Consider the following 72089-nt stretch of genomic DNA (forward strand, 5'->3'; position numbering starts at 1 on the left):
AGTTATCCAATTCCAGGATAGATTAATGACTGCCTATTTTTTTTCTCTGGGTTAAAAATATCGAAACTTCCAACTATTCCCCTTAACTGTTTCTTATCTTGGTTGGGGTTTTGGTTTTTTTTTGGATACACTTTGTCAGTGTATTTTCTAATGTGCGGTACTCAGAACAGAACACAGTATTCCAGGTCTTGCTTAATCAATGCAAACTAGAGAATTATGACTTCTCTTGATCTTGATATTATATTTCCAGCAGGCATAGCCCAGGATTGCATTTATTTTATTTTAATTATTTCTTTCTTTGCTGCTGCATCACACTTTTGGTTTATGTGATCCACCAAGATACCCCTTATTTTTTAATGTTACCCTATATGGCTCATCCAATCCTGATGAGTTTGATTTTTTCCCCTGCCCAAATATAAGACTTTGCATTTGTACTTCCTGAATTCATCTTACTAGTTTCTATCCATTGACTCATCTTGTCTAGTGCTTCCTGAATTTTGATACTGTCCTTTGAAGCCATTCTATTACTGATAATCACATTTTCTAAACCTCATCCAAAGTTATCCTCCTAAATATAGAAGCTGACTGAAATGGACAAAAACTGATTTTCAAAGTGGGTGATATAAATTTTATGTCCAGCTATATATAATACCATGCTGAGAATTATACTGAAGACTCCTTGTGCTGATAGATGTTTTATCTGTTATTAACATAGCTGTAAACATGAAAGGAAGACTGCATACTGTAGTTTTTTTTAGTTTGCTATTGCAATTATCAGACACAAAAAGACTTTATAAAGCACCATATATTGACATCAATTATCCTAATTGGTGTTATATATATTCAGTAAGACCAATGCCTTATAAACTGATCTTCAGTCAATGGAATACAACCAATATACGAAGCCTCGTAAATACTACAAATAAATGCATTGTTCATAATATATGTATTTCATGGCTAATATATGTTGCAGGGAAGAAGACATCATGGAAGACCACTACTTGGTTATTACTATTTTAGTACCTGCTCAGAGATGTAGAACTTAAAAAATTAGTGTTTAGCCCTAATAATTTTACTGGAGCTTAATGATCTTACAGGGAAAAGGGTTCTTTAGATAGCATTATTTAGTTCACTCACAACAGTCATCTATGTATTTACTCAGAAAAAAACAGTGTTCCACATATCAGAAAGTTCATTTGGAAAATATCTTCATTATGCTGAGCAGGGCCCTAGATATCTGCCCCCAAAATCTACCCTTGAACTTTGCTGTTTATCTAACACAGCAATTTAGTAGGTAAGAGCACTTAAATAGTATATTACAACATATGAACAGTATCCTAACTCAAGTAAAATGTTTTTGGAAAATTACACCAAATAAATTATGAAGAAGAAAAAAGATTACTGCTTAATATACAGGTGGATGTAAAATTGTTATATACTAGTACTATTAGTACTATGTTACTAATATAGTTAGCTTTATTTTAGCAGACCGTTAAAAAAAAAGTATTCAACTGGCTTATATCTGATAGGATATGTACTTATAGGTAGACCCACTGAAATAAATTGAATTAAAATAACTCAAAATTATTTCAATGTAATCATTTCTTCATTGTGAAAATTAAATTCCTTATTTGTTGTTTCACTTGAATTATTACAACTGCAGTAATCAGAAATTCAAGTTATACTTGTAATAATAATTTAAAAAGACTGTGACAAAGGTTGACAAGAAAGGCAAAGGTGGAAAAGCCTCACTTTGCAAAGAAATGGTAGTTGCAAAATTGTTTTGCTAGTAATTCCTGATGCATAGTGTACAGGTCTGTCCATTTCACTGAAAAAGTTGGGAAGGCGACTGTTAGAAATATATTCTGGTTAGGAAAAAAAAGATTGCTAGTTGGAGTTTCATGATTGTGTGTCAGAAATGTTTTGTTTTTAATGTGGAAGATATCCAAATATGAACACAATGTTAAGAAAAAAAAGATTTCATTGCTAGATTTGGAGAATATTTGGAATTTTTCATATATATATTTTTAATCCCATTTATATCCCGCCCTTCTCCGAAGACTCAGGGCGGCTTACAATCTAAAGATGAACTATGTGAATACAATGAAATGAATCTCAACAATATTCAATACTATCAGAAACAGAACAGCTTGAGAACTTATTTCTGGGGAAATACGTGAAAAAGATACCAACACAAAGTAAAAAATGTTAAAATCCTTTTTTTAACGGTTAAAATGTTTAAAATATTGGTGTGAAGTGGAAATAGGGCAGAACTTGCCAATGTATGTATATAGAGATTAATCAGGAGAAACTATACAAAAAAAGAACACTACAAAAGTCTACACCATGTAAAGATAAAAGTAAAGGTTCCCCCGCACATGTGTGCTAGTCGTTTCCAACTCTAGGGGCCGGTGCTCATCTCCGTTTCAAAGCCGAAGAGCCAGCGCTTGTCCAAGGACGTCTCCGTGGTCATGTGGCCGGCATGACTAGACGCCAAAGGCGCACGGAACGCTGTTACCTTCCCACCATAGTGGTCCCTATTTTTCTACTTGCATTTTTTACGTGCTTTCAAACGGCTAGGTTCCATGTAGAGATGTTTAAATATTGCTAATATTATTGTACTAGAAATTTCTTAACCAAAGAAACTAGAATGCTTAGTGCTAAAACAAAATACAAAGATGGTAGGCATAACAAAATAACTGAAATAAAGATGATAAATCCCTGTAATATAGTATAACTAAATAGAAAATACATAGAAAATAAAGTTATTAGGTTTGTGTTAGTTTAAATGTCCAGAGAAGGAAAATGAGAAAAGTAAATTATTCACAAAATAAAAGCATCATATTCCAAATTAACTTAAATAGGGGAGATATTGTGACATATTTGGCCAGGATTCTTGAAATAGAAAAGAAGCATGTTAATGGTGTGTCCATAATAGTCTCCATAAAAATATTCAGGCAAACATGTCCTGATATGAGAAATGGTCATTACACAGAACTGTCTAAATGAAAGCAACTCTGTTTAATCCTTATTTCATGTCTTTATTGGCCTGCTACCAATGCACATTCAGCAGATTTTCAAAAGCTATTTGGCATCCATTAAATCTGTTGTAATGCATAAAATGTGTGACAAAATGCAACCAGTAAATTTTCCTTTTCCTAGATGTACAAAACATGAATTTACAATAATTCATAAAAGAAAAATATTATGAGTCATGATTTTATACATGCGTAATGGAAAAAATACACAAAAACCAAAATTACATACATAATAGGAAATCTGCATAGAAGTCTCTGAGGTTAACAATAATAAATGATACAAAAGGAAATTCAATATTATGTGTGTTTGTATCTGAGTCTCTCTCTCTCTCTCTCTCTCTCTCTCTCTCTCTGTGTGTGTGTGTAAGTAAAATGATAGCAGTCTAATCACTGCAAAGAAGCCAGATGCGTCATACGACACTAACCTATTGAGAGGCACTTGTGTATCTCAACATCTAAAATATCCAACAGAAAACAGCTTATGCAACATTTAAAAAAAAATAGAACAATTAGGATAATATGTGACCTGCAAGATAAGTGTAACTCCCACAACCCTCATAATTTCCATCTGGTTGTTGCGAGGTGTAGTTCAGCAACAATAGGAGAGGTATATGTTTTCCATACTTGCATTAATATTTATTACAATATTGGACACAAATTAGGAAATTTACTGCAAGGTATACAGTACACTAAAGCAAAGAGAGTCTTTTTCTAGTTGAATGAGAGCTGCTTTTCAGGAAAGCTATAATGTGGAACCAGTCTTCCCTACTCCAAAGCCAGCAACTAAAACCTGGTGAACATAGCAACTTAAATCTACCATTTACCTACTCTTCATTCACAGAGTAGGAGACAGGAAATACTTGAATCGCAACCTTTTTCGCTTCTACCAGAAACCAATCTTTGAGATCTAATATGGACAGGATTCATCATCTCTCAAGTTGTCAAGTGATATTAACTCTTTCTGTGTTTTGCTCTAGGTTGCAGGAGATGTAGAATGCGCTCATTTTTGGTTAGATCTGAAGGCAATTCATTTTTCTGAAACAAATAAGTGAAAAACCAGAAAAAGGATGGTCAGTGCTTAACTTTGATATCCAAGTTTAAGACACAAATCAACAGGATTATTTTCATTCAATTATAGATCACAGGTAATTCTTGACCTATGACTGTAGTGGACCTTGCCCATTATGGTTGCATGTAGTGACAATCATTAAGTGGAACAGCCTCACTTAATTACTCCTACCCCTTCTCTTCTGATGCCACCATTAAATGAACACACAAGTCATTGAAAATAGGGTCCTTGGAGACTTGTCACCCAGCTATTTCTGTAAGGGAAGCAAACAAGCTGCAAAAAGTGTTGCAAAGTCAAAAATAGCCTACTAACAGAAAAAAGCTAAATTGTGACTCATGTTCCAATGCTGGAGAGACTTCCAAACAAGCCTGTGTGTTTGACTGATGAAGTCGCTTGTGGTCTGGACCTCTGCCCTGATCAGCTGGCTGTCATGAGACTGAAAACCTCTCCTTGATCTTGCTAGGCTTTGGGAAAGCCAGCCACCTGCATGCAGAGGTGGCAGCTTCAGGACAAGCTTCTCCAAACCTTTTCTTTGTTTAACCTCCCTCATTTCTTTAATAAAGTTGGGAGGAACAGACTTGTTGACCTTTTTCTCCCCCCCCCCCCCAAATAAGATGTTGAAACCAAACTCTCTTCTGCCCTCCAAACCTCTGGAAAGCTTTTTGCTACTTCTATGGCTCCTTTTAGGACCCAGCTTTTACCACAGCCGTTTGCTGCACATCTGTGCTTTAGCCAGTTTTTCTTTTGAGCTGAACTTTTTCTTCAGCTTCTTCAATGCAAAAAAAGTTGTAGAAAGATTTTCTTTGCTTGCTTCCTTTACTCTTCAGCAGTCACTCATCAAGGTAAGTCACTTACAGAGTTTGTCTTCTTTTTGCCAGCATGCAGTAAATTTAGCAAATGAGGTGATTAAATGGGATTGAGGTTAGATGACATACATAGGAATGGACAGATTACGTTTTAATTTCCTGGATCTGTCATTGGCCTTTCGTAAAAATGACCATAATTACCTAGCTGGAATTGTAGTAATGTGTATGAAGTCAAAATGACTTCAATTTTCTTTGGAAGAAATAATCCAGAACATATCTTAAAACAATCCTTTGTCTTCAATGGCAATTTATTTATTTATTTATTTATTTAATTATATTTATATACCGCCCTATTCCCTGAGGACTCAGGGCGGTTTACAGGGAATTAAAAATCCAAAATACAAAAATTAAGAACCAAATTAAAAAAAATTAAATTAACCCTGTAGTCAGTTAAAAAAGAACCCCAAATTAAAAATTCCTCCTCAGTCTGGGCCCGAGAGCTCGAAGAGCCAGGTCTTCAGGCCCCGGTGGAATGATCGGAGGTCGGGGGCAGTCCTCAGCTCCACCGGCAGCTGGTTCCAGAGGGCAGGCGCTCCCACCGAGAAGGCCCTATCCCTGGGTGTCACCCGCCGGCAATCTCTCACCGGCGGAACCCTGAGCAGACCCTCCCTGTGGGAGCGCACTGGGCGAAGGGCGTTTGATGCCGGCAGCAGGTGTTCCCTCAAATAACCCGGACCCAGGCCATGTAGGGCTTTATAGGTGATAACCAGCACCTTGAATTTCACCCGGAGGGCAACCGGAAGCCAATGCAGCTCGCGGAGTAGAGGTGTTACATGGGAGTATCGGGAAACCCCCATTACAACTCGCGCGGCCGCATTCTGCACCAGTTGAAGCCTCCGAGTGGTCTTCAAGGGCAGCCCCATGTAGAGAGCGTTACAGTAGTCCAAACGGGAGGTCACAAGCGCATGAGTGACTGTGCGTAGGGCGTCTCGGTCCAAATAGGGACGCAACTGGCGCACCAGGCGAACCTGTGCAAAAGCCCCCCTGGTCACGGCTCCTATATGATCTTCAAAATTGAGCCATGAATCCAGGAGGACGCCCAAGTTGCGAGCCCTATCAACGGGGGGCAACACCTCACCCCCCATCGTTAAAGGTGGAATAACATGGTTAACCCGAGACGCCAATATGCACAGCCACTCAGTCTTGGCGGGATTGAGACGAAGCCTGTTTCTCCCCATCCAGACCTGAACCGCCTCCAGGCACCGGGACATCACGGAGAGGGCATCACTGGGTTGGTTCGGGGTGGAAAGAAAAAGTTGGGTATCATCAGCGTACTGGTGATACCCCACCCCAAAACCACGAATGATCTCACCCAGCGGCTTCATGTAGATGTTGAACAGGAGAGGCGAGAGAACCGACCCCTGAGGAACTCCACAAACGAGAGACCTCGGGGCGGATCTCTGCCCTCCTGTCAACACCGACTGCGAGCGGCCCCGGAGGTAGGAGGAGAACCACCGTAAAACGGTGCCTCCCACTCCCAACCCCCTGAGACGTCGCAGCAGGATACCATGGTCGATGGTATCAAAAGCCGCTGAGAGATCTAATAGGACCAGGACAGAGGAGCAGCCCCTGTCCCTAGCCCTCCAGAGATCATTCACCAGTGCGACCAATGCCGTCTCCGTGCTGTGTCCGGGCCTGAAGCCCGATTGGTACGGGTCCAGATAATCAGTTTCCTCCAGGAACATAGGGAGCTGATGCGCCACCACACTCTCAACAACCTTCGCCAGAAAGCGAAGGTTGGAGACTGGACGATAGTTGTTTAAAACAGCCGGGTCCAAAGCAGGCTTCTTGAGGAGGGGTCTCACCACCGCCTCCTTGATCTTTGAAGTGCTTCAAAAGTTTATTATGCTTTTTAAAATTTACATGAAACTTCTATGTGAAGGCAATTATAATCTGGAATAAATTTCAGCAAAATAGCACATAGGTCTCCCTGGGCTAATCCAGGGAGGCTGAAGTTGTGAATTGATGGAAAAATTGGTTTTAGCATGGATGGGGCTAGCTGCTATAAGCCTTCCCCAGTTAAAATGAAGATATTACAGGTAGGAAAAGTTGTTGATGTGAAGGGTGTGATTAATTTTGGATTACCGTATATACTTGAGTATAAGCCGAATTTTTCAGCCCACTTTTCAGGCTGAAAAAATCCACTTCGGCTTATACTCCAGTGAACAAAAAAAAGAACTGTCCCTTCGTTCGGAACAGGCTGCTGAGAGAAGGGAGCGGCAGAGCTTTGCAGAGCTGGCGGCAGTCCAGCGTTGTTTCTCCCCCTCGTGCGTGCATGTGTGTGTCAGACCCACGGGAATGGCTGGTAGGGAAGCGGCATTCCGGCATTCCCCCCCTTCCTGTGTGTCGAGCCCACGGGGCTTGACACACAGAGAAACGCAAATGCCGGACTGCTGCCACCTTTACTAGCCATTCCTGCGGGTCTGACACACACACACACACACACACATACACACACACGCACGAGGGGGAGAAACAACGCTGGACTGCCGCCACCTCTGCCAGCCCTGCAAGCCTCTGCCGCCCCGGTGTTGGTGGTCGAGCTCTTCGGAGCCGGCAGAGAATCTCCCGCAGGAGGAGGTCGCGGCTTTCTCTCTTGCTTCGGACTGCAAGGATTTAAACTCCAGGAACAAATCCCGATGGAAGTTTTTTTAAAAAAAATACTCCTCCGGGTCGGACAGGGGACCCAGGCTGAGGTCTAGGGGTAGTGGGGGGGGGCTCGCGGACATAGATGGGCTCAAGTAGAAGGCAAGCAGCCCTCCCGAATCTGGGCTTCTGGACGGAGCAGCCGGTGGTGCATTTCAAAAAGCAGAAAAGTTGGATTTTGAACATTTTAGCAGCGCATCTGCACCCACTGCTTTTAGAAAGTACGAGGAACGGCAACTCCACTTCTCGGCTGATGCAGCGGGAGGCCGTGGGTCAAGCAGGCTACGCTTCCCCGGGCGCTGCAACGGCACCCGTTTTCCCCGGCGAGTTTTCACTACCTGGCCCCTGCAGAATCGTGGCGGCACCCCCGGAGAAGCCTACCCCGAGGCTGCGGCCGATTTTTCCTTCTCCAGGCCTCTGCCGCCCGTTTCTGTCTGACACACACACACACGCACGCACGAGGGGGAGAAACATCGCTCTGGGCGGCAGAGGCCTGGAGAAGGAAAAATCGGCCGCAGCCTCGGGGTAGGCTTCTCTGGGGGCGCCGCCGTGATTCTGCAGGGGCCAGGTAGTGAAAACTCACCAGGGAAAACGGGTGCCGTTGCAGCACCCGGGGAAGCGTAGCCTGCTTGACCCACAGCCTCCCGCTGCATCAGCCGAGAAGTGGAGTTGCCGGTCCTCGTACTTTCTAAAAGCAGCGGGTGCAGATGCGCTGCTAAAATGTTCAAAATCCAACTTTTCTGCTTTTTGAAACGCACCACCGGCTGCTCCGTTCAGAAGCCCAGATTCGGGAGGGCTGCTTGGCTTCCACTTGAGCCCATCTATGTCCGCGAGCCCCCCCCCACTACCCCTAGACCTCAGCCTGGGTCCCCTGTCCGACCCGGAGGAGTATTTTTTTTAAAAAAACTTCCATCAGGATTTGTTCCTGGAGTTTAAATCCTTGCAGTCTGAAGCAAGAGAGAAAGCCGCGACCTCCTCCTGCGGGAGATTCTCTGCCGGCTCCGAAGAGCTCGACCACCAACGCCGGGGCGGCAGAGGCTTGCAGGGCTGGCAGAGGTGGCGGCAGTCCAGCGTTGTTTCTCCCCCTCGTTCGTGTGTGTGTGTGTGTGTGTCAGACCCGCAGGAATGGCTAGTAAAGGTGGCGGCAGTCCGGCATTTGCGTTTCTCTGTGTGTCAAGCCCCGTGGGCTCGACACACAGGAAGGGGGGGAATGCCGGAATGCTGCTTCCCTACCAGCCATTCCCGTGGGTCTGACACACACACGCACGCACGAGGGGGAGAAACAACGCTGGACTGCCGCCACCTCTGCCAGCCCTGCAAGCCTCTGCGGCAGAGGCTTGCAGGGCTGGCAGAGGTGGCGGCAGTCCAGCATTGTTTCTCCCCCTCGTGCGTGCGTGTGTGTGTGTGTGTGTGTGTGAGACCCGCAGGAATGGCTAGTAAAGGTGGCGGCAGTCCGGCATTTGTGTTTCTCTGTGTGTCAAGCCCTGTGGGCCCGACACACAGGAGGGGGGGAACGCCGCTTCCTTACCAGCCATTCCCGCGGGTCTGACACACGCACGCATGCATGAGGGGGGGAAACACCGGACTGCCGCCACCTCTACCAGCCATTCCCGCAGGTCTCTCTCTCTCTCTCTCTCTCTCACACACACACACACACGCACGAGGAGGGAAACAACGCTTGACTGCCGCCTCCCTAGCAGACCTTCCCTGCGGGGATGTGCTGCCAGGAAGCCTGGCAGCCTGATGAGCGGACCCTGCGAACTGCGGCCGAGCCAGCTCCGGGATGCTGCCAGAGTCAACGAGCGGCTCGTCGTGGCACAGAATATAGATATGTTGCTAAGAAGGGGCCAAGCTTATACTTATATTCGGCTTATACTCGAGTCAATAACTTTTTTCAGGTTTTGGGGTAAAATTAGGGGTCTCGGCTTATACTCGAGTCGGCTTATACTCAAGTATATACGGTAGTTAGATTGCTCCCCATTTAATATGTCTATTTTTTATAATTTTATCTATAAACTATGCCTTTTGCCCCCCAAAGTAGTACAAAATGTTGAAACAGTAACTGAAAACCTTAGTGGTTTTTAAGACATTATGAGTCTCTAAAAATTGTCCTGGTAGAAATAAACACCATACTGTAATGAATGCAAATAATTATTCCCAAAAGTTCTGCTGCCCTCTAATGGATAGCTCTGGGTTTTTTTGCAGCTGAACAGAACAGAACAAAATAAGAGTTAGAAGAGACTTTGGAGGTCTTCTATCTAGTCGCTCTCCCTACTCAAGCAGAAGACCCTATACTATTTCAGACAAATAGTTGTCCAATTTCTTCTTAAAAACCTCCAATGATGGAGCACCCACAACTTCTGAAGATAGGCCATTCCACTGATTGTTCTGTCAGGAAATTTCTCCTTAGTTCTAGGTTGGTTCTCCTTGATTAGTTTCCATCCATTGCTTCTTGTGGTGCCTTCAGGGACTCTGAAGAAAAGGTTGACACCCTCTTCTTTGTGGCAGCCCCTTAGATATTGGGACACTTCTATCATGCCACCCCTAATTCTTCTTTTCATTAAACTAGACATACCCAATTCCTGCAACTGTTCTTCATGTTTTAGCCTCCAGTTCTCTACTCACCTTTGCTGCACTCTTTCCAGAGTCTCAATATCTTTTTAACCATCTACGAATTTTCAGAATGTTTTTATTAAAAATTTAAAATACTGTGCCCAATTGTTTTACAGCTGAAAATGTGTAGCAAGTGTAAAATAAAGTATGATACCTTGTTTTTAAGTAATGGATCTGCTCCTGCTTCTAAGAGTAATGCTACGGCTCTAATATTGCCACCAAGAACTGCTTCATGAAGGGCAGATGTCCCATTCTAGAAAGTACAGAAAAAGTATAAATGCATCCATGTATTACACCTGCTGAGTAACAGCTCATTTTTTAATCAGAATAAAAGCAGCTCCTGCAAAACAGGAACAAAGCACAACAAAACTTTAACAACCAAGCTTTGTCAGCTATGTCATGAATTGATTTTATGACATTTGAAGACATAAAATACATTAAAGTTCTAGCACAAGACTACACTATAATAGTAACATAGGATAGGGTGAACATGAATAATCTGCATTCGCACCATTGAAATTAAAGTAAGATTTTGAGGCTTTCAAGTGAGGTTCTATGGTAGACTAGACGTCTTTGAAGGAGGAATGATGTCGCTCTCACAGTGGCCATCAGTGGTTTCTGGCCTGTGAGGTCTTTCCATATAAAGGAAAGATCAAGAGATTTCCCACCTGCACCACAGATATCTGATACGTTTTACCAAACGAGGTAAGTGTAATATGAGATGGACTCATATTAAAACTATGGAAAGACAGATTGGACTAAAGCCTTAAGGGTACAGAAAAGGTGAAAGGTAGGGGTGAGAAGCCTACCTTTTACTTTATTCATCATTTATAATACAAACGTAAAGGTAAATCAAAGAATGGCGACCACCAAAAATTGGCAAAGTTTTGGTGAAGGAGGAGAGGATAATTGGACAGAAAATGTGATTGCTCCAGAAATATTACAAAAAATGTTTGAGTAGATGAGGAAGCAATTTTCTGAATCTCAATTCTATCAAAAGTGTTCTGGTTGCTTTTAAGTGAGAATAAAAGAAAGATGAAAGAATATTTTTTTGAAAAAAAATAGAACAATCAATAGGACAGCGCAGGAGTAAAACAAATCAATGACAAAGTGGAAATTTTAGAAATTAAAATATAAATAAACACAGACAGAAAAGGATTTAGACAAATTGGTGTTAATAGAATTGAAAGAAAAATAATTCTGCTCAAGACAAAGCAATTCCAGAAGATGCTGGAGAAGACACTACAGAAAAAGGTTGATCAATCTTCAACAAACATATTGGAAGGGGTAAAGATGATATGGAAGCAGAGACTGGGAGAAGTATATGGAATGAATACTTGGTTTGCAAAATTAAGAAATGTACAAGGACTATTCTTGTACACTTTTTTAGGAAGAAGATTAGACATCAAGAACTACCAGATTGAATATTAATAATGCAGATGTGATTGTACTTAAAAAATCCCAGTTAGAATACTGCACAAGCAAAAAGAAATTTTTTCTTGATTGACAAGAACAGAAAAATATAGAATTTTCATGGGAGAAATGGAAGGAGTAATCTTCACATTAAAACAGAGATTCAGACTAAGTTCAGTTCACAAAGCAAGAGATTTTTTTTAGAAAAAAATTAAGTGGAATTAGAATGAATATATATATATATATATATATATATATATATATATATATATATATGGATAATTTAGAGCTTATAGATGCATGAAGATATAAAAATGGTAATGCAAAATAATGTGATTATATATGTATGTATGTATGTATGTATGTAAAAAATTTTGGATTGCTAACAAAGAATTAAAGGGAAACGTAATTAATTAAAGGTTAGGCTGAAACAGGAAATAAGATTTGTCCCATGTTTGGGGCCTAGCAAGGTATTCTAAATACTTAACAAACACTTAACACACACACGCACACACGCACACACACATAGACACACAAACATTATTTGGCATTACCATTTTTATAATATATATACACAGACACACACACACATTATTTTGCATTACCATTTTTATATCTTCATGCATCTATAAGCTCTAAATTATCCATAGATATAAAAATGGTGATGGAAAATAATGTACTTCTGAAAGACAGATCTTTTTCCAAAAATGTATATATATGGTATATCTAAGAATTTGGCCACTAGTATTCAAAAAGAGGAGATAACTGCCAAAAACTTTTTCTGATCAACCCAGTGATTTTAGAGTTTAAAAGAAAATCAGTTCCTTCGGATGGAGGTTCAGATTGCAAAGAAGCTGTAATGTAAAGATTTGAAAAAGAAGTTGAGAGGTTTGTTTGACAATTTTAATAAATATGATTTGGGATTCAAGTAGTTGTTATGAGAAGACATTTTATATAGCATAACAGCAAAACAAAACACTAGACAAAAGACAAGTTTAGGTCAGATTAAAAATAAAATAAGTTTAAACTCTCCTCCATAGAATAAATTTATTTTACAACAAATTAAGCATTTACAATGGCAGTTATCTTTGTGGAAGATAAGAAAATAGAAGTAAAAATGAATTACATAAAATAATTTTTAATTTGCCATTATGGCACAGCACAAGAAGCATTTTATAGGAAACAAACAGCAAGTAAACAAGAGAATGGAGAATATATGATAAAATCTAAAGAACAAATGGATATAGTTTTCAGTGGGTTTTGTATGCACAGTTAAGAGAAAGATTTAAGGTAAATAAGAACATTTAGAACTGAACAGCAAAATATCGAGTTTGCAGTTGAATTACGTACAATTGGTGAGTATGTAATTGCTAAAATGTATAAACTTTTGTTGAAATTTGAAAGGGAAGAACAAGTGAAAGAGTATATAATAAATAACATATTAACATAGCAGCGGGAAAATGCCTGATTAAAAGGACTGAAATTTACACTGTTATAACTTAAAAGAGAATTTTATAAAAATTGATGATGTATCATTGATACAGGATTTGAATAAAAAGTATCTAGAATATATAAAGATATTTCAAATTTATATTGGAATGTGGCTAACACGAAGGATAATTTTTTTTGATGCCTGATGAACTTGTAAAAAAGTAAAATGTTCTGGATTCTAATACACACAATAATACAAGGAATTCTGAAAATTAATATTCAACTGACACCAGAACTTTTTTTTGGTTGGGATTAACTGAAGTCATTGAAGATTAATATATATCATTACTGCTGTGAGGCTATTATCGTATATGTACGAAAATAGAAATTCTCTGAAATATCCAAAATGGAGGAACAGTCGGTGAAGATAATAAAACAAGCAAAGATGGCAAAATTAACTTGTTTGCTTAGAAAAAGATAAAACTACTACATTCATTAGTGACTGAAAAACTCCCTATGGACTTTTTGCTGAAAAAAAAAACTTGTGATTTTTGAATTTGGTGAGGAAAAAGTATAGATTATGGAAGGAAGATGTAATCTAAGAAAGAGAATTACAATTACTGTTAAGATCAGAAGCCACTTTTTGTAACATTTTTATTTTCTATTTTTCTATTCCTTTTTTCTTTTATTATTTTCAGCTTAATATTTGTATTGTTTTGTACTGTACTGTTTTAAAAAAATCTCTTTGTACAAATTTTACACACACATGCACACAGTAAGAAATTATGGTTCTATTTTACAATATGTCATAAATTATAGTTCTGAACATTCCAAAGTTTTTATCCCTCAAAACTTGCCTTCAGGATGCCAAGTGCAGGGGAGAATTTAAGCAATTCCTCTATAACATCATTATATCCTTTGGTTGCAGCTTTAAGTAAAGCAGTTGTGCCATCCTTCAACAGAAACAGGGGAAAGAAGGAACTGGATATTATTGCACACAAGTTCATTTTCATTTTTCATTTCTCTCTTCAGAATTTATGCAGGAAGATTTCTCTCATTCTTTAGATGTGACTGAGATATTACTTGCTTCATAATTCATAAAAAAATAATTTATACAAAATATAAACAGTTTATATAACATGATTCAAGGATGACTTCCAAAAAGAAGTGATGTAAATCTGATATTTGCTGTATGATGTTAACAAGTATACTGTAGGGATTTGCTGATTTTTTATAACTTAATGAAGCATTCAGATTAACCTTAAAACAAGCACATAATTGCAACCTTTGGCTAATTTTAATAAAAATTGCTAGACAATGGTATATACCTCTTATAATGTACAACACTGCAGTTATCCTAACCTCCCTTTCATAATTTTTAAAATTTTCCTTAACTTTCATTATATTTCACCTTCTCCCTAATAAGTAGAAGCCATAAATAATTATAATAAAATCTATGGTTCCTTTCCTTCTTTATTTTACCTTTATAGTAATGTTAAATACAGTATGAGGAAAGAGTTAAAATATGATTTTTGAAACATGGGTTATGAAAAAATCAATAACTGAACCCTATGGGTTATTTGTAAGGTATGCATTTGTAAGATAAATAAATATATTTACATGCATACTTAAAATGTAAATGAATGCTATGGGAGAGCAATTTGTTTCAGAATAAATTCCTTTCATTTTGGTTAATTCTGGTCATGAAGCAACAATTGGACTATTAAGCAATGTAAGTACAGTTTCTAATGTGCCAGGCAACAAGAGATACTTGAGAAAGTATTCTAGCCAGAATAGACACCCAAACTACCATAAACAAACCTTACTATAGAATCATTCTTTCTTCCAACGTAAAATCTAGAAAACTAAAGTGCTTGCTTACAAGCCTTGCAGCCTCTCGATCTGCTCCTCGGAGCAGCATCACTCGCACTACATCACTGTGTCCCATCTGAGAGGCTATCCATAACGGAGCTGTCCCATCCTGAAGGAAAATTTAAAAATGGATCAGGATTAATCAAGTCAATTCAAGCAGTGCTAAAAATTTCTGACAGCTTACAATGAGATTCTGGCTGGAGTTCAAGGACAAAATGAACCTGGATATCCAAATGAAATCCTTTCCTTGGACAGAAATAGTACTCAGGACAAGTGGAAATGCAAATGTGTATATAAATTAGGGTGTCGTCAAGCTGGAAAAAACCCCTTTGCATAGTATAGACAAAATATTTGTTGCCTATATGAAATAATGGCATCACTCTGAATCACTATTTTTTCTTTAAAAACTACTCAGGATAGATCCAGACTTAGTCATGTTAAGAGAAGCGGCAATGGAATTAATAACAGTACTCTTGACTATGGACTCTTGTAGATAGCCACATTAAAGTACTATCTACCAATCCTTGAGCCAATAGCAAACTATGCCAGCATAAACTGGCATAGTCTACTTTGAGATATCTTAGAATAAACTGAAGTGTAGAACAGCTTGCAAACAGCAGTCTGGCTGACCCATTTTGCATTAGCTGCTGCACTTAGATGCTTTTCAAGAATAACATCATATGGCTTACAATATCTGACTAAACATGAGGTGATCAAAGCATGGCATATGAGGGACAGCAGCACTTCCCCAATAAAACTGAAAAAACATCCAAAGCTGGGCAAAGACTAGTTTTGTCACCATCTCAATCAGAATCAAGCAGTGCTGAATCCAAGCTTGTAAAGTTATCAGACAGTGTATCAGAAGAAATACACTACAGAACAGGTTGATAAAGAAAATTTCATATCCATGATTTAAAGCTGATTTGTTTCAAAGGTAATAAGGGTTAACTAAGAGTATGTGAAATGAATAAAAATATAATCATTACAGGAGTTAATTCTGTTTTATATGGCATCTAATGTCAAGTATTTCCACATATTAAAAGAAATGGGAAACCTTCAGGTTAGTTATGTGTCACATGTTGGCAGATAAAAGTAGGCCTATAATTAAGAAACCAATTTCTAATTACTTCCAATAATTGGTATATATTATTTTGAGGTTTACTTATCAAGATATTAAGGAAAGAAAATCAGTTTTCTATATAGGATATCTGGGTGCACAGAGACGTAAACAACTGAACATGACCACATGTTCAGTGACTGCTTGAACTTACAATGGGCTGAATGAATGATACATGTACATATGACCATGCAGTGTAGCCTCGTGATCAAGATTTGTAATCTTTCCTGCTGGCCACCCACAAGTGAAATCCTGTTGGCTGGAAGTTGGAAGTCATGGTCATATGAAGTCCTCATTTACACAACCTACAGAGTCCTTGTTTAATGATGGCAACCAGGGCTTCTGGAACTGCCATCGCTAAATGGCATGGTTAAATGGTTTTATGGCTTATGACCACATTGTTTAACAAAAGTTTCCAGTCCCAATTAGCATTGTTAAATGAGGACTACCATGTTTCCCTGAAAGTAAGACCTACCCTGAAAATAAGCCCTAGCTTGATTTTTTGGGGTGGGCCTAATATAAGCCCTACCCAAAAAATAAGACCAAGTTTTGGGGAGAGGCACGTGCCTAAAAATCAAACTAGGGTGGGAGTGTGGGTGTGGAGCTGCCCCACGTGCCCTGCACCCACTTATCTTGCAGCCAGGCCTCTCCTCACTGGCCCACTTTTCCGGTGTCCACAGGCCTGCATTTCTCAGTCAGGCCTTTCTGGAAGGCCTCTGCAGCCGAGAACTGAACTATCAATTGAATCCACTGCTTGGTTATTGGCTGCAGAGGCCTTCCGGAGAGGCCTGACTGTGAAATGCAGGCCTGAGCTCCATTCTGAGCTGCAGAATGAAGCTGCTCCTTTGGCCGCAGAAGAAGTGGCTGGCTGGGCGGGGCTCTCGGTGCCAGAGGTGAGTGGAAAAGACATCCCCCCCCTTTGAAAATAAGACCTGGTGCCTCTTTTGGAGGGAAAAAAAATAAGACCCAGTTTTATTTTCAGGGAAACACGGGTACATGTAGTAGATTCATATATGTGGAACGGAAGCATTTAAGACTAGAAAGTGGGATTAGTCACATGAATACATTATTTATACTGAGGTATATTCTGATGTTACCTACTGCTTTGCTTATGCTATCTTACATGCTATATTTATCAGTAATGCAATAAAAGCTGTATAAGCAATTACATAATATAGCGTGATTATGTATTTTATTCAGTAGATGGCACTGTGCTATAGTATACTTAAATGTATGTAAATATATCATTCTGTTTTCATGGAATGAATGATTCTTTGAATTGGTATGCATTTTCTAACCTTTCAGTGACATATATCTCTTTCACTGTTTGCAACAAATGGATTCTAGTTAATAAAAGGTTGACAATTCAAAGAAGAATACCTGAGCAGCTATGCAAAGTAGTCTAGACAAGAAGCACAACCAGGAGAACTAGCTCTATTTTTATTGCACGCTTACATTAAAGTATTTCTCCTCTCCTTTTCTTTAAACTGTCCAACTGTATCATTACCAGGTACCTCAACCTACAACATCGCTGAAGAAAGCTTGGACACCTCACAGAGGGAAACAAATGCTTCCAAAGAAACGAAGACCTGAAAATAGTTGAAATATAGTTGAAATCATTTTCTCATTTGATATGATAGCACTCTTTGCATACACAGAATTGACGAATACATGACAGCAATATTATATAGCACACCTGATCTAACCAAATACCCAGAATCATGGACCTCATCAACCTTTGACCACATATTTTCAACTTGATGGACAAATATACAACAAATCAAAGGAATTGGGACTACAGCTTTCAGGACTCATGGAGACCATAATGCCTAGAATCCAAAGTATGGATCCGGTATGTAGTTGCTAACTTGTCATACTCAAAGGACCATCTAGAGAAAACCATCAATAACATACATCTTCAAAGAAATAAAATTCAGAAGAAACATAGAAAACAATATGCTACCCTTCCTGGAAATCCTCAGAGGCAGTGATGGCAAATTAAAGCACAAATCTATCATATCCATACCAACCAAGTGCTCAACAACCAAACTAACAATCTTAACTTCCCATGAGAGAAACACTATTTAAATGAGCACAAATACACTACAGCAACCCTGAACATCAGAAGGAAATAGATTATCTATAAAACATCTTCCATCCAAATGGATACCGATGCAAATTTAGGCTGACCGGTCATGCCAATATAGCACAATCAACACAATCTGTGAAAAGAATTAACACTGCCGTACATCAAAAACATCTTAGAAACCATAAACAACCTATTACAACCACATGGCATCACCATAGCACACAAACCAACGAAAGTCCTCCAAAACATTCTAAGTAAACCAAAAGACCCAATAGCCTCAAAAGGAAATACATACAGTAATACAGTAACTCATACAACAACATACAGTGTACAGTAACAGCCACTATATAGGACAAACAGGCAGAAGACTAGCAGAGCACATCCATGAACACCAACTAGCAGCTGAAGACATGATGAAAACTCTTTAATTTCATAACATATTGAGCGTCTCAACAATAGTTCAACTGGGAAACTGTGAGTATCCTAGACCACGCCAAATCCAAAAAAAGCTAAAGAAATCCTGGAAGCCCAGCACTTAGGGCAAATCAGCCATCAACAAGCACAATCAAAAGACAATCAAAAAGCCAAAAAGGAAACAATAAGACCAAAACACCTCATCGCTAGCAATCAATACTCAGATGAGCAGAGATTAATACCAAGATTAACACTAGACTAGAGCAACAATCAAGAGGTAAGAAATATCCCAGTCAAACAAACTAGCAGTAAACAAACAGGCTAATCAAGGGACTACCAACACCACTTCCAGCAACACCGACAGGGCAAGTCACTAGTAAATCTCATCCCTTCCAACATGTTACATAGTTTGATGATGTTACATAGTTTGGTAATGAAATACCTGCAAGAAAACAACCAGGCTCAGGGAGCATCAAGGACCCCTCGCATTTCCTTTAATTCTCCAAAACCAAGGGAGCGTCTCTTCTGAAACATTTCCCATGCCCGGCTACTGTATGAACTGAGGTACCTTTTACACACTGCTTGTCCAATCTCTGTGGCTGTCCTTCCCATCTCCAAGATCACTTTCACATACCATTACATGTTGCCAAATATCAGAAGAAATTTAGCAATGTGCAGAAAGTCTATTATCATGGAAACCCAAGGTCTATGTAATACTTCCATATTAAAGTCAGAAAAATTATTAGAGGTTACTGAGTATTAAGATGTGGCTGATTAATTTTAGCATGTAATAGATAAAGAGTAATAAAAATGAAATCTATATCTTAACAATGCTGAATATTACCTGCCTTGGCTGGTTGACCTTTGCTCCTGAAGATAGTAATAACCGAATTAAATTCAGATAGCCTCCCTGAGCAGCCAGGAAAAGTGCGGTAGCTCCATCCTTAATTTGAAATACAAAAATAATTAGCTTGTTTACTAATAAAAATGTCCATAATAGAACCAATGAATGTTTTCCTTCTTCCATGAATCCTCAAGCATATAAAAATGCCACTTGTACTTAAGAATGTTTTCCACATCCATTAAACACCTCCTGCCACTTAATGTAACTCTGCAACACTGATGAAGGTAAAATACAAAGATGCTCTTTAATTAGTCTGCTCCTAGCTTGGATGTAGTTAATGCAAAGAATGGAGCTGTTTTGTGAGTAATTGTTCCAGCAGGGAGTATGTGAGGTCTGCCTATAGAGGAACTTTGCCAATCAGGAACCTTTTATCAGCTCAGCTCAGTAACAAATACGACAAATGGCAACCAGGTTCTTCTGTTTATTCATTGCTTTGAAGTATATCAAACCATTTAAAGACTATCAAACACAACTTGAGGAAGGATTTCCATTAATTTTTTATTGAAAATTTTGAAATGATCTAATTAAAAGTTTGCACCAAAAGATATACGCTGCTTGTTTGTATATTATCTTTGTTTTATAACTTTATTGATTTAACAAACCATATAATGTAACTTATTTTTTCCTAGTTTTATTCATTGCCTTGTTTTTTAAATATTTTATTTAAAGGTAAAGGTTCCCCCGCACACGCGTGCTAGTCGTTTCCAACTCTAGGGGCCGGTGCTCATCTCCATTTCAAAGCTGAAGAGCCAGCGCTTGTCCAAGGACGTCTCCGTGGTCATATGGCCGGCATGACTAGACGCCAAAGGCGCACAGAACGCTGTTACCTTCCCACCGTGGTGGTCCCTATTTTTCTACTTGCATTTTTACGTGCTTTCGAACTGCTAGGTTGACAGAAGCTGGGACGAGTAACAGGCGCTCACTCTGTTACGCGGCACTTGGGATTCGACCTGCCAAACTGCCGACCTTCTGATCGACAAGCTCAGCATCCTAACCCATTGAGCCACCGCGTCCCTTAAAATATTTTATTAGATGCATATAAATCAAGTATTTGATTTAACTTATTTATCCTTCCTGAAAATGTAAAGAGAATAATTAGAGGAGAATGTTTTACCCAGTTGCAAAGAAAAGTGAAAAAGAGGAAGGAATGGGAAAGACATGTTGTAAGAAGATTAGGAACTTCCTGGTAACATTACATATATTATGATCAGTACCGTACATTTCCTCTCAGAGTGGTTGAGCTAAAAACCATCACTCATCTATCATATGCTGTCAACCTCCCTACAGCAATTATGGCCTATGTTCTCGTTTGTTGCTGATTTTAGATATGGAAATTACATGTTAAGCAAAGCAAGGGGCAAAATCAATGGTGGGATTCAAATATGTGAACAGCCAGTTCTCTGTGTGGATGCCAGTTCCGGAAGTCCATTCGGGGCCTGGGCAACAAAACATTAGCTACCGGTTCTGTCTAAGTGGTGCGAATCGCCTGAATCCCACCACTGGGCAAAATCCTCAGCTTCAGTCCAACTTCCCAGATGTAACCTGCAAGCAAAAAGCCGTTCAGGACAATAATGTAGGAATTGGTATCTACGATGCTTGGAGACAGAATTAATTTTGACAGGTAACTTTTACTGCTTTACAGTACACATGCAACAAAGCAAAAGAGCAAAATCAGTCAAAATTGAGAAGGGTAAAGTAAACTAAAGAATTTTAGCACCAGACTTTCCCAACCATAGAACAGCTGTCTAGCAAGTTGCAAAAATCTGGATTTAAAAAAAAGTAAAAACGAATGGTGGTATAGAAAAGGGCCTCAGATCCAAGTAATAGGTTACTCCATACCAGCACTAAGTGATCAATAGGCACCAGATTGTCCATATTTCCTACATGTTAACTGACTGCACTTACTGGTCATGCACCTAGCCTGCTTCATAGAGAAAACACTATTTTCAAACTGTACTAGCCAAGGACAGCTTAGCTTAACAACCCCACTCACAAATTACAGACAAGCTGAAGGCAAGCTCATGAAGACAATAAAATAAAGAGATTGCTAGGATATGTTCATACTGTGTCTAGATGTAGGTATCATGGCTCAGTTAGTGGCTAGAAGATTCCAGCCTAATTTCATATACTACTCTAATAGGTAGAGCAGGAATGTCCAGAAAGAAACAAATATCCATCACCAACAGATTCTAGGATGACTAGAAATAAGGAGCAATCCAAGTCATTTCTTTTTAGAGAAAAGCACTGCAACAAAATGACAAAGGTTTAAATTTTTTGGAATACAATAATCATAATAGTGGCTGTGCGTGCCGGCATCTCGGGACACTCAGATCATTCCATTTCTTACTATGGGGGGTGAGTTATTACCCCCCGTAGATAGGGCTCGCAACTTGGGAGTCCTCCTACATTCACAGCTTTCTTTAGAAGATCATATAGTAACTGTGACTAGGGGGGCCTTCGCCCAGGTTCGCCTGGTGTGCCAGTTGCAGCCCTATCTAGACCGGGATGCCTTGCGTACAGTCACTCATGCGCTCGTGACCTCTCGGTTAGACTACTGCAACGCTCTCTACATGGGGCTGCCCTTGAGGACCACTCGGAGGCACCAACTGGTGCAGAATGCAGCCGCGCGAGTTGTGTTGGGGGTCTCCCGATACTCCCATGTTACACCTCTGCTCCGTGAGCTGCATTGGCTTCCAGTTGTCTTCCGGGTGAGATTCAAGGTGCTGGTAATGACCTATAAAACCCTACATGGCATGGGTCCGGAGTACCTTAGGGAGCACCTGCGGCCGGCATCAACTTCCCTCCGCCCAGTGTGCTCCCACAGAGAGGGCCTCCTCAGGGTGCCACCGGTCAGAGAATGCCGACTGATGGCCCCCAGGGGGAGGGTGTTCTCTGTGGGTGCGCCTGACCTTTGGAACCGTTTACTGGTTGAGCTCCGGATGGCTCTCGACCTTCGCTCCTTCCGACGTGATCTAAAAACCTATTTGTTTGAACAAGCCGGCCTGGTCTGATGGGTTTGGGGTTTTAATTATTGTTTTTAAGTAATTTATTTATTGTATTTGGGCACTATGGTTTAATCTGTTTTTAATTTTTGTATTTTGGTATTTTTGGTATTTATTGCCCTGTTCACCGCCGTGATCCTTCGGGAGAAGGGCGGTATACAAATTAAAATAAATAAATAAATAAATAAATAAATAAATAAATAAATAAATAAATAATAAATAGAGGTTTTTGCCATATTTGTTCATTAGGGGGTCTAAGTGGGGAAAATCCTGCTGTATGAAACAACCTTGCCCAATTTGTATGATCATTCCACTCTAAACAGCTTGCTTTATACAGGTGTATAATAGTATATTACAAATGAAGGTTTTCCAGACATTATTGCAGAAAAAAGTTACTGTTGCTGATTTTTAAAATTCTTTTAATTTTTTTAAAAAGATTAGTAGTATACAGAAATCAATTATAGATTTGCATACTGGGGAACAGAATAAGAAACTGGTTTGAATACTGCATTATCCATGTATTTTATTTATCATCTTTGTATTTACATTCTATCACATAGGTTTATTCATACACACACACACACACACACACACACACCCAAGAGTTTACCTTAAATCATTTAACAGAGGGAAATGAAAATTAGTTGGGATATGCCAATGTATTGATATGTAAATGAATATTTCTGGTGAACAATTATTACATTGGATACTTACACAAGTTATTGTATTTGAGTTACAGAACTTTGGAAGACAGATATAAATGCCCTCTAATCACAGACACCTGTGAACTATTTCTCTTTCCTTGCAACTATAGTTTGCATGCAGCTCTCCCAAGGCTTTGGTGCAGCTCCTACATACCCCTCCTACTTTTTTCCTGAAATACAGGGGTAATTATTTGATGCAACATTTTATTATGTCAAAATTGTACTTGTACTATTGCACTTTAATACTGGAAGTGGAAATTTTAGGTTTGCTGTATTTTTTTTAAAGTTCTGGAGTAAAGGAATTTTCCCCTCCCCTGTTTCATCACAACCCACAGCCTGAGTGGGTTTCTCACCCAAGAAAAAAAATCAAGGGCAACCCTTAGCTGCTAAAAGAATCCCATTCTGATTTACATTATGCAAACTATGTTTACTGAATTGTAGATTGTACCATTTAAAATAAACTCTCTGCATAGCATAAATTAAAGCAGCACTATAGTAGAGAGATAGGCAAAAACCTGAGGTTCTTGTTTGCTAAGTAGTTATTTTTTAACTTAGGAAATATTAAAAGAATCTAATTGCTATGGCAATCTCGTGAACAAGCTAGAGCTAAATTACTTCATTCTGCAAACATATGGAAGAGGTATTAATTTGGTGTTCCAGATATCTTCAATTATTTGAGAGACTGTCACATAGATAATGAAATAAATTTATTCTTTTTAGCCCCAGAACGCAGGACCTAAATAAATTTATATTTTAAGATGAAGAATTTATTGACAGTGCAAACTGATTGATAGTGGAACAGACTGATGCAGAAAGCAAAACAACTCTATATTCATTGCCCTTCTCTTAATGTATACATTTGGGATATGCAGTCTAAACTTGAAAATTAAAATTTGAACTACTATGTGTTGCTATTAATCACTTTCTCAATCAATATAACTTTGTTTGAACATCCCTAACATAAAGAATTTTTACACACACACACACACACACACACACACACACACACACACAGTGTTTTCTAAAAAAAAGGTGTCAGAACTCTCATCTTGGCGGGTGCAGGAGGCGGGGGGGCAGTGCTGCTGCGGTCACGGGTGCGAGGGGTGTTGGTGGCGGGCTGCCCCCTGGGGCCGGAGCCGGGGCAGCTGGTGCTGTAGGAGCAGCGGGGCCCACTCTATATGGCAGGGCTGGGCGGTGTGGAGGCAGTGCGGGCCAGGTGATGCAGGGCAGCCACTTAGGCACGCAGGGTGAGGCGATGGTGGCACAGGTCCAGCACCAGGTAGGCCACCAGCCTGGCTGACATGGGTGAGCACAAGGAAGGAGTGCACATGGACTCTGCAGAACCCATGTCCCACTACTTGTCCTCTCTTACTTACCTAGTTGAGATGGTGTAGTTGGGCAGCAGGGAGGGATGTAAAGTTCCTGCCAACTCGCCTTTGCCGGCCAGGTCTTTTGGCAAGCTCAGCAGCAATTCCTATTGGCTTTCGAAAGCCAATAGGCTTTTGAAAGCCAATAGAGGGAGTAGCATACCTTGTGTAAAAGCTTTTTGTGTGTGTATGCAAAAAAGGGTGCTGGAACACCATTCTGAGCGTTCTATGAGAAAAAAAGCCCTGCTTTTATGTTTTAATCTTAATATTGTAAGTTGCCCCAAACCTTGCCATGTAGATTGTATACAAATATTATATAATCGGTAAATAAAGGTAGAACATATGTTAAATATACATCAAATGATAATATGCTTCCCTAAGTCAATTCTTGCTCAATGACAGACCAAGGAGTTAACTCGGAAAGGCAAGAGGAAAATCTAGAAGAGGTCTGTGCAACTTGTAGAAGGGAAAGGCCCACACTGATAAATTAAAAATCTTTGTGGTCTGCAATGGAATGCTGGTGGGCTAATCAATGATTTGGTGACTAGAGGAGCATCTACAGTGTTGGAGTTCATGGTCATGGTAAGCCATGGAGGCACTAGGCAACATGACTTTCAGGGCAGTGGTGGTGATTTTACTACTTTTTTTTTTTTTAAAAAAAGTCTGTGCTCTGTCCAAGGGTGCTTGGTAGGCTGTATGTACAGGCCTGGTCTAGAATTTATTTTGGAGCATTCAACTATCTAGAGCAGGCATGTCAAACTCATTTTGTCTGAGGCAACTTCTTATAAAAAATTGCCATTAATTTGTTTTAATAAAATAATTTAAATCAATTTTCATTTGATTTCAAATTAAATAAATTATTTTGGTTGACAATGATATTTTTTTAGTACAATTACCAAATGCAATAAACTGGTTTTAGGTATATGTGTGCACTAATTATTTCAACACCAATACATTTTAACAACATATTCTATTTGTAAATGAATGCAAATGCAAATTATACAATTTCTTGTGCAAAAATAAAACAAAATAACAGATTTATCTATCTTTATTGATTTCATTGCAGAGATGTTAACATAGGAAATAGATTATTTTGTTATCTAATTTTACCTTCCAAATGACAGAAGCAGATGAAAAATGTGAGGTTCTTTCCTGTTGGCTTTTTTGAATTAGCTGTTTTAGATTCTAAAAGTTTAGTTCCTAAAGAAGTAACCCTGTAAATAATTTTCCTCCTCTAGTGCAGGCTCTTTTATGACTCAAGGACTTCAACTCCCAGAATTCCTGAGCCAGCATGGCTCAGCTTGGAAACCTCTCCCTTTCCCCTCAGCATGACTGACTCAGGATTTCTGGGAGTTGAAGTCCACGAGTCATAAAAAAGAGCCAAGATTGCCTAGCCCTGCAATAGGCTTTCAGAGGGAGCTGCCGTTCTGAGCGTTCTATGAGAAACCCACACACACACACACACACACACACACACACACACACACACGCCTTTAGATAAACATTTTGATCTAAGAACAGTGGACATTAGTGCACCTCTACCAGCCATCTTTCCAGTGTGTACTGGTGGAATGTGTTATTTCGATTAAAAGAGGGATCTGTTTTCCGTACTTTACAGACCATGTTCATTCTAAGATTTTTCTTGTGAAAACTTTAAAAAAAATGGAATCCTGGAAACAGTTTTTACCACTGATGGAAAAGAAGATTTCAAGGACACTCACGTAAAGCTGATCATGTATGTTGGCCCCATGCTTTAGTAAGGTTTCCACCACTCTCATGTGCCCATATTGACAAGCAGCTAACAAAGCAGTACCACCATCCTGAAAAGAATACAAATGGATACAAGGGAAAGTTATTTGCTTCCCTGAAAATACATCTTAATTCCTATTTATTTGAAATCACATTTTGAACCTTAACTGGAAGCAGACCTCTCTTAATATTTTATGCTCATTTTATTCCTACTGTTTTACAATATTCCCCCATATAGATTTATATTCAGTGGCCTCTTTTAAAGGGGAAAATTTGGCTGTGCTTTTCTCTTTCCTTCCTCTAGCAGAAACCTGGCTTTCAGGATTAAGAAGTGTCATTTAAGGCCAAACTGTAAGAAACAATAGAAGATCTTAAATAAGGCTTTCTACAGAACTATGGCTAGATTCACTTTGCAAAGCAAAAGCAGAGCTCAGCCATTTCCCCAAAACTGTTGAAAGCTTCCCTTTATTTTATTTTCTCTCTTATACACATACCAACCACATCAGTAGGGCTTACTTTTAATTTTGGAACCTAAGGAAACAGTGGCCTTAGTGACAGACCACAGAAAAGCTATGAGAAAGGTTCATTGCTTCACACTTGCATTTCTTATAATGTCCTATAATTTGTGTTTCGAGCAAACTTGCATTTTTACGATAAAAGTCATTCCACATCATGCTTCGTTCCTTATTTCAAACCATGGCCATTACAGAACACTGTTCCTCATAAAATTTCTCACTCAATTCTATAACGGCTACAGTTTCCATAGCAGATTAAAGTTGGGAAATCTGGTAAAGTTACAGCTGTTTCCCCATTTCTCTTTTCCTTTGTTAAACCTGTCCCTGTATGACAACTGCATGCATATTCTGCCCTGATTTTATACTAAATGGAGCATCATAGAATATATAGCATAAACAAAATTCTGCCCTGATCATTAAAAAATCTTCCAGGAGCTTGGGATGATAGGAAATAATTTCCATTTTTTACTCCTATCACACATGCAGGCTGCAAAATATCTTCATACTTACCTTTCCCAACATGTTTATATAACTGAAAAATATCCTATCTACCCTACACACTGGTAAGATTCAGTTTTTTGTTCGAATGCATGCTGCAGATTACCTGAATAATGTCACTGGTCTAAAAGTGCTCTCAGGAGTTTTATCCTCATCCAGATAGCCAGTTTAAAGGTGTTGTCCAGTCCATGAGTTGATATAAAGTACAATAGCACAAATTGGCTCTCTACGAACAGTTGGGCTGTAGTCTTTTTCAATAATCATAAATGGCACTATGAAAACAGTTTACTGTGGGGTAGTTTAAGATGCAGCAACTTGTGCATTTCCCTGCCGATGGAGAAAGTGTCTACCAACTGCTCAAATAGAAGGTAGAACCCAACAGGTTCTGGGTAGAGTGGTAGATTTATCCTTTCCTCAAAACTGAATTTGGGGGAGTAGGCAACATCCCACTAAAGCTCCTACTCCACACCACTTCTCCATGTTCTGTAGAGGCAGTCTGGGAGACAAGACCATGTACTGTTATCTCTTGAATACTCCACATGATCTCCTTATGATCCATTCAGGGGAGGTGAGACTGGCTGAAGCTTTCTTGTTTCAACCAACAATAACTTTGCAATGTATGGACAGGTCAAGGGGAAGAGGTGCTGGCTGAATCAGAAGTCCCACTTCAACTGCATCACTTTACAATGGACAAGGATCCAAAAGATCTCTGGCATGTTGTGTCAGCACCAGTGTTGAAAGAGTGATAAATCTTGCTGAAGTTTGAGGTTTGTCCTAAAAGAGTCAGTCACCATTGCCATGAATACTGACAAGGTGAAAATCACCCACACAGTGGGTCAGTAGGAAGAAGTGCAAGGCTAGCTGAAGCAAAAGTTTCTTAGCAAAAGGATATAAGCAAAATGGACAAGAAGGAATAATGTACCAGCATCCATGCTAGTAGGCTAGTAGGGTGAACTATCACGCTAAGGGCAGCAAAGGCAGGTGTTGCACTAGCCAAGAATGGCCAATAAGGGCTGGGCGAGCCACACCCATCACATTGCTGAATCAGTTACACTTGAATACAACTTTGCATCTCATTCAAATTGCAAAATTTCTGCTGGGAGAAGTGGAAAACACCAGTTCAATTTCAGTTCAGAAGAACTAGAACTGAGCTGTTTCAATTCTTGACTATAGATGAGAGGAATGTTTCAAGAATAGCTAACCACTATTCTCAACCTGAATTTAGGGGGCCACAGAGCTATGCCTTATGCCTTCCTATTTATTAAGGAAATATGCAGTATAGCCTATGTTTCTTTAATTGCAGGCCTATATTTTCGTGTAGAAAGACAACATTGTTTTAGGAGAACAATGCAAAATTCAATTCTTCCATAACAAGCACATATGATTATCTAATTGGTGGCTAAGCAGCTTTGCAAAAATGAAATAGTTAGATACCGTTGTTTCCCCCAAAATAAGACTGGGTGTTGTATTAATTTTTGCTCCAAAAGACACATCAGGGCTTATTTTTCAGTTACCGTAGGTCTAATTTTTGGAGAAATACGGTACTAAATGTGTCTGACTGGCTGACAATCTTAACTGGGGCTTATTTTTGGAGTTGGGCTTTTATTACAAGCACCCTGAAAAATCATGCTTGGCCTTGTTTTCCGGTAAGGTCTTATTTTTGGGAAAACACGGTAGTATATAGTGCTTCATATTAATATATGTACTTTCTCTAATTATGCCCAGTGTGGAGTTCCACTTTTCATATTACATTTGGCAAAAAGTTGGTCACATCTGCAGTGTATTAGAAACTGAAACAGCATTGGTGCTGCTGGCAAACATGCTGGAAACTCTGAGAAATTACATCAGTCTTAGAACAACTGCACACAAAGATCTCAGAATGAAGAGATTTGCTCAATCACAGAACAATTACCAAAAAATGGGTTTGCTATGATGAAGAAGCACAAGAGACCTTTTCAGCCAGAAAGCAAATGTATAAGTTTTATTTTATTTTAATTCCATTTATATCCCGCCCTTCTCCGAAGACTCAGGGCAGCTTACAAGCTTAGCAGTAGCCTTCATTCTATGTATATGCCTGCTTGTTAGGGCTTTCACACACCCCCAAGCGGCATTATTACAAAGTCAGCTTAATTGCCCCCAACAATCTGGGTCCTCATTTTACCTACCTCGGAAGGATGGAAGGCTGAGTCAACCTTGAGCCTGGGGGATGCGAACCTGCACTAATTGCAGGCAGCTGGTGTTAAGTTATACAATAGATGCTGTGCATATTGAGCTGATTACCGTAGTCCATAGTAGTCTGAATTCCTCCAAGATATTTTGGGCACAAACAACTAATAAGCTGAACAGCAATATATTACTATATTAGTGCTGAAATCTCCTTCTGATGACACTTTTTATATTACATTAAGCCCCACAAACTCTATATTCTGAATCTCTAAGTAAACAAATGCTAGGAGTTTCTGATATAAATGCAACCGACTTTCTATTTACATGCAGTCCTAGAAAACAGGTAGTGAATCAATGGGTTACTTCCTGTAAAATGCAGTTTCCACATTAATGGAACAGGATGTCAGAAACAACTAAACACTTAATGCAAGTCAGGGGTGCACAACTTGTAGTTCTAAGACTGTTTCTCCAAAACTTTTGGATTAGGATGCAGTGGTCCTTCAAAAAGATGCCACTGAACTAATAATAGAAGAGGAAAATGAAATACGTGCTAAGTAATTGTATTAAGTGCAATTCATTTAATTAAAAGTAAATAATAATAATAATAATAATAAGAAGAAGAAGAAGAAGAAGAGGAAGAGGAAGAGGAAGAAGAAGAAGAAGAAGAAGAAGAAGAAGAAGAAGAAGAAGAAGAAGAAGAAGAAGAAGAAGAAGTAGTTGGAAGGGACCTTGGAGGTCATCTAGTCCAACCCCCTGCTAAGGCAGGAAACCCTATACCATTTCAGACAAATGGCTGTCCAGTCTCTTCTTAAAAACTTCCAGTGTTGGAGCATTCACCACTTCTGGAGGCAGGTTGTTCCACTGGTTAGTTCTTCTAACAAATTTCTCCTTAGTTCTAGGTTGCTTCTCTCCTTGACTAGTTTCCATCTGTTGCTTCTTGTCCTGCCTTCAGGTGCTTTGGAGAACAGCCTGGCTCCCTCTTCATTTTTAACTTTTTTCCTTGTACCAGGGTCCAGTTGTTTGTCATTGGCCTTTTCAGACAAAATGTCATTGTTCCAAAAACACATAACTGAAAGAGGAAGCCAAAGCTGGTTTAATCAGATCCACTTCCTTACACTATGGGAACAGAGAAAACAATTGTCCTATCTGAATGATCTGCAATCTGATTGGCAAGACCCTTGAGCCACATTACTTACTGTAGATTGTGGAACAAGATTCAAAGATTCTAATATTCACAGGTTATGGCTGATGTTCTCTGTCCCCTCGGTGGATTTACTTTGTGGATATATTTTATTTTATTTTATTTATTTTATTAGCACTGCACAGTTTCTTCCTCCATTTGCACAGTTATGGGCTCCTTTGCAGCAAAGAGAAAGCAGTTCAACAGGTGATCTGAAGAAATCTACAATGGCAACAATTTCTCCAGATCTGGATGCCTCCTATTTAGTGCAAAAGTAAGAAAATCTCAGGTGGGATGTTTATATACTGCAGTTGTCCCCAAATTACGGTAAGTTTCTCCAGATATGTGGGATTACAGCTTCCATCATTCCCAGCTAACATGCTATGACAACCTACAGCATCATATGGGAACACTTCTATGACAACCTACAGGAACCCTTCCTGTCCCTAAGAAATACAAAATGCAGTGTTGTTTTGTTTTCTAAATTGAGCTAATATAGTCTGTAATTGTGACTTTCATATATTTCCAATCTGTTAATCAAGCATTTATTTTTTTAAAGTTTGCTTTCATAATCAGCTGTGGCTTTGCCCTTTCCAAATGAAATGACAAAAATAACAAACAAATTGAGTGATACTTATATAATGAAAACTGAGCAACAAGAGTCATACACAACTTAACGTCCTGCCAGAGAACAGTACAGAGAGAAGCAAAATTAATTCTGTGGGCCTCTTGTCAGTTCTCCATGCCAAGCCTTGGATCAGAAGAAAACAGCTGCCTTTCCTTCCTGCCTGGCTGTCTAAGTTCACCAACATGTTGAAGCCAAGTATAACTTCTTACTTTGGTTTTGAATTCTGTGGAAGCTCCATATTCAAAGAGTAACTTCACTATATCATTGTGGCCTTGTTGTGCAGCGAAGAATAGGGCAGTGGCACCGGTCTAAAATGAGAATCAGAAATCCCATAGATTAGCAAATATGACAGGGCATTTCATACAAAATATGATGATGGAAGTGCTGAATTAAACCAGAAGTCTCTAGCAGCAACCATTCCTAAATTAAGACATTCCCATCAGATTATTCTTTTGAAGATTCCATGATGTTTCCTTCATGTGTCAGAAAGGCATGTCCATAAATTACATTTATATGCTATCCATATCCCAGCAACTCTGGGAAGTTAGGAGCAGGAACATAGTTAACTTTGCCCATTCCCCCAGCCTCCGTTCTTGTCAACTAAATATAGATCAATCTTTCTTCATTAGTTATTTACAATGTCTATGGAGATTCTCAGTCATCCAGGTAATGCTTTGTTTGCTGGCAACAAGCAGGTCAGTGTTGTAGGACTTAGTCTGAACTTGTTTTGTTCATCCAAATGCTCACTGCCTCCATACATTGATTTGAGATTAATTCAATTCTAATATAGCTATGTAACCAACACTCACATTATCTGCTCTTAGATTTGTAGACAGGTCCTACTAATAATGACAAAAATACATGGTAAGTTAAGACCATGCTTAATATTTTCAAGAAAATAAAGTCTGAACAGACTACATGTAAGCACAAACATATTTTACTATTGAAGATCATCTACACCAGGGGTCTTCAAACTCGGCCCTTTTATGACTCATGGACTTCAACTCCCAGAATTCCTCAGCCAGTGCGCCTGACTGAGGAATTCTGGGAGTTGAAGTCCATGAGTCATAAAAGGGCCGAGTTTGAAGACCCATGATCTACACTCTCATTTCTTTTTTGCCTGCCAAAACATTTTACCCACCAGTGAGTTTTATGCATCAATCAATTACACCCTCTTATTTCCCACTATTTCTGCCTTGTGCTTTCTTCCTGTCAAGCGTGATAGTTATTGATGTAAACAGTTCTCTGGAGTTATGTATCCATGCAGTAATCACATCAAGTATATCATACCAATCAACTATATCCATTGCAGGCAAAAACTTTCTGGGCATAAGATTTTAATCACAGCAGAAAGAAACAAGAGCTTTTAGCCAATCACTGAGGAAGCCATTTCTCATATGGCATCTGTGCCTTTAAGAGCCTTGGGACAGATGCATCCTACCACCAATAATGACATGCAATAATGAAAAACTGCCTATGAGTTGGGCAGCCATATAAATCATCTAACATCTGACACATTATTTCACGGAGGACAAAGGAGCATTGCTGAGAAAAAGGTGGCAATGAGATTAACAATTTTTTATAATGTGTTAAAAGTATACAAATGTAGTGAAAATTCTGCCTCTGAACAAGATTAATTGAAATACAGTAATGATTTCCTTATCATTATATCCTATAACCCTTCTCATGCAAGGACTTAAAGACCATAGAAAATTGAGGATTAAAAAGGGTTATTAGCAACCCCATTCTTAGGAAAATGTATCTCTTGTTCAGTCATCGCCCTTGACTGTACAGAAACCTAACAGCAAGTGCCTGAAATCCAAGAAAATTCAGAATACCAAATCCATTCTGTTTTGCCAAAGATATGATTAGTAGTAAAACTACTACTCTTTTCAGGCCTTTTGTCAGCTATCTATACAAACCAGGACGAAATTTTAATCTTCTGGGCAGTAATTAGGTTGTGTCTTATGAAGTCACTCAGCGTATTTATAGGTTCTTTGAATATGAAAGATCTTCCATCAGCAGAATGGGAAGGAACATATTCCTGAAGATGCTCCTAATATTCTGAAGTAGGTGGAGTTTGGAAAAGCCATTTGTAGAACAAACAAATCAGTTTTCCTTTCATTCTACAAGTGGAAACCTTGCTAGATCAAAGAATCTCTGATTACTGAGATCATGGGATAGCATTTGTGGGACTCTAGTAATAAAAGGTATACAAAAGTATATTTTTAAGTAATAAAATTATGCTTAATGTCTATAGCACATTTGAAACATGCAATAGGGTGCTGAATTTTTAATTAAACCAATCCCTAGGGATAATTCTTCTTTTTTAAATACAGAAGTTAACATACCTCTCTCTGAAGATTAATATCAGCTCCTTGCAGCACCAGTTCTCGCACACATTCTTTGTGGCCATAGTATGATGCTACCATAAGGGCTGTTGAACCAAGCTGGGCACAAAGCAATATAGTAAATACCTTAAATATGTAAATAAGTCCTAAAAATGGGGCCTCCTTTTATTTTCTCTGTAGCTTCAGGCTCAAATAGAAGACAAAATACTTTTGGGCAAGTCTGTATTTTACACTGTTGAAATCTACGACAATATGCTTATAGACAATAAAATAAAAGAGAGTATTTGTAGCTCAGGGTTGAAAAGAAGGGTCCTTGGTGCTCTCTGAGCTTGGTTGGGGTTTTTTTTTTTGCAGATGTTTCATTACCCAAACTAGGTAACATCATCAGTGCTAGTAGGAAATGGGGTTTGCCATCAACTTATATTTTAGTAGCTTGCCCTGTCAGAGTTGGTAGGAGTTTGATTTGGTGGGACTGTTTATTGTTAGCTTGTTTGGCAGTTCCTTGATTGTGGTATTATTTACTTCTTGACTGATTTAATCTTGGTGTTAATCTATGCTCATCTGGGTGTTGATTGCTGATGGAAAGGTGTTTTGGTATTTTTGTTCCTTTTTTGGCTTGTTGATTGTCCTTTCTGCACAGCATGTAGATGTTGTTTATGTCTATGTGTCTATTGATGGCCAATTTGTCAGATGCCAGGGTTCAAGGAATTCTTTAGCATTTTTGACTTGGATTGATCTAAGATGGTCATGTTTCCAGTTGAAACTATGCTTAAGACTGTTCATGTGTTGTGAAATTAAAGGGTTTTCATAACAGGCAACAGGGAGAAAGCAGAGCTGCTTAACTAATTCTTTGCATCAGCCTTCACACAAAAAGAAACTACAGCCCAACATACAAAAAAACACTGCAAAAAACAAATTAGAAACAAAAATTAAAATAAGCAGGAAAATGCTAAGAGAACACCTATCCAACCTTGACGAATATAAATCACAAGGACTTGACCCAGAGTTTTGAAAGAGCTGGTAGATGTTATCTCAGAACCACTGCACCATATCTTTCAAAAATCCTGGAGCATTGGGGAAATACATGAGGATTGGAAAAGGGCTGATGTGGTTCCCATCTTCAAGAAAGGAAAAAAATGGACCCAGGAAACCACAGACCAATCAGTTTAACATCAATACCTGGAAAGATCCTAGAAAAGATAATCAAAAAACAGATCTGCAAACAACTAGAAGCAAAGTTGTAACTAGTAGCCAGAACAGGTTTGTTAAAAACAGATCATGCCAAACCAATCTTATTTCATTCTTTGATAAAGTGACTAATCTAGTAGACCAGCAAAATGCTGTGGATGTAGTATACTTAGATTTCAGTAAGGCATTTGATAAAGTAGACCACAACCTACTCCTTGGTAAGCTAGAAAAATGAAAGACAACATCACCACTAGATGAATCTGTAGCTGGCTGGCAAACTGTACTCAATGATAGCCCTCAATGGCACTATATCCACATGGAGAGAAGTAAGCAGTGGGGTACCATAAAGTTCCGTCTTGGGCCCAGTACTCTTCAATATCTTCATAAATGATTTAGATGAAGGAATTGAAGGAGAACTCATCACTTTTGCAGATGACACTAAACTGGCAGAGTATCCAACACACGAGAAGACAAACTCAGGATCCAAAAAGATCTTGACAAACTTGAACAATGGGCCCTATCCAACAAAATGAGTTTCAATGTGGAGAAAAGCAAAGTTTTACATTTAGGCAGGAAAAATCAAAGGTACAAGTACAGATTGGGCAAGACCTGGCTTAAAAACAGCAACTGTGAGAGGGATCTTGAAGTCCTAGTGGACGATCTCTTGACTATGAGCTAGAAGTGTGCAGCAGCAGCCAAAAAAGGCATAGAATCAAGATCATGCGAAGTATTAGTACTGCTTTATAAACCTCTAGTAAGACTACATCTGGAATACTGCAGCCAATTTTGGTTACCATATCACAAAAAAGATGTTGAGAGTTTGGGGAAAAATTCAGAGAAGAGCAACTAAGATGATCAAAGTGCTGGAGACTAAAACATACGAAGAACGGCTGCAGGACTTGGGGTTGGCTAGTCTAAAGAAAAGAAGAAATAGGAGAGACACAATAGCAGCATTCCAGTATTTGAGGGGCTGCCACAAAGAAGAGGGGGTCACATTATTCTCCAAAGCACCAGAGGACAGGACAAGAAACAATGGTTGGAAACTGACCAAAGACAGAAGCAACCTGGAATTAAGGAGAAACTTCCTGACAGGGAGGACAATTAACCAGTGGAACAGCTTGCCTCCAGAAATTGTGGGCGCTCCATCACTGGAGATTTTTAAGAAGAGGCTAGACAGTCACTTGTCTGAAGTGGTATAGGTTCCCCTGCTTGAGCAGGGGGCTGGACTAGAAGCCCTCCAAGGTCCCTTCAAGCTCTATTCTATTCTACTTTTGATTACTACTTGGTGTTCATGGATGCATTCTGTTTTTCTTCTGCCTGTTTGTCCTAAGCAGTGGCTGTTTCAGTCTTTACACTGTTGGTTGTAGATGACTCCTTTTTTTCCTCTGGGGATGTTGGATTGTTTGGTTTACTTAGGATGTTTTTGAGGATTTTAATTGATTAGTATGCTACATTCCCATCAACACTGACAGGGCAAGCCACTAGAATATAAATTGAGAGCCAACCCCATTCCTTACTAGCATTGCTACCTAGTTTGGATAATGAAATGTCTACAAGAAAACAATCAAGCTCAGAGAACACCAAAGACCCTACATTCGATATAATTTATTTTTTATTTATTGCATATATGTTTCCACATTTTTGATGCTCTTTGACCTTCCATTTTCCCCAGAAAACTTTACCTTCCTCAGAAACTCAGTGGGGAAGCCAGCAGGGAGAACTGCCAGTTGCTGAGGTAAGTCTTCCTCACCCATGCACCTTCCTCCAGCTCCTCTGCACTTGTGTCATCCTGTCCAATAGCACATGGCTGTGGCCCCCTCTCCAACCCATACAGCACCTCTTGCATACCCCTTTGTACCCTCCCACTCCACACAGCACTTCTAGCACACCTCACTGCAACTTCACACACCTTATTCCTTGCTTCCTACACACACACACACACACACACACACACACACACACAGCACAGCACAGTCTGCCTTTCAGCAACTTCCTACCAGCTTCTCCATTGACTTTGGTTATTAAAAGTCAGCAGAAGCTGCTTAATGTCCATGTGATTCAGTTATTGATGGCTACCAGACCGCTGGGGCTGCCATCACTGAGATATGCTATCACAGTTTGTGATCACATTGCTTAGCAATGGAAATTCTGGTTCCAATTCCCACTGTAAGTCAAGGACTACTTTATATTGATCCAAATGCTACTCTGAATCCTGGATTTTTTCCCACTGCCATTCTAACTTCAAACAGTTGCTAAACAAAAGGTTATAAGTCAAATCATCTGACGGAAATGTTTCAAAGAAGCAATAGTGAGAGAACATACGAATTAAGGCTATAGCACTCATTAGCACTTTCCAATCCTGTTCCTTGTTTCACAGTCTTCATTCAAATAGCACTCCTCAATTCTGGAATTCCCACTCAAATCCCCCCACCCCCCTTTGTTAACAGTAAGTCAGTAATGTGTGTGGGGGGGAAGTGATATTCTCTTTAAGGAAGAGAAAAATATGGAAAGTTCCAAGCATGGAACTGCAGTTAAAATTCTTTGGCAATTCCTTTTAAGCAAAAGTTAGAAACTAACACCAAAACATTCCTCGGTATTAGTGTCTTTCCTATCACAGTGTATTATGAAAACAGAGGCAAATCATATGTTTTTCCATGGAGAAAGCCCTTACAGTATCTTTGCAGTCCACATCAACACGCCCACTATTCAACAACAGCTGAAGCAGTGCCAAGTTTCCTTTCCTTGCAGCCCAGAATGCAGCATTTGCAAGTGGTGTCTCCTTCTGTTAATAAATCCAAATATAACAAGAATAATTAAAACCCGTTTCATGATGTTACATACAAGCAGGTGGGTATCTTGATAAACCTTTACCCCAAATCAAAGTTATTACAAAGTTATTACAGTAATTTAGCACCATTATTTTTCCTTTTAATCTATGGAAGGAGAATCTCACCGATCTGGAGCACCTTGTACATCCCTTTGTTGTTGTTGTCAGTGTTCTTTATCTTTAAAAGTGTAAAGTAGTACTTCAATAGTTCAATAAATGTATTGGAACTTTAAGGGATCAGATCACTATTAAGCAAGCCCCCAAAATAACACATACATATTTATCCTATGCACAATAAATAATGGGAGCCTATTAGTCCAGATGAACACATTGCCATGGAAGAAGTTAATGAGGGGATAAAGATATTAGGAGCATAACTGCATTATATCCTACATGCCTGCAGACTGTGGCTAATCCCCACTGGCAGTCTAATTTTACACCAGAACTATTTGTGATACACAAATGCACAACATTTATTTGCTGACTTCAGTATTCCCTGAGCCAATAAAGGATTTACCTGTCTCTCCTGCAGGTTTGGTATAGTGTGTTATAATTGAGTGTTGAGATATTTATTACCCTCAAATCTCCAGAGAGCAAATATACAGTATTTTGAGAGATTGTGATAAAACATTTGTGTAAATTTATGGGGACAGTATGAGAAATTCAGCATTTTACAGTATTATGTACTTAAAATGCTATCTTGTAACATAATACAAAAATATCTAGCTGACATTTATCAGAAATATCTGTTTATTGGAGCATCGGCATTTTTTCAGGCAGGATTCAATGACACTACAAAAAAAGGAAAAGAGAGATCCTGCTTAGTAACCCCTATGCAGTGAATAACTAATCTTCAAAGAGCTGAGAATAGGAAACCCTATCCTGCAGGCAAAGAGGAATGCTTCCAAGGTGCCATTTGCATTCATGGGGATGTAAATATGTGGATTGACGGGTATCTCAGGGATGCTAATGCAATGTCCGTTCATTCCCTTCTGATAAGGCCCTTTACTAACATCAACCAGAAAGCATAACACTGCAACCTGTGTAAGCCCCATTTAATTCAGTGGGTTTATTCTCAGGTAAATATGTACTGAACTATAGAAGGGTAGCATTAATCTCCCCATTCCTGAATGATAATCCAGCCAACTGTCTCTAGTGCTTTCTTGAATTAGGAATTATGTTAAAAGCAAGCAGAAACTTATAGTACCAAGTAAGCCTCGACTTGCAACCACAGTTGAGACCAGAGACCAGAGTTTCCATTGCTAAGCAAGGGGGTTGTTAAGTTAGTTGTACCTAGTTTCGCCACGGCGGTTAAGCAAATCACTGCTATTGAAAAGTGAATCATGTGATCATTAAGAAGATCCATTTTCTTCCTTGATTTTGGTGATTGGAAGCTGGCCGGTGATCACGTGACTCCAGGACACTGCAACCATTGTAAATACATGTGAGTTGCCAAGCACTCAAATTATGATTGCATGACCATGGGGATGCCATGGCGCTCATAAGTGTAAGGACCACTAATAAGTTACTTTTTTCAGTGCCATAACTTTGAATGGTCACTAAATGAGTGATTGTAAATTGAGGATTACCTGTATATTAAATGTGATAAGCAAATTCATGAAATTCTAGAATGTTACAGGTAGTCCTCAACTTACAACAGTTCATGTAGTGACCGTTCAAAATTACAACAGCACTGAAACGTGTGACTTATGACCATTTTCTACACTTATGACCACTGCAGCATCCCCATGATCATGTGATGAAAATTCAGACTCTTGGCAACTGTCTCATATTTATGATGGTTGCAATGTCTTGGGGTCATGTAATCTCCTTTTGCGACCTTCTGACAAACAAGGTCAGTGGGGAAGCCAGATTCTCTTAACAAATGTGTTATAAGTTATCATGGTTGATTCCCTTAACAACTATGGCAAGAAAGGTTGCAAAATTCACTTAACAACTGTCTCACTCAGCAACAGAAATTTTGGAGTTCAATTGAGGTCGTAAATCGAGGATTAACTGTATTTATAACAAACTTTTGCCTTGTTCTCCATTCAAAGGATCTTGGATTTAACCCTCAATACAAACACCTGTTTTAAGAATGAAGTAATAGGTAATGGGAACATTTTCTGAAACCTTGAACTCCCACTATCAATCAACTTCCCTTCACTTGAAAAGAAATTGCATTCCATATTCATCATAATCATTATCATCATCATGATCCATAATCAAAGAACAAGAATATGTAAAGATATACATTAAAACAGATGAGAAAACTAAATTTAAGTGATATCTAATTATCTATCTGGCACATTTGATTATCCAGAAAAATTATAGACATTCTTCCTTTTCAAATTATCATGGCTATTAGAAAGATCTGCTAATCAGGCCAGATTAAAAGGGTAGTGCAGATCTGGAAATCCACTGTGCATCAGTAACCATTTTCTCTGACAGACAATGTCTATGGAGTTCCCATTCACCCAGGTCTGTCAGGTCATGCTCTTACACAGGGGTTATTAAATCTTCTTCCAGTGACGAGGCCAAAGCATAGTCTGGTCAGTGTGAAGATTTTTCTATGAGATAGACAGAGAATGTTGGCTACATACCTAACATAGGAGAATGATTTTTCCATCAAGTCTTTCCCATGTAAGTAAGGCCCTCAAAGAGGTCTCTCTGTAGTGTAGATCATTATCAAGGAGACAATAACACTGAGAAATCCACGCTGTCTAAAGAAAATAACTTTATAATCCAGGTGGCAGAAGATTGGTAGGAAAGATGGAGCAACAAGAACTAATTCTTTGGGAGAGTGCAGAGATTAATTTGAATCTAGTGGTTAAGGAACCAGGCCACTGTTCCTTAACTACTAGATTTTGAATTCTAGCATGAAGGTTAGCTCGGTTTGGGCCAGTCACTTTCTCTCAGCCCCCCCAGAGAAGTTGTGAGAAAAACAGGAAGAGGAAGGAGTATGAATTTGAGTTATTTCATAAGAATAATAAAGTGGGATACATATATATGATCTCCTTATGCAACTTGAACCTCTTGGTGCTGTAAAAATTTTATTATTTATTTGACAAATGTACACAGCTGCCCATCTTACATTGAACTCTGGGTAGCTCCCAGTCAACAATTAAAACAATATCAATAAAACAGCAAAAACCATATTAATGCTATTAAAACAGTAAAAATGAAAAACATGGCCCCAAAGTTAAACTTCCAACATATAATCCCTAATTAAATTCTCCCACCTATCTCATCATATCCCAGCACTATCCCTTTCCCAGTATTATTTTTATTTATTTTATTTATTTTAATCCCATTTATATCCCGCCCTTCTCCGAAGACTCAGGGCGGCTTACAATTTAAGCACAAACCAATGTGCTTAGCAATAGCCTTCATTCTATGTATATATGCCTGCTTATTAGGGCTTATTAGGGCCCCCCCAAACGGCATTATTACAAAGTCAGCTTATTGCCCCCAACAATATGGGTCCTCATTTTACCTACCTCGGAAGGATGGAAGGCTGAGTCAAGTATGAGGGGGTCTATGTATTATCAGGAAGAGCTTTATTTGGAGATACCTATGTAGGTCTCTTCCTGACATGGAGGGATTCTGTGGATAATTGCATAAAGCAGAACTTTATACATTTTTATGTATCTTTCAGTACAGGTACTAATCCAGTTTAAAGTAGATTGTTATGGTCAAATTGTCATGTGGAGAAATGCACCATAAAGATGTGGAAAAAGCCCTTTAGATTGTGGCTTTCAACCCACTCAAAAAATTAAGAGGCAGAACAACCAGTGGCGTAGCGTGGGGGGTGCAGGGGGGGCCGGCCGCACCGGACGCAACATCTGGGGGGACGCACTCCGATCCGAGCCGCTGGGTTGCCGCCCACTGTGGAGGGGTGTGTGTGCAAATTACTTGCCTTGCCCCGGGTGCTGACAACCGACGGTACGCCACTGAGAACAACCCTGCCCCGTGTGGCTTTTTTTTGCCAAATGGAGTTATAGCCAACTGGTTTCAGCAAAAATTGGCCAGGCACCTAGTTAATTTGTTTTAATATGTATTTTAATAACCAGTAATGTTAATTTTTTAAAAATCCAGTGAGTTGCTTTTGGGGTCCCAAGATTGCCTATGGAAAGATTGACGATGATAATGATGATTATAAAATTCAGGCCTACCAGTGTTTCCTAGCAGCCTCCATCAGACTTACCCCCTTAAACTCCATTGGAGTTGGGTGACCAATGTATTTAAACAAATAACAATTTATTTACTCTGCAGAAAGATCCCTCCCAGAATGCTTCTCTGACAGTTTCTCAAGGGCAGGAGGCTTTGCACCACTTTCCGTATAAATTCAACACAAGCCGTTTCCCCTGTCTTTTGAACGCGAGCCGTCTCCCTTATAAGTGACATTAGACTGAAAGGCGGGGTAGGTGGGTGGGTGCGATGATTTTTTTGACCGGGCTCATTTTCCATCTACACGCACAGACAACCCCGCGGGTCTAAGATGAACGCAGACAAGAAGGACTCACCCCAGCCGCACAAGCTTCATCTTTCAGCGCTTGCCTCCACCGCCAGCGGCGAGCGGTGACACGCCAAAGATCGCTTTTCTGGAGCAGCCGGTTTCTTCCCCGGCTCCCATATCGTTTGCTCGTCTGCAACCCAGGCTAACGTCAAGAGGCAGGCGCTCCATCAGGCCTGCGCCGGCGGGTGACTGCAACGTTAGCGGGAGAACAGCAGCTGCAGAGGCAGCTTCGGCCGGCACGGCTCGACTGCGGACTTACCTTGAAAGACATCTTGAGCTCTCTAAGGGGCTCATGCCTACCACCAAAAGTGGAGCTGCATCGTCTGGCCGCCCGGCAACGCTTCCTCCCGGCTTCCCTCTGGCCCTGGCAGGCGAACGTACGTTCGGCAGAGCAGCCGGAGCAGGGCAGCGCTTGGCTGCAGAGAGCAGTAGCCCCACGCCCGAGCCGGCGTCTGAGCTACAGCGGCGGCTGTCTGCCAGCCAACCAGCGGCACGAGGCCCACTTTCCCTTGCGAGCCGCAGGCTCTGCTGGCTCATCGTTGTGCCCTCGGAAGATTCCCGCGCTTTGTTGGGTCACAGCAGGAAGCGGGAGTTGCTGAATTAGCAAAACTCTCGTGAAAGGATCGGGAGGCGAGGCTTTTGCTCCGGGCCTCCTGCTGCAGGGCCTGGGCCACCTGCTCGTAGCCTGCCTGAGGTGGTTAAAGTAGCTGCAGAGAAGACAAAAAGTGGGGGAGAGCCGTCTTGGGCTATTAGAGGACTTGTGCTAAAGGGGTACAGGTAGTCCTCGACTTCCAGCCACAATGTTGTTGTGCCCAAAATTTCTGTTGCTAAGTGAGACATTCGCTAAGTGGGTTTTGCCCCATTTTATGACCGTTTTTGGCACAGTTGTTAAATGAATCGCTGGAGTTGTTAAATTAGTAGCACGGCTGTTAAGTGAATCGGGCTTCCCCATTGGCTGCTTCTCAGAAGGTCACAAAAGGTGATCACATGACTCCAGGACGCTGCATCCACTTGCCAAGCATCGGAATTTTGATCATGTGACCATGGGGATGCTGCAATGGTCATTAAGTGTGAAAAAGGTCAGGAGGCACTTTTTTCAGTGGCGTTTGAACGGTCACTAAATGAACTGTTGTAAGTCGAGGACTACCTGTATTTTGTTTAAGCTATTTACACTCCACTTTTGGATATTCAAGCAGATAAGAGTTAAAAAAATATTTCAGATTGGTAATGAAAAGCATTTAAATGTTATTAAGCAAGAAAAGAGCAGCATATGAAAAAGTTTCAAGAGTTCTTACTTCTAAAACAGGAATGGATACACCAGATTAGAGGAGCTTTATTAAGTACATTATGTTTTCCAATTAAGTTTTACATATGTGCTACACTCAAAAGGCTACAAATCCTAGTTTACAATAGTAAATAGATGAGGAAAGTGCTCAATAAACTGTCTTTCATTATTTTAGCCCCATGGATTTTTAGCCCCATGGATTTTGAGTGTAGAGGTACCAATTTGTTCCTAACATGAACAGAAGAACAGCACGGTCTTATCTGAAAGGTCATACTGTAATAATAAATAATATGAAATTACTATTGTGAGGACATTGTGCATTTATTTTATAGTCCAGGAAGGAACAGCTGTCATAAAACATTTTGGAGTTTAACTTCCAGCGTATATACACAGAATTGGATTGCATGGTATGTCACAAAACAATACCAATTATGCAGAATTAAATAAATATCAGGTTATGACTTTGTATCTAAATCTCTTGAATAAAATAAATTAAAAAGATATAAGGTAATTATAAAAATGATTTACTTGAATTATTCTACAATCACATTTTCTTTTTGTTCCTAGACCATCTCTTGGATTAATTTACAGAAAGCAATATTAAGTCTTAATAAGTTTATGGAAAAAACTAAACTAGACAATATACTGTATTTACTTTTCCATTTTAGTTAGAAAAGCTTTTCTATCTTGCCCTTCTTGCAGAGTAGCAGTTTTATTTTCACTTGAAGCACATGAGAACAAACATTTATTTTGAAAAGTTTTTTTGTTGGAAATAGTGGCTGCCTAAACGAAATTAGGTTCTTGCTTCAGAACAGCAATAAAACAAGGAAGATCTTGATCAAAAGTTTACATTGAAATAATGATTTATATGGCAACCTATAGACCATATGGAGCATTTTCTGTATTTTCATGACTTGGCATCTCCTAATTTCTACAGCAACCAAGAATGCAAGAAACAAAATTCCATTGTGCATGATCTGAAAGCCAATCCTGAGGCATCACAGTGAGAATGGTGAACATTTCTTCAGAAACATGCTCTAATTTAGAAGTAAGCAACCTTTTTGGACAGGCATGCACATAGGCAATTTTAGATCATATTTCTGGCACTCTCATAAAGAATGCCGTCTTGGCAGAAATGAATTATCTCTGGACACAAATCAAATACATAATAATAAAATGGCTCCCCTGGGAGAAGCAGCCATTTACCTAGCCATTTACCAGAAGGCAAAGAATTGAAGTTGTTCCCTTTAGCCTTCTCTACTACCCATTGGTTTTTTTTCCCGGGCAGATAGACAAACTACCAGACAAAGCACTGGGTTCAGCCATCTATTTTTATTTTTTAATTTTCTAAGAATGTGTTTGAAGTCGAAAGGACTTTTTCACAAAGATGAAAGCCTTGTAGAGCGCCAGCTTCCCATGTTAAGTTTTTTGAGTTAAAACAATCTTGAAAGATTCTAAATGAGCAGAGAATTTGATCAGCTCTGCTGAAACCAATATTGATTTGGAGGCAAGTATCATCATTTGTTACATTTTTTTTGTGGAAACATAGCTATCTTTAAAATCTTGCTGCCACCCACAACCTCAGAGTAATCCATGTAAAATAATTTTGTTGAAGTTTAAACTTACATAGACATTCTTGCCTCTCAGGTGTACGTTACCAGACATTGTAATAACAGACTGGATTTTATTATATTCTATCTCCCAGGTATTCAAAAGAGATAAACTATTATGGTCAATGAAAATATAATTTAAAACAATGTATGAACAGATAGTATAGAATCTGTTTAAAGAGATATATCAACCAAAGTAATCTTCCAAGCTTAATTATAAAATGACTTGTGGTGGTACAATGATTAGAATGCAGTATTGTAGGCTAATTCTGCTGAATTTTGGCAGTTCGAGTCTCACTAGTTCAAGGGTGACTCAGCCTTCTGTCCTTCCGAGATTGGTAAAATGAGGACCCAGATTGTTGGGGCAATTTACTGAGTCTATAAATTGCTTAGAGAGGGCTGTAAAGCACTGTGAAGTGATATATAAGTCTAAGTGCTGACTTCCGGTTAGGCGTCGCAGTTTGATGGGCGCAGGAGGATGGGGCTCCGTCTTCCACGTTTGATTTTTGCCCCTCTGGGGATCCTAAAAAGGGTTGAAAGTCACCCCAGAGAGGCAACGAAGTAGGGGACCTTCATTGATCATGGAGGGGCAGTGGCCCTTCCGCTAATCTGAGGAAGCTGTCAAAACCGACGGGGAAAAGACTGGCTACATTCGTATGGCTAGTCAAAAGCTGCTGACAACCGAAGATAAGCACTAACTAGCAATTTTTGAGAAACGTAGATGGAACTGGGTGAGACTTTACCCTCTTTTTACAACCTTAATACTACTGTCCTGGGAAAAAGAATGCCCAAAGCAAAGAATCGTCCTTGATGAGGGAGGAAATGGAAGTTTTTGCCCCGCTCCCTCAGGAAAAGAAAAGCAGTGAATTAATTGCTTTGGGGAAAAATAGAGAAAACTACAAGATCAATTTGGAATTAATACAGATATATAGCTTTGAAATTTGGGGACAAAAGTACCTTTGAGATTTTTTTTTAGAAAAGATATTCGAAAGTCTTTAAAATAGGCTTGGATTTGGAAAGCTGGAAGATGGTGACAATGACATCTAGTGGTGAATTCTAGCACTATAATTTATTATGTTTAAAGGAAACTTGGCTTGAAGCTGGACTTAGATAAGACTCTGTTGTTCCTGGAAACTTTCACTTTTGCAGACTGCAGCTGGGAAAAGGGAAAAAATACCTCTTGGGCTGCTTATCTGTTTTGGGAACCCTATTGGACTATAAAGACTACATACAAAAACAAAATGGGTGTTTCATACCTAGCCTCAAATGATAGAAAACTATCTTTAACACTTGTCTCCAAAGACTCCAGCTTGATGTACCAACAAGAAAATGTTAATGGATCTCAGAAAGAAATTGTATGTTGAAATAAATCCAAGAGACAATTGTTTTATTTCATGATGACACTAAAAATAACACAAGTGGGATAAAAGAACAATTTTCTAACTTAAACTTACAAATCCAGACAATGACTACAAAGAAGGAACTAGTAACCCAGAACACAGAACAAAAATTAGAAGAAACGGTTCCAAAGATGGAGGACATAAAGGAAGGAAGTAGCAGACAGATACAGACAAATGAAAAATCAGATGTAGTGATAACACTGGAAATGGAAAAGATATCTTACTTGTTAAGATCCCAAAACACATTTGAGGATAATGAAGAAAAGCTGATTGAACAGATGATAAAACTATTAGGAGAAATGTTGAATATTGACAAACAAGAAATTAAAAAAAACTGAAGGAGAAGGATGGAGGCTGTTTAATGAATATAAATGGGTTGAGCGTTCTTCCAAAAATACTTCAATCAAATTCTCTTCCTCATTCCAAATAATATATACAAAAACAGAGGAAGAATTACTTGATGGTTCAAATGCACTGACTTGGAAAGTTAATTGGCAAAGGAAGAAAGCTAGAGTAAGACTGAATAAAATAGAGGTTTTGACCTATTAGATGGGATATTAAACAGTTAAAATGTGGTTAAGAAAATAGATAACTATTAGAAATAGAAGTATTATTACAGTATAATTAGAAGGATAGGATTTGTAACTAGAATATTATACTTTGTTATGAGATGGGAAATATGAAAATTCTAAAAGGATTTGAATAAGAGAAGCTTATGAGAAAATTATAAACATTAGAGAACATTGAACATTGATGGGAAATTAAAATTTTAAAAAGCAGGAAAAACAGGATATTGATTGAACAAATGGATTTTAAGTGCAAATGCAATTGAGATATGTTCTGGCTAGAAAAAATATTATAAACAGACACTATTGATATTATGTATAATACCAGAAAAATGTGATGAAGATGTCTATATTTAATTGTATATGTATTAACAGTAACAAGAATTGTATTTGGCCAGTGCGGAAAAATACATACCACTGGAAGAAGAGAGGATCAAGGAAGCACTGGATGGTGTAGTATTGGAAGTAGACTGAGAAAGTTAGTATGTACCACTGAATTACCAATGGACCCAGACAACACATTGTTTTTTAAGTACTCATGATTGTAAAATTAGAAAATTAATAAAATATTTATAAAAAAATAAGTCTTAGTGCTATTGCTATTGCTACTCTGGCCAAGTTTCAGTTGCCTTTCTGTTCTCATCCTCCCTCTTCACAAATTCACTTAGGTGTATAGCTCCCTTTTCATATTGTTGTGCCCAATTTTTTGTTTTCATCAGAACAAAATTATCTCATCACAACTATCAAGGAATATTTCCATAGATATCTTCTTGTCTATTCATGTGAGCAACAACTGTATTCCATAATTAAGCCACAGGACTGAAGTCACATATTTTTCCTATTTCCTCTTTCTCTTACTCTACTTGTAGCAATGATGGAATCCTGCAGACTAGAGGCAGGTAACAAGGCAGATCTTAGAGCAGGAAGCAAAAGCAAGAGGGTGGAAAGTTGCAGACTGATTACAAAGGGGAGACGAGAGAGGCAATGGGAATATACATGTGCACTTAAAATTAGGTGAGTATGATATCTCAGACACCGCCCATTGCTGACATAGAGTTTCCTTTAAAGCAGGGGTATCAAACTCAATTTCATTGAGGGCTTCATCAGCATTGCGGTTGCCCTCAGGGGGCTGGGTTGGTATGGCCTGGGTGGGCATGGCCTACTGGGTGGGTGTGGCTAGAGTGCGTATGGCCTACTGTGTGGGCATGGCCAGCTCTACATTGTTCGCATGAAGGGTGCCTATGGGAGCCTGGGCAGGAGTGGGACAGATCTGAGGGTCTCTGGCAGAAGGAGGGTCTCTGGGCCAGGGCCAAGGCAGTGGGGGCCATTCCCTCACTGTTTCCAGGATGGCTTTGCGGGCCACATGAAACCACTTCGCAGGCTGGATCCGGCCCCCGGGCCTTGTGTTTGACATGTCTGCTTTAAAGAAATGCAGCACTGAAAAATGTCTATATTCAGAAAAGGAATTTATAGTTGGAACTTGGATTGATAAGGTTCACTATGCTGCCTGATTAATGCTGTTAAATATCTGAATAAAGAAAACATATTCATGTTTGCACAGTAACTAGATCTCTCCCAATCTGGATAATATAAGAGATGTTATCTGTGCATAAATAATGTTCCTCATCTATTCCTCATCTATTCCTCATCTATTCTTTGACTTACAGTGAGCCACTGGCACATATAAAGATCTATTTCACTATTGGCGCATTTTTGTGTTTCAGATTTTCTTGAACAGAAACATGCACAACTCAGCATCAGATGTTTTAAGTTGATCTTTTAAATACAGTGGCAAAAAACATTTGTCATCACTTTCCTCAGCTAAAAAGTTAGGAGAAACACTGGCAGTATTGTATTTTATTAAAAACAGGATATGAAACAAAAAAGATTTAACATTACTATACTGTATATTAGTCATGATACGGTAGAAGCTGGCAATCTGTCATTTAAAACAAGCACACTGGAGTTGCTGATGTCCATTATTCTCTATCAATACCTGTTGACATAAAATGTAATATGTAGATTTGGCAAGATCAGTAGATTACACAAGTCAGTTGTAATCTTTCTATACTAAGATACTTATTCCTTCAGTTCTAAAGTCTGCTTCTGCTCTGTGCAAGATTTTCAATCTATTTTGATTATGCTTTTGTAGAATGAAAATGTTTATTTTCTTTATGTTGGTCTGGGTAAAACTCTAATTACATAGTAGGGAAAAAGTATAATGTACTGTGTGTGCTTAATTTTTTCCAAATAATAAGCCAAATATTGAAATGCTGTATACAAAGATGACTCCTTTCTCTTGCCTACTTTGCTTTCCTGGATTAAAATAGCATGTACAACTTTCTTGTATGTTTTAGATTAGAAACCAGCTCTTAAAGCTTTGTCAGGACAATTAGTCAAAAGGTTCTCCTTGCCACATTCACAAAATACTTCAGCATAACTTAATTTAAGGGCCCTAATGGAGCATTATGTGACTATGCAAAGATGGATAGCAGGGTTTTGGCTTCTAGCCTTCTGACTGAATTCCGTCCCAGATTAAACCAGGGGGAGAGGCATTGCTGATGGGTCAATTGTCCAAACCCTGGTATACCCGGCTTCCCCAAATAAAGGTGTTCCACCAGGAATTTGGCTGAAAGCAAAAATAAAACCTCAGAGCCTTCCATTTGTGCATGTTGGCAATTCCAAAACATCTGCAGCTATTTAAAAATAACCCTGGGGAAGAAAGTCAGGAAATTTAGCCCAAGCTGGTTGGAAAAACCAAGAATCAAAATCACAGATAAAATAAAAATATGCTATAGTGTTTATGCTACTAAATGTCATTATGTTATATATGGTTATGAACAACTACAGATCAGGAACTGAGACTATTGTTTAGTAAAAACAGAATAACTGAAAAGGTAGGCCAAGTTTGTTATCTACCTGAAGTGTCCTGTTTTAGGGGTGTCTATTCAGGTTGCAAGCTGTTTGTAATAGGAACATGTTATTTTTGGCTTTTGATGTGCTCACCTTGCAAAAAGAGAGAGAGAGAGAAGTGCATAAGAAAAGTCACATATCGACCTTCATAAGAATACTTTCATTGTGTTTAGTACAGCCTTGAACAGGACTGCATTATGATAGTCTTCTTGTTATGGCCCATCAAGTCAATCCTGACTCCTGGTGGCTAGAGGAACAAGTCCATGCAGTTTTCTTGGCAACGTTTTCAGAAGTGGCTTGCCAGGACTTTCTTCCTAGGGCTCTGAGAGAATGAGTGGCTCCCAGTATAATAATCCAAAATTCCTTTCCTTAATGTATCATTTAATATCAGGGCATTGCAGTAAGTTATACATGTACACTTTTAAAGATTAAGAACAGTTTCGAAAAATGGAGTTGGTGTTTCAGCCATATTAAGAGGAGAGAGAGAAAATTTTAACTCCTAGCAGCAATTCCAGCAATGATGAGGGATATTGTAGTTCAGCAATGAATGAAGGGTCTATATTTTATTCCTGTGAAGTACTGCTAAAAATACTGCTAAAATACAGACAGCATTCTCCAAAGCAGAAGATTAAACTCATACAACTATCGGTATTTACTTGGTAAATTACTTTGTGTTGTGGTGGTCATGTGTCATACAGTTTTCCTATTACAAGATAATTTGAACTCATAGGGGAGGAATAAGCCAACTTGGCATGCATTACTGAAGCCTGGCTGACACCAGAGGGGGGAGTTTCTCTCTTGGAAATGTGTCCAGCTGGGTTTAGGGTCTGCAACCAGCCAAGGCCTTAGGGCAGAGGAGGGGGCCTAGTGGCTGTCATCCAGGAATCTTTTTTTGCTTTTCAGGCATCATGCTCCACAGGTTTCTGGGTGTGAGGCCCTGTTGGTCTCACAGGATCAGTTGGAAATGTTGCTGCTGCTGCTGTACCAGCCTCTGTGCTGCCTTCCTGCCTGAACTGCTGGAGGCCATCTCAGGATTGGCAGGGGAGTTCCCCTAGTAGTTTGTGGTCCAGACTTCAATCTGGTTTGGCCTCGTACGCAGCTCAGGAGTTCATGGCCACCATGGTGGCCATGGGCCTACACCAGGTCATCCAAGGTCCAAATCAGGACAGTGGTCACACTCCGAATATGACTGTATTGTTGGCAGCCGGATCTGGTGGGGGATCTGTCATTATCCCCTCTAGCATGGTCAGACCATGCCCTGGTGGCTGTAAGAATCTCCAGTGCTGCTTCCTCCTGCAAAGAGAGAAGACTTATTTGAATTATTCGTCCTTGGTGACTACACCCACTTAGGCTAGGAAATGTTCTGGGGCAGGGGTGTCAAACTCAATTTCATTGAGGGCCGCATCAGCATTGTGGTTGCCCTCGAGTCGCCGGGTGGGCGTGGCCAGGGTGGGCGTGGCCTACTGGGTGGGCGTGGCTAGAGTGCGTATGGCCTACTGGGTGGGCATGGCCAGCTCTACATCGTTCGCATCAAGGGTGCCAATGGGGGCCTGGGCAGGAGTGGGACAAATCTGAGGGTCTCTGGCAGAAGGAGGGTCTCTGGGCCAGGGCCAAGACAGCGGGGGCCGTTCCCTCACTGTTTCCAGGATGGCTTTGCGGGCCACATGAAACCACTTCGCGGGCCGGATCTGGCCCCCGGGCCTTGTGTTTGACATGTCTGTTCTGGGGGCTCTGCAGCACTAGCCTGTGGAGGCTTTGGCCACAACCTGAAAGCAGCCAAGGCCCTGGAGAGAATCACACCCATGTGCCCTCTTCTGGCCCATCACTCCCAAAACTCTCTATGGTTTGTGGAGAAGCTGAAGATGCTGGAAAGAGCCAAAAGATGCCTAGAGCACTGCTGGAGGAAAACTTAAGAACACATCTGATTGGACACGGGTCAGAGCCATTGTTAAGCTCTACATCATGGCAGTAAGAGCAACAAAATGTCACTATTTCTTGGGTCTTATTGCATCCCTAGAGTGTCGCCTGCATCCCTATTCAAGATCACCTGGTCTCTCATTGGGAAGAAGGGCTCAGATGGAGAGGAATTTATCAAATACCCGACAGATAAAATCAGTTGAAAATCAGTTATAATAAACCATTGGCACTTATGCTGCTGTAACCTTGAATGCTGAAGTAGCTGCTCCAGAGGAAATGTCTTAATTTCCATATAGTGAATGAAAGATGATCCTGACACCCTCCAAAAATTAGTTTAATGATTTGTGGAAGTCAGTTTTTTTTTTAAAGAGAGAAAAAAAAGATGGAACTGAGTTGAAAATCCAAGATGAAGCCTGTTCATATAGCTTAAGTGAGGTAAATGTGCAGTTGTGAATTGTTTGAAGTTAGCTCCTGTGGGAATGCTGAACATGGTGTTCCCAACCTCAAAGTCTCTGCAAGGCAATCAAGTGGTGGAAAGTATGGGTCGTCTTAAGAAATTTTCTCGCGTTTTTAACGCCAGCCTCGGCCCCTAAACCCACAAGCACCCTGTAATGGACATTTAATCAAAGGCAAATTCCACGAAGTTCAGTTGCGCCGAGAGAAACGCGGAGGGTACAGGATCGCAGCCCTGAGCGAAGCCTTAATCTGATCCGATCTGCAGCCAGCCAAGAGCGACGCGTTTCCTCAGTCCTCGCCTGACTTAACGCCGGACTGGCGCTCCCGGCTAACCGAAGCAAGCGCCGGGTTGTTCTTAGAGCTGCAGGTGTTTTTCTCCGCCGAGATCGTTCAGGGGGTCACCACACCGCCTTCGCCTCCTTGGGGCCCACGGAGTCCGATCTCCTCCTCTCCCTGTGGCGCTGGGCGGCGTTTTTCCTCGCGATCCCGCGAAAAGTGGCAGCGGAGCAGCAGGAGGTGTCTCCTCCTCCTCCTCCTCCCCCGCTTTCTTTTCGGTGCCCTCCGAGCTAATCGGAGCACAAAGGGGCACCGGAGGGGCGGAGGCAGGCCGTCCCTCTCGGCTCATTAATCCCGCGGACGGCGTAAACAAATCCAGTGAAGGGGCGCGAAGATGGCGAGGAGCCGGGTGGCGGCCCCTCTCTTGACTTCTGGAGCGCCGCCGGGCGCAGCCTTGGCCGGCTTGGTCTTGGCGCTCTGGTCCTGCTGCCAGCCCGCGGGCTCTCTCGCGGCTTCTGCCCTGGGCGCCGGGGAGCGGGCGCTTAGTCTCCACCCGCCTTACTTCAACCTGGCGGAGATAACCCGCATTTGGGCAACTGCCACCTGCGGGCAGGACGAGAGCGGGAGGCCCCGCCTAGAGCTCTTCTGCAAGCTGGTGGGGGGACCCGCTGCGTCCCCCGACGGACAAACCATCCAGGTGAGAGAAATGACCGTGGGTGGGGGAGGGGCGAGTGGTGGTGGTGGTGGTGGTGATGGTGGTGGGGTAGAGAGATTGGGAGGAAGAAGAACGGAAAGAGCAGCAGCACTCCTAAAACTTCGAAATTGGATTAGTTACTTCTCTTGGGATAGTAACCATCACGGTTGCAATCCTGTATTCTTGGGGCTGAGGTCTCTGAATCTCAGACTTTTTTCCCCCCTGGATGGGCATGCATAAAATCGCCTATGAATAATAGCTGTCTTCATCAAGACAAGGTGATATAGAACCTCTCTTTCTTCCCCTAATACCAGTGGCACTGATCCAGTGTGATCATGTATGTGTATAGTTCAAATATACATCAGCTTTGGTGGAGCAGTGGGCTAGTGCCTCCTTAAGTAACACCAGCTGCCTGCAATTAGTGCAGGTTCGAGTCCCACCAGGCTCAAGGTTGACTCAGCCTTCCATCCTTCCGAGGTAGGTAAAATGAGGACCCAGATTGTTGGGGGCAATTAAGCTGACTTTGTAATAATGCCGCTTGGGGTGTGTGTGAAAGCCCTAATAAGCAGGCATATACATAAAATGAAGGCTACTGCTAAGCTTGTAAGCTGCCCTGAGTCTTCAGAGAAGGGCGGGATATAAATAGAATTAAAATAAATAAATAAATAAATAAACAGGAAGCTCTGTGTGCTGTGACTGAGTTATCACTAGCTTTAATTTCTAATACTTATATAGTGAATTAGGTAGAGAGCTTCCTCATCAGAAGTTTATGTAAAAAAAAAAACACCAAAACACTTGTGCCAATTGAGCTTCTATGTCTGGGGGTGGGAAAATCCAGACAACCCTACATGCTGAAAGGTATTTCGTCTAATTTAACTCCTGTATCTCCAGTCTAAATCATTTTATTCTACTCATTGTTGAAGCATAGTTTGGTGTTTCTATGGGTTAAAGACTTCTGTAATTAGATGTTTCATTCTAATGACTAATACTTCTGATTAATAGTACAAGAGCAAAGAAGTTAGGAGTGAGCAAAAGGACACAATGAGATCTATTCTGACATATCTGCAATGTTTATTTTTTTTATTTTATTACATTTATATACCGCCCTTTCCCTGAGGATGTGTTAATAAGGGTCTTCAACTCACAGTTGTTTTAAGAACATCCATTTTTAAGCTTGCTTCAAAGTATTACAATCTCTGTCCTGTCAATATTCAGAGATACATTGGTATTTGTAGATAGAAGTTATCTCAGTTAGTTGAGCTCATAGGTTAATTGGTTCCTCTCTTTGGTTCTAGCGCAGAGGTCTCCAACCTTTTGAGCACCAGGGACCAGTTCTGGGGAGAGAGGTTTTCCTGCGGACCAGAGGGTGCATAGTTTTGTGTGCTGCCTGCATCTCGTGGACGGGGCTTTGCTTGTTTGTGTGACCCAGTTGCTGGCAGCCCGGTACTGGTCCACAGACCGGGGGTTGGGGACCCCTGTTCTAGCTGGTTAATTTTGAGATGATAACAATACTTAAAAGCAACATAGATCCTGCAGTACAAGCAACATTGCATATCATAGATTATTCAAAATTGCTAAGCACATTGATTTGTGCTTTAGATTGTAAGCCGCCCTGAGTCTTCGGAGAAGGGCAGGATATAAATGGGATTTAAAAAAATAATAATTCCAAATAGGCTTCAAACTCAGCTTGGGGTTGAGCTCTGGTAGATTTATACCAGGAATGGATGAGAAAAATGTATGCCTGCTAATGCTTGTATACTTTTCAATAGCTTTTGGTACCATCCTTCCAATTATCCCTCTTATCTGATTTACTTTTAAAAGGCACTGAATTATGTATACTAGGTGAATTTTACTTCATGCCTATTGTATATGGAGTGTTACAAAGTTTCAATGTATTCTCCCATACGTAATTGTTTTGGGAAAATTCTGCAAAATCAGTAGGCAAGACTCAGAGACTTGCATTTAGACTCACTCCCGCAGAGTCCCTGACACACAATTTAATACTGCAACCCAATTATGTATCTCCAAACAGGTTCTGTATTTGGAGATGGTACAGGCAGAAGCCATGAACCTGAGAAAGTGGCAAGGGATGTCCCTCATTATTGGTCTTTCCAGTCTTTCTGACTATGCCAAACTGTTGTAAGAAAAATATTCAGTTAAATTAGAAGCCAAAGTGACAGGAGGTAATTGAAACAAGGTATTCTTTATTGGTATGTATAACAACACTGATCATGGTCTCCTTGCTAAAAGGAACACAAATAAACCCCAAATAATGCAAATCTACCAGTTATATACTTTTGATTTGCTACATAGCAATGATAAAGAAAACATTGTCAATCATACTGTGACCTATATAACTGGAATGTGTCTGATAATACTTAGGAAATGACTTTATTGAGATAACATTACATTCCTCTAAAGGGACTGACTTGGATGCTACCCTTGTACTCTAACGGCATTTATTGTGCCCACATACTAAGTCCTTTCCCACCATGAAAAAAAGACAGCAGTGTGATTTTAGTTCTCTTTCTGTCTTCCAGAGTTGCCATTCCAGCTGCCTGTGTTTTATTCATGCAAAATATATGTTTTATGCATGCTTAAGGCATGAAAGGTTTTATTGCACTGGGTTTGTTAGCTGTAATGATATCCTATATTGATAGTTAGATGTTGTAATGTTTTAATTGATGGGATTTGCTAATTTAAGAATATTTTTAGTACTCTGGCTCTAACTAACCCAAAGGAAACTAAAACACTCATAGTACTAATCCCAGCCAGTTGCATACATGAGCCACAACTCCCAATAAAATAAGATCCAGGGCCCAGCAGAAGCTAATCTTTTTCAGTCACCTTCTAAATGTCAAGAAGGAAGAGAGCATCTTTACCTGGGAAAGCAAACTATTCCACACACTGAGGCAGCAAGCCACGTTACATGAGCCTCACCCCTGTGTACCGCTATACTGTACTTCTATTGTGAACTTATCTTTTGAACTTTTCATAGATTTTTGCCCGTAAATGTGGCCAAGAAAAGTTAAAATAAATGAAAGCTCAAAGGGTCTTCAGTGCAGGTTATGGATTATGAATGCAGAGCTAGGATACCATCCTTGCTCTGATTAACAAGTCTACTGTGTAGATGGGATGCTAAACTACATCTCTCAAAAAGGAAAATAACTGAGCATTGTTATGGGCAGAGTTTTAAAATCTGTAATAGTTGCTGGTCTGCCTTCCCTTGGAGCTTACCTTCCATGGAAGAAGATTCCATTTGCCAGTGAATGAATATGTGATTAAACTGTTTACAAATTCTTGCTTTGTTTCATCTCTGCCTCCCTTTTCTAATGATCATCATTGTGGCTGTTTCTAGTAAAAATGATTAAAACCAGATTTTTGAAATGAGTGTCCTTCTTTGATGCTTAGATTTTTTTTCATGTTCAAATACTTTGTTCATCAAATGCTGCCCAGTATAAAGAAGGCAAGTCAGTGTTCCCAAACTAGATGCCCTGCTGACATGTTTAGCTACATTTCTCATTATTCCTAGCATGTCAACTTATCATTATGGCTAACATACAGGAGAGGAAATCCAATAGTTTGAGAAAGCATTTGGCTGAGAAAGATTGTCCTGTACTGCATAATCATCTTCCTTATTAAAGAAAACATGTGCATTCTTTCAGTCTTAACTCCTGGTTTCCTTTTGTGTATGATAAAGCAATGCTACCTCACAATCTACTCAGTTAGCTGCCGGGCCGAAGGGGTTTAAACAAATGGGCCTCTTTTTAACCAACACAGAAACTTATGTTAGCCAACTCAGGGCGGCTACTGCTAAGCTTGTAAACCGCCCTGAGTCTTCGGAGAAGGGCGGGATATAAATGGAATTAAAATAAATAAAATAAACATAAAAGTACTACTTGAGAAGTTTCTTGCTCAAAGCTCCTAGGCCAATGTGATAACCAAAGCAGTGTCTCTGGACAACAACATTGTGGCATTACCAGCCTCTTTTTATTATAGTGAAAAGAAGAATCCACCAACAACTTTTCAGGGTTGGGTTAAAGAAAATAAATTCCCTTCAGGTGTTTTGGCAGCAACTTGTAGGATCTTGTCTGTCAGGAGTCAGAAGAAGAATAAAATCCAACACAAGTGATCCACTATTACACAACATCAGTTCTGCGTATGCACTGAAAATAGCTTAAGGTGTTTGTCTTGAAAATTAGCTACTAGTCCCCTTCTAAATCAACCAATTGTTTGTCATGTGTGTATTTGAGCCTCATGCATTTTAGCTGAGTTCTGTAAAATGTATATGAATATATTTGTGTGTCTCTGCATGAAGACACACAAAAAAGATTCAGTTCTTCTTTTTCTTGTAATATCTATTGGATATGATACGCTAGAAAATACTTGTATGGACAATAGGATGTTTGAGAAAGTAATAGTATCCTGAAGGGTACATTTAGAGTTACAGATTTACCATATATAATAGTACAGTTGCATTTTTATACTCAGAATCCTGGAATAAGCGCCTTTACGTTCAAGAAAATTTACTTATGAATGGACAGCCTGATAGTAGCACTGTCCAAGGAAGTGTCCATGAGAAGCAGGGTACCTAAGCCTAATATTTTATGGGCTTCTTGAAAATACTTTCAGAGCATACAGTGGTTCTGTATCCCTGCTCTGTGAATACTAACCTGGTTTTTCAAAAATGTTTTAAAAACATTTGCAAATTTAGTCACTTTAAAATAATCCATGTTAGATTTCCCAAAAGACAACTAGACTTTCTTTGTTTTTCCTTTAAGATGTTTTGCTTCTTATCTAAGAAACTTTTTCAGTTCTGAAAACTGAGAACTGAGAATTTAAAAAGCTTTTTGGATGAAAAGTGAAATGTCTTCAAGGAAAAACAAAGAAAGTCCAGTTGGCTTTTCAAAAAGCACCTTTGGAACAACCATGACCTGGATGACTGAGAATTTCCATAAATCCATGTTAGACTTTCCCAATCTGGGGAAACTGCACTAAGACTACATCTCCCAGAATTCTTATCTACCTTGGCCAATTATCTTAGAAGTTGTTGTCCATATCGTTTGGATGGCATCAGGTTGGTCAAGAGTGATCTAACCAAAGGAAAAAATACAGGTGCTTCTTTGCCAATTTATGAAATGAAAGGTCTGGGGTTTATTCAAATTAATGTAGCCATAGACTTGACCAACATTAGAACAAAAAAGAATAGAGTTTTCCTTATTTAATATTTGCCTTGGAGATTTTGGGTAAGAGGTCAGATATGATTTGTGCCATGTCCAAGATCTTAGTAGGACTTTTGGCAGATCTATCCTGGCACAAGAAAACATGCCATTCTGCTTGCATATTTGATTTAATGGGAAGCTATCAAAGTCCTTCTCTGCAGTTTTAACAACGCCTCATTGAGACACATAGCAAGAATACTTCTGTAGTTTACCTCTTACTGTGGTTCAAGAGGGCTTCTACATTCTTTCAAAAGATTGGGAAATCAGCACAGCAATGCATATATTGTCATACTGTTTCAACTTGAATTACTAGAATTATTTTCACATAAAATTGGGTACCATGCATAAATACCTTAAACTAAAGGTTTAAGTGAACATATCCACATGCATACAGATATAGCCAGGGGAAAGGGACAGATGGGGAAAATAGCACAATCCAGATAATCAGAAAGCTAAGATAGACAACATACAGAATTGGAGATTTATCTGAAAATTGTTTATTTTATTACTTATTTGTTCAATTTATCTGTTACACACCAATCTGCATAGGCTCTATGAAGTTTACAGATGATGACGACGACAATAATAATAATAATAATAATAATAATAATAATAATAATAATAATAATAATAATAATAATAGGAAGGGACCTTGGAGGTCTTCTAGTCCAACCCCCTGCTCAGCCAGGAAACCCTAACCATTTCAGAGAAAAGGTTGTCCAGTCTCTTCTTAAAAACTTCCAGTGATGAAGCACCTACAACTTCTGGAGGCAAGCTATTCCACTGGATATTGTCCTCAGTGTTAAGAAATTTCTCCTTAGTTCTATGTTGCTTCTCTCTTTTATTAGTTTCCATCCATTGCTTCTTGTCCTGCCTTAAGTATAGCTTGATAAGATGTTCTTTTTCTAAGAGTTTTTCCAAAGTGATTGCTGACAATGCTATGTGTCTACAAGGTAACACTGTATAAACACCCAGGATCCTGGGTAATATTTAATTGTTCTCTTAATTCAACTTTAGCCAGTGGCATCGTATCTGCATTGATATTTAATTATGCATTCTTAGAACTTTCATGTATACATGATTTCTGGGAATAATCCATAATTTATGGAACTCCACAGGAATTAAATGAGACTAAACATGTGTCTAGTTGTGAAGTTCTTCTGGGTTGAGGCAGTTATAATGGGTGATTTTATCATGTTCCAACAAAGCAACATATATGGGAGCAAAAAGGGAGAACTATATATCCAAAACATTTGCACATTGCAAGTAAAATGTAATTCCTGGCTTCCATCATTATCTTTATATAGATATTGATAAAAATAATGAAAAAACTTTACCCTGCCTAAGGTGAGAGAACCATTCCTGGCTAGAATAGGCAATTTTTAATTAGCTCTCCAGTATCCCCATAACATTTTCCTTGCAAATCTTCATGGTAGACGTTTGGCATCTCCTCAGTTTCTAATGAGTTTCATAGGATAAAGCAGAGAGGCAATTTAAGATAATGCTTAAATGAATTCAGATAGTATTTTTATAGTAGGCGTTTTTTCTATGAATTAATATTGAAGATCATGATCCAGCAATGATCAGGATAATCCGCTTTCCCTCACCTATACAGGTAGCTTCCGTTCACTCATCCCATTCAGATGCTTTCCGAAAATACAAAATTTCAATATACTTGTTAATTTCAATAGAATAAATACTTCAGGTTATTCATGTGACCTGAAAGTGTTGTTTTTAAATGTCCACTTTTTGCCTTTCTATGAGATTTTTGGGACCTTGTCCCTTGAATTTGCCCTTTGGCCTAGAGATTTCTCATCACTGCTTTAAAAGGGCATGCATATATTGTATTGACCTATGTGACTTACAGAATTATTAGTGCTTTACTTTTGGAGTTTCTAATGGTTTCATTTAGGCAGATCTTTTTTCTAATACACCCTGCATAATGTCAATCAAATACAAACGATGCAGGTAGTCCTTGACATATGACTACAACTGGGACTAGAGTCTCCATCACTTAAGTGAGTCACACCCAATTTTAAGACCTTTTTTTTTTTGCTACGTTCATTAAGTGAATCACTCAAATTTTGATCACTTGTCTAACTTGAAGTGCAAGGACCAGTTAACAAAAATAACAGAATAACAAAGTTGGAAGGAACCTTGGAGGTCTTCTAGTCCAACCCCCTGCTCAAGTAGGAGAACCTGTACTATTCAAGACAAGTTTCCAGTTGCCCTTTGGGTGAGATTCAAGGTGCTGGTGATGACCTATAAAGCCCTAAATGGCGAGGGTCCGGGATATTTGAGGGAACACCTGCTGCCAGCATCAAGTTCCCTTCGTCCAGTGCGCTCCCACAGGGAGGGTCTCCTCAGGGTGCCGCCGGTTAAAGACTGCTGGTGGGTAACACCCAGGGGTAGGGCCTTCTCAGTGGGTGCGCCTGCCCTGTGGAACCAGCTGCCTGCGGAGCTTAGGACTGCCCCCAACCTCCATTCATTCCGCCAGGACCTGAAGACCTGGCTCTTCGAGCTCTCTGGCCCAGGCTGAGAATATTTTTAATTTTAATTTTAACTGGGTTTTAATTTTCTCAGGGTTCTATTTAATCTCTTTTAATTTGTTTTAACGTTTGTATTGACTGTTTTTTAAATGCCCTGTAAACCGCCCTGAGTCCTTCGGGAAATGGCGGTATATAAATCTAAATAAATAAATAAATAAATAAGTGGCTGTCCAGTCTTTTCTTAAAAACCTCAAGTGATGAAACACGTACAACTTCTGGAGGCAAGCTGTTCCACTGGGTAATTATCTTTAATGTTAGGAAGTTTCTTCTTAGTTCCAGGTTGCTTCTCTCCTTGTTTAGTTTCCATTCATTGTTTCTTGTCTGGTCTTCTGGTGCTTTGGAAAATAGGTTGTTACTCCAATCTGTGCAATGTTAGGAGGTGAAGCACTGTGAAGGCTTTTAGATTAACTGGACCTTTCCTTTTGCTTCTGTTCATTGTTCCTCATTTAGTATGGTGCTGATGGAGTTTAGCAATCAGTTAGACTCAGTGGTGGGATTCAGCCAGTTCACACCACTTCGGCAGAACCGGTAACTAATTTTTTGTTGCCCAGGCCCAGAATGGACTTCCAGAAGTGGCATCCACACAGAGAACCGGTTGTTTATATATTTGAATCCCACCACTGGTTAGACTCAATTAGTGAGTATCTGAAAGCTTTCTAGTTGTTTTAATATTAATTTTCTTACTTAGAGGCTCAAGTTAGCGAATTTTGGCTGTAGAACATTGCTGACTATTTAGAATATGTTGCCATTTGGAATCACACTTTAATTCTGCTTTAAGTAACTGCAGTAATGCAAGAATTTTACTCTGGAAGAATCTATTTTTATTTCTGTTTCTGAATTAGGCTGTTTTAGGCCTTTATGGGAAATGACCGTACAACTTCTGAATCTTTCAATACACTAAAATTTGAATGATAATTGTTATAGCTTTTTGTTTACCTGTTTGTTTCAGGGCCAGTTTTGCGACTATTGCAATGCTGCTGATCCTAATAAGGCTCATCCAATAGATTATGCTATAGATGGAACAGAACGTTGGTGGCAAAGTCCTTCTCTTTCCTTAGGTTTGAAGTATGATGAAGTGAATGTTACTTTGGATCTGGGACAGGTAAGTACAGATTCTGCTTACCTTGTGGCTGACTTAGTATGGGTTGGTTGAAGTTCTGTATACGTGGTCCAACATGGAACATGGAAGCATCTTGTTGTAAGGTGGTATGCATAAACCTTAGCAGCTTCTCACAGCATGACATCCTTCAAATACATAGGATCAAAATTCATATATTTCCCTATTGATATGATAAAAAAAAAATCCCCTTCAGTTTTGCAATAATTTTGAGAGGCAAATCAGGATGAAAGACTATGTCTAGGTTTTATTTATTTATTAAATTTGTATGCTGGCCATCTCACTGTCCCAGATGACTCTTGGTGGCTTACAATAGACTAAAAACATAGCTATAAAACATTAAAATTAATATTAGTTACAATTAAAGAAAGGGTTAAAACAAGAGCATGGACAGTCGGGTGGAGTTTTATCTCTCATTCAATCAATCACCTCCATCATAGCATGCTCCCATCTGGGTGATCAAAAAGGAGGGGTGCCTCATCAATCACGGAGAGATGGCGGTCTTTCTGTTCGATCTGAGGAAAGTCCTCCAAACTGGTAGGGGAAAGACTTGCTACATTCCTGTGGCCAGCCATTAGCTGCTGACAACCAAAGAAGAAAAACACTAATTAGCATCATAAACAGCATGTTTGGAACTGGGTGAGAACATTGATCCTTTCTTTACTGTTTTACAATTGAATTTCCTGGGAAAGGCTCTCAAGAAGCTAAAACCTCTGAACGTGAACAGAAGTGGCATTTTAATTTCTTTCATGGGGGACATAATACTGAAGTGGAAGTAACATAAAGCTACAGCTTTGATAAATTTGAGAACTGAGATAATTGTTAAGATTTTCTCTTTGAAAAAAAAACATTGAGGTGAGATATACGAAATCAATCCTTTGTCTTAAGAGTGGAAAATGGATTTTGAATGACATCTAGTGGTGGATTTGAGTATAGGACTACAACTAGCTTCCTGGCTGCTTGGTGACTCCTACTTAATGGAGAACAGCTGGCAATAAAGGAAAATATTTTGGCATACTTATCACCCTGACCTTCTTGGTCTATAAACACCTACTGAGCTTGGACTTTTAATCTCAAGAACTACTGGGAGAGAAAGAAACATTTGACTTTTGACTACGTCTGGCTGGGAAAGACTTTTGAGCTGTTTTCAGGGTGGTTGAACATTTTGAGCACTTTGAACATTGTGGATTACAATCTTGCCTGACCGACAATTCTTGAACACCTGAGACAAAAGATTACTACAAAATATTGCTTTTAGGACTGGACCCATATTTTGGAACCTATTGGATTATAAAGGCTAAACATAAAGACCAGAAAACTAGATGAAACTTTGTTCTACTCTTATTAAGATTGGTGATACTAGAGCAGAGGTGTCAAACTGCCGGCCCATGGGTTGGTCGCGTCATTCAGAAGCCGTGCCCACCCCATTGCCAGCAATGGCGAAAAGTCTCCATTACGTTGTGCAACATCATGTGACATCGCAAGTTTGACATGTCTGTACTAGAGGATCTCCAGGAATGGTGCCTCAAGAAAAAATAAACACTTTTTTGAAGGAAATATACTCTATGCTACAACTAATTCACCAAACAATTGTTGCACACAAAGAAGATACAAAAAGAAACCATAATGAGACTAAAACTAATTTAGATAATATAAATGAGCAAATCTCCAAACTAAATCTACAACTAGAAAATTCCTAGACAACGACTACAAAGTATGAACAAATAAACCAGAAATGAGAAGATGAAGCAGAGGAAATGGACCTAGAGATGGAAGAGATAAAAGAAGGGAAATATAAACTACCATATACATATAAAATACTGCAAGACTTAGCCATAACAACAAAAATGGAAAAGATGCTTTACCCCTTAGGTCTGCAAAACATACCTGATGATAAGGAAGAAGATTTTAAAAAATGGAATATAGAGTAGTCAGGGGAAATGTCACAACTTGGGAGACAAAAAATGAAAAGAGAAAATGAGGGAGAAGGAAAGTGGGAGTTGCTTAAGGAATATAAATGGGTGGAATTCCCCCCCCCCAAAAAAAATACCCTACCTAAATTGTCTTCCTCATGCCAAGCAACTTTTACAGAAATAGAAAGAAAATTCCTGAGTGATTTAATTGCCTTGGCTTGGAAAGCTACTTGGCAAAGAAAGAAAGCGAGAGTCAATTTAAAAAACAGAAGATTTGACCTAAATAAATGTAATTAACATTGAGAAAATCATAACAGATAAAGCTATTTCAAATATTGATGGGAAATCAAACCTTAATAAGAACAGCAAAAAGAGGATATTGATTTATGAAAGGATATTATTGTTATTTCTATAATATTAGTAAAATTCCATAGTTCAAAGGCCTTTGAATTATGGTGCTGGAGCAGACTCCTGCGAGTCCCTTGGACTGCAAGGCGATCAAACCGGTCAGTCCTAGAGGAGATCAACCCTGACTGCTCTTTAGAAGGCCAGATCCTGAAGCTGAAACCCAAATACTTTGGCCACCTAATGAGAAGGAAGGACTCACTGGAGAAGAGCCTAATGCTGGGAAAGATTGAGGGCAAGAGAAGAAGGGGACAACAGAGAATGAGGTGGCTGGATGGAGTCACTGAAGCAGTAGGCGTGAGCTTAAATGGACTCCAGAAGGTGGTAGAGGACAGGAATGCCTGGAGGAACGTTGTCCATAGGGTCGCGATGGGTTGGACATGACTTCGCAGCTAACAACAACAACAAGTAAAATATGATGAGGATGTTTATATCTAACTTTGTACACATCAATAGTAACAAGAATTGTAACTATGTAATGAGGGGAAATGGAAAAAATATGGGGAAGAAAGGAGGATCAGGGAAAAATACTGGATTTTGCAGTACTGAACAGATTTGTATTGAAGACGTTAATGTTAAATATGTGAACCCAGACAACGTTGTTTATTAAGCACTAAAGATTGTAATTTTTAAAAATCAATAAAACTTAAAAAAAAGACATCAAAGTCCTTAAACCCTTTCTTAGCTGTTCCTGCTGCTGTTTCTATTATGCAGGTGGAGCCCATACTGGGGTTTAATCCAGTTAGCTTGTTTGTTCTTTTTTCTTCTTAGGGAAACGTGCACTGCATTGTTAGGAAACATTAGTTCTACTATATGGTAAGCCATTCATTAAAATACGCACAATTAGAGGAAAAGTGTTGCAAACAGATCCAAATACTTTTTGAAAAATGCCATGTTCCTCTTATTCTCTTTATGAATATTTCCTCTTCCTATGTGATAAATATAGGATTTCAGACTTCATTAAGGTGGGACAAAATCTTCTCATGTTTTCTCTTCTGCAGAGTAAAAAACCTAAATGTGTATTTGGCTTGCATGCAGAGAGGAGATTCTTGTTGCCCGTATTCATAAATTATATTGTTTAACCTTCTTCCTAGGGGCCATAATAATTGTTTAATCTGGTTTTGTTTATAAAGTCTAACCAGAAAGCATGAAAGAAATAGATACTTATAAAATTCTACAGCCCTATTTAAAATGAGATTTACAGTGAAGTCAGATTAACTCAAAGGAAATTTAACCACAGCTAATTCACAGCTCCTTTTCTCAGTGGCTAAATTCATACATCACACCAAGCTATGACTTTTAAACCATGGCTTGTTGACTTGGCTGGGTTCATTTCTCAAGTTAAGTCAGAACAAAGCAAGCTAAATAAAGCTTCTTCTGTGGCTAGATCCAGGCTAGTTCCACTAATTTTGATCAGTGTACAAATACAATTGAGCCTCATATTCAGCCTTTTAATCTTTTTAATGTGCCGTTTCTGAAAAAAATGTAAATCAAACAGAATTCTCCAGTTTTTTTTATGTGGATTGCTAACTTCTGCATTCAGGTCCAGCCTTGCCTGCCTGATGACACAATTCCTCTGAAGCATTTCCCTCCTTCCTTTTCTCTGCATTATAGATAAAAGCAGGAAAGTGCTATATGCAGTCAGCTTCCAGAATGACAAGCTTTGGGAATAGTAGAAGAAATGACAGCACCCTAAAAAGTGTTACAAGTATCGCAAAAATATGGCCTGGTTAAAATAAGTCACTTATCACTGGTGTATTACAAAATAAAGGAAAGTCAGAGAAGGTCAACAAAAGTACTTGAAGATTTGCCCTTTAAAGGTAGACTGAAGGAACTTGGGATGTTTGGTCTGGGGAAAGAAGAGTGAGGTGAAACTTGCTAGCTATGTCTAGGCATGTAAAGGGAAACTACAGTGAAAATGATCATTTTTTTGTGTTTTATATTGCTGGCCCACTGGATAGAGAAGATTGGCAGGAAAAATTACTTATACTTGTATTCAGCAGACTAGCAGATTTATTTATAACACCTCTATTTTGGAGGCATAATCCAAGCAACTCCAACATATTACATGGTCAGCATCTATTATTTTTCCTGTCCGTTGGGAGAAGTTGCTGTTCTATTTATAGCTTTGACTGTAGAAGATGACCAGCCTGAGCCTGAGGGAGTGGTCAAATGTATCATCAGTCATGAATCCCTTTGAGCCCACAAGTGATCTATGTTTAGCACACTGAATTCCTTTGATCCTTATCTACTGCCAATTTGTTTTGTAGTAGTTCAGATTCTTGTAGAGAACTTAAGCTTGCAATAAATATTTATATTCACTTGAACTGCCTGGATTTTCTGATTTCTCTGGGACCTGACATTGAGTTTGTTTAGATTTTATGGAAAGACAACTGAACAACTTTGAAAACTAAGTAAAAAAATCCAGGACTAGAAGGTATTCCATTATTTTAATGTACTGTATTGTCTCCATCAAATACACAGTGGGCTTACCTACTTTAATAAATTTGGTTAATGTTAAAGAGTAAACAGTCCAAGTTTTATGACAGTGTTCCAAGCAAAATAACATAAAAATTGTCACGTGACATGTTGTGATGTATCGCGATTTTTTTGCCAATGCCAGCAATGGGGTGGGTACGGTTTTATTACGATGCATCTGGCCCATGGGCCGGCAGTTTGATACCCCTCCTTGATTTGAAGTCTAGTTACATTATCTTTGGAAATGAATTTTTTTATTAAAACATTTTTATATTTGGTTGGTATATCATACTGATGAAATGTTCCTTAGTTTACGATGACATATCCTATATTAATATTTTGGACACATTTTTGGGAAGTAGAATAATTAAAAAACTTATCCCTGCTAAGGTGAGAAAGCAGCATGAGACATGGATATGATATATATATTCAATCCAATTCTTCTCACCCTTCTCATCTTTTTTAACACTGTATCTTGCTTTTGAGAGGTATATGTTTTGCTCAGAGAAACATGCAATTCTCACATTTGGCATCCTCACCACTGAAGGTTTTTTTCTTCTTAATTGTAACAGCAGAACACCAGTCTTAATGAAGACCCCAGATGGGAAATGGGCAAGCATAAGACATTGTATTATCTAAAATGCAGCAGCAAATGAAGTTCTTCTCCCAGGCCAAGGAGCACAATATCCAAAACAATACTACTATAATTACTTTGAAATAGGAATCTGTAAAATCCCACAGAATCCCATTTCCTCATCTGGATAGTGCCATGTTTAAAATACAGTAATAACCATAGTTTCCCTTCAGTAAGTTTCTCTAATGGTTCTAGTGGAAAATGGGATCACCTGTCTTCCGGCATCTTTCTGTCCTGGAAAAAAAAGACACCATAAATTTACTGATAAGAAAACAGAAATGTAACAAGCAGTCATACATTTAAATAATGTTGTACAACATGTTAAATCTTAATATAATTAGTATATTATGAAAACAGCCAATGTTATTTTATTGTATAATCTATATTTAAGCAAGTTATAATTGAATGAACTGCAGATTTATAAACATATCCTTAAATGTTAAAAATATTTATCCAATTTTGACTCGTCAACAGTAGTGGGTACATTATAGAATAAATAATATAGAGCAGACTCACTAATGTGGGTCCCTGTCAGGTATCCAAAAGTGTGAATTTCAGTCTCCATCATTGCAGCTAGCTTGGCCCATCCTCAGATTAGATGACAATCGGTAAAATTGTAGTACAATATCCTAAAGTAACAAAGTTAGAGAAGGCTAACCATATTGTGATGATATTTTAGATTGCTTATACTGCTGTTTCAGGTTTTCTCACTAATGATAGTTAAAAGGGTAATAAAAATACAATTACTGGATAAAAGCAGAATAATTTAAAAAAGATCAAATTAAACTAAAACTAAAGTGCTTAAGAGGGACGCGGTGGCTCAGTGGGTTAGGATGCTGAGCTTGTCGATCAGAAGGTCGGCAGTTTGGCGGGTCGAATCCCGAGTGCCGCGTAACAGAGTAAGCGCCTGTTACTCGTCCCAGCTTCTGCCAACCTAGCAGTTCGAAAGCACGTAAAAATGCAAGTAGAAAAATAGGGACCACTACGGTGGGAAGGTAACAGCGTTCCGTGCGCCTTTGGCGTCTAGTTATGCCGGCCACATGACCACGGAGACGTCCTCGGACAAGTGCTGGCTCTTTGGCTTTGAAACGGAGATGAGCACCGGCCCCTAGAGTCGGAAACGTGCTTAAACTATTACATGAATTCATGCAAAATCAATTACATTTTTCAAACCAATCAGCTGAGAAACCAAAGGCATGGTTACTAAATTAAATATATTGGATTTTAAACATTAATGGTAGACAAAAGTCTCAGTGGTTACTTCCCATATGAAGATCAGTATACTTTTCAGTGTCGTACGCTGGAAAACAGGTGCATTTATGACCTGCTTATGGATTTCCTATAAGCAGAGATAGTCCACTGTGGAGATAAAATAGAAGCCTAGTAGCCAAGTTAAAAAGTTCTTTGCTCTGCTTTAGCATAGATAATCTTACACATTTATGGCATTTTTCTCATACTAGATTAAACTTTGAATCCATTTAAATCACGCAACCACCTGTTTTGACTGGCAATGGTTATCCAAGCATCAAGCCAAGAAAGAGTTTCCACATATCTGTTAGCTAATCCTTCTTGCCAGGGTTTGAACTTGAGAGCTTTGGCATGCAAAACACGCTTCCTGGTTTTTTTTCCTTTTTTTTAAAAAAAGATTCTGAGATTCTGAGATAAAATAGTCATATGAATCCGCATCACCTTTCTTGACAGTTCTTTGTTTGCCCACGTAATTTTTGTTCAGCTGAATCTCAGTGATCTAGTACAGTGTTTTTCAACCACTGTTCCGCGGCACACTAGTGTGCCGCGAGATGTTGCCTGGTGTGCTGTGGGAAAAATTGAAAAAACACTGACCTAGGAGACAGCGGTGAGAGGAGGAGGAGGAGGAGGAGGAGGGGGAGGAACAGCCGCTGGCGGAGCGGCGCTGCAAGACTCTCTGGCGAGGAGCACTGGGCACCGGAGCCTTGGCTAAGCTGACGGCCCTACTTCGCTGGAAGCAAAAGCCCGGGAAAAGAAGTGGGCTCGACCTCTCTAGGCACCAGGGCTCCACGGCAGCGTAGCTCCGCCCCCTTCTCTGGCTTCGGAAGGTCTCTTGCTGAAGAGAGAGAAGCTGGGGAGAGGCGACCGGCTCGCTTATCGGAAGAGGACGGACGGGCGGCCAGCCTGGCTCGCCTGAGCTGTCGCGTGGTTGGTTGCCTGCAATGTTCGAAAAAGCTCTTCTTCTCCAGCACGCACCGCTTACTCCTTACTCCCCGCGCGGCTGAGGATGCGAGACTCCCGCCTGGTCGGCTGCCTGGCTCCGCTTTCTTTGCTCGCCGCGACCTCTCGCCCCAGCCCAAAATAGAGGGATCTGACCGCTTCGCTCTTGGAGGCTTTGCTTGCGTCTGAAAAATTACATGGCTGATTTTTTTTTAACCTGTCCTTTTGATACGTTGCATAATAAAATGTCCTTTGGACCAAAGCAATTAAAAACCTTTGGGGTTCCCCCCCCCTCTGGAGTGAAGTGCTTTTGATGGTAAAGGTGAGAAAGAAAGAAAAAAGGAAGGGAAAAAAGGAGAAAGGGGGAAGGGGAAAAGGGAGGGAGAAAGAAAAAAAGGAGAATAGAAAAGAAAGAGAGAGAGAGAGGAAGGGAGGAAGGAAGGAAGGAAAAAAAGCAGGAAGAAAAATTAAAAAGAAATGCAAGTAGCTTCCAGTTTCCACAACAAGTAGAAAGCAAGAAATTGAGAGAGGGAGGGAAAGAAAGTGGGAGAGAGAAAGGAAGGAAGGAAGATAAAGAAAGAAAAGAGAGGGAGGGAAGAGAGGGAAGGAAGGAAGGAAGAAAGAAAAGAAGAGAAAAAAGAAAATACAGAAAGATAAATTAAAAAGAAATGCAAGCTTTCCTTTTCCTTCACAGCAAAAACAAACAAAAGCCCCAAAATAAAATAAAATAAAATGGCTATTAATAACAATAATAATAATAATAATAATAATAATAATAATAAGAAGAAGAAGAAGAAGAAGAAGAAGAAGAAGAAGAAGAAGAAGAAATTGGAAGGGACCTTGGAGGTCATCTAGTCCAACCCCTTGAGAACACAGGCCATCCTCGACTTACGACCGTTCGTGTAGCGACCGTGGGGAGGTCCAACGGTGCGGAAAACGGTGGAGTGCCTTGTGATTTTTTTTTCATGAAACAAGTGTGCCTTTGCCCAAAAAAGGTTGAAAAACACTGATCTAGTAAAAGGAATTTTAAGTTGAGAAATTCAAAATATTGTAAAATGTCTTGGGATGATATTTTAATGACAAGCTTTTCTGTCTTGAATGAGTATGTTTGATTCATCAATTCTTTCAGATATTAAACTGTACTTTGGATGGTGCAGTCTCTGTATACTTCCCTCAGGGCAACTGTCCTATTGACAAAGTCCACATACATTCCTTTCTATTCGATTATCCAACAGTAATATGATTTTCTCTGAAATTCTTTGTTTTTTTAGTCTGTTCAATGAAGTCTGACTAGATGAACCTTGAACTATATTGATAAATAGAAAGGCACAGCGTGTTTGGAACAAAGGCCCACAGTTAACCTTTGATTGGCACACCGTAATTTTTTTTAAAAAAGGGACGCGGTGGCTCAGTGGGTTAGGACGCTGAGCTTGTCGATCAGAAGGTCGGCAGTTTGGCGGGTCGAATCCCGAGTGCCACATAACAGAGTGAGCGCCTGTTACTCGTCCCAGCTTCTGCCAATCTAGCAGTTCTAAAGCACGTAAAAATGCAAGTAGAAAAATAGGGACCACTACGGTGGGAAGGTAACAGCGTTCCGTGCGCCTTTGGCATCTAGTCATGCTGGCCACATGACCACGGAGACGTCCTTGGACAAGCGCTGGCTCTTCGGCTTTGAAACGGAGATGAGCACCAGCCCCTAGAGTTGGAAACGACTAGCACGCATGTGCGGGGGAACCTTTACCTTTACCTTTAATTTTTTTTAAAAAGGATGGTTCTCATCAGAAATAAAATGAAATTTGAATTCATCCAATTTATAGTTAAATGTAATTATAATTTAATTCAGTTAACATATAGCATATTCATGTACTCATGTATAACCTTTCTCTGTTGTCACACTAGTTTTTAATTTGCTAATAATTTTTGAAAATCTCTTGGGGTTGCCCTCAAAGGTATTTCTCATGTCTAATGTAGTCATTGTTTTCAACCCTTAAGTTAGTAAACATCAAATGATCATTAGCTAATTCATACATAGCATCAAATAGCAATAGCACTTAAACATATACTGTTCGGTAATGCTTTACAGAACTCTCTAAATGATTTACAGTATCAGCATATTACTCCCAACAATCTGGGTACTAATTTTACTAACCTCAGAAGGATGGAAGGCTATATCAACTTCAAGCCTATCAGGATCAAACTCCAGGCTGTGGTAGAGTTAGCCTGCAATACTGCATTCTAACCACAGGGCCCAGGGCAGTATTAATCTTATGCTAATGATTTCTTTAAAAGTACATACTGTAG

General features: G+C 39.5%; 2 protein-coding genes across 3 annotated transcripts in view; one reads left to right on the forward strand and one right to left on the reverse strand.

Annotated features, from left to right (window-relative positions):
• Nucleotides 1-2854: 2854 nt before the first annotated feature.
• Nucleotides 2855-43571, reverse strand: ANKRD29 (ankyrin repeat domain 29). Of its 2 annotated transcripts, none has more exons than XM_083358941.1 (10): nucleotides 42426-43571; nucleotides 37492-37602; nucleotides 33633-33731; nucleotides 31491-31589; nucleotides 26267-26365; nucleotides 19413-19511; nucleotides 14959-15057; nucleotides 13934-14029; nucleotides 10387-10485; nucleotides 2855-4073 (listed from the first exon to the last, which is right to left on the reverse strand). In XM_083358941.1, exons 1-10 carry the CDS (start codon nucleotides 42435-42437, stop codon nucleotides 3990-3992), a joined length of 897 nt encoding a protein of 298 aa, XP_083215067.1. In that variant the 5' UTR covers nucleotides 42438-43571; the 3' UTR covers nucleotides 2855-3989. The 2 variants fall into 2 exon arrangements, with proteins under 2 accessions (XP_083215067.1, XP_083215068.1); XM_083358942.1 differs by having other exon boundaries at nucleotides 42174-43563.
• Nucleotides 43572-51672: 8101 nt separating this feature from the next.
• LAMA3 (laminin subunit alpha 3) overlaps nucleotides 51673-72089 on the forward strand; it is a gene marked incomplete at its 3' end in the record, with an annotated part of 133459 nt that continues 113042 nt past the window's right edge. The window contains exons 1-2 of the mRNA XM_083357591.1: nucleotides 51673-53286; nucleotides 62004-62156. Coding sequence (XP_083213717.1) covers nucleotides 52984-53286; nucleotides 62004-62156 — 456 coding nt within the window. The 5' untranslated portion in view covers nucleotides 51673-52983. The remainder of the gene's footprint in view (nucleotides 53287-62003; nucleotides 62157-72089) is intronic.

The sequence above is a fragment of the Vipera ursinii genome (assembly GCF_947247035.1).
Source record: "Vipera ursinii genome assembly, chromosome: 3".
NCBI lineage: Eukaryota > Metazoa > Chordata > Lepidosauria > Squamata > Viperidae > Vipera > Vipera ursinii.

Coding starts and splice junctions, on each gene's coding strand:
- ANKRD29 (XM_083358941.1), bottom strand. Junction 31,590..33,632: donor ATATTAATCTTCAGAGAGAG/GTATGTTAACTT, acceptor TTCTCATTTTAG/ACCGGTGCCACTGCCCTATT. Junction 15,058..19,412: donor AGGTCAACCAGCCAAGGCAG/GTAATATTCAGC, acceptor ATTTTCCTTCAG/GATGGGACAGCTCCGTTATG.